This window comes from Bos mutus, chromosome 5, assembly GCF_027580195.1.
Source record: "Bos mutus isolate GX-2022 chromosome 5, NWIPB_WYAK_1.1, whole genome shotgun sequence".
NCBI lineage: Eukaryota > Metazoa > Chordata > Mammalia > Artiodactyla > Bovidae > Bos > Bos mutus.
Window position 1 is genome coordinate 99,223,546 of NC_091621.1, and position 70,092 is coordinate 99,293,637.

General features: G+C 52.3%; 2 protein-coding genes across 6 annotated transcripts; one reads left to right on the forward strand and one right to left on the reverse strand.

Moving 5' to 3' along the window:
- Nucleotides 1–2,263: 2,263 nt before the first annotated feature.
- On the forward strand, nucleotides 2,264–35,525 carry TMPRSS6 (transmembrane serine protease 6). The gene is given in 18 exon segments (XM_005887451.3): nucleotides 2,264–2,459; nucleotides 7,292–7,425; nucleotides 8,836–8,858; nucleotides 8,860–8,901; nucleotides 9,457–9,641; nucleotides 9,883–9,924; nucleotides 13,969–14,173; nucleotides 16,894–17,030; nucleotides 18,387–18,499; nucleotides 18,795–18,904; nucleotides 27,331–27,476; nucleotides 27,854–27,952; nucleotides 28,881–28,994; nucleotides 30,356–30,472; nucleotides 30,800–30,968; nucleotides 32,304–32,575; nucleotides 34,580–34,716; nucleotides 35,226–35,525. Coding segments are annotated over 18 exon segments (2,400 nt in total). The 3' UTR covers nucleotides 35,385–35,525.
- A 3,507-nt stretch (nucleotides 35,526–39,032) lies between these two features.
- Nucleotides 39,033–49,753, reverse strand: KCTD17 (potassium channel tetramerization domain containing 17). 5 transcript variants are annotated; one of them, XM_014478097.2, is made up of 9 exons: nucleotides 49,552–49,753; nucleotides 48,272–48,380; nucleotides 45,837–45,928; nucleotides 44,806–44,901; nucleotides 42,919–43,044; nucleotides 41,510–41,579; nucleotides 41,243–41,317; nucleotides 40,824–40,914; nucleotides 39,673–39,894 (listed from the first exon to the last, which is right to left on the reverse strand). In XM_014478097.2, exons 1-9 carry the CDS (start codon nucleotides 49,744–49,746, stop codon nucleotides 39,825–39,827), a joined length of 924 nt encoding a protein of 307 aa, XP_014333583.1. In that variant the 5' UTR covers nucleotides 49,747–49,753; the 3' UTR covers nucleotides 39,673–39,824. The 5 variants fall into 5 exon arrangements, with proteins under 5 accessions (XP_014333582.2, XP_070227448.1, XP_014333583.1 ...); XM_014478096.2 differs by lacking the exons at nucleotides 40,824–40,914; nucleotides 41,243–41,317 and having other exon boundaries at nucleotides 39,033–39,894; XM_070371347.1 differs by lacking the exons at nucleotides 40,824–40,914; nucleotides 41,243–41,317 and having other exon boundaries at nucleotides 39,033–39,894; nucleotides 49,710–49,745.
- Nucleotides 49,754–70,092: the final 20,339 nt, after the last annotated feature.

A 70,092-nucleotide genomic window follows, 5' to 3' on the forward strand; every position in this document is an offset into this window, starting at 1 on the left:
TGTGAGGCAGTAAAGCATGGTGGTGAGGGCATTATCCTGGAGACAAATAGCATCGGTTTGCAGCCTGACTCTGCCGATAACCAACTGTAGGATCTCAGTCAAGTTCTTCAATCTCTCTGTGCCTCAACTTTCTCATCTGTAAAACGGGGATGGATAATAACAGACCCTGTCCCCCAAGAGTCCGCAGAAGGCTTACACGAGATAGTGCTTATAAAACACTGGAAAGTGAGTGTTAGTCACTCAGTCCTGTCTGACTCTTTGCAACCCCATGGACTGTAGCCCACCAGGCTCTTCTATCCATGGAATTTTCCAGGCAAGAAGTGGGTTGCCATTTTCTTCTCCAGGGCATCTTCCCAATCCAGGGATTGAACCTGCCTCTTCTGCATGGGCAGATGGATTCTTTATTGTCTGAGCCACCAGGGAAATCACTAAAACACCGGAAAAAACAATTCAAATAAATGTCAGTCATGGTCATCTCTGTGCTTTCCGAGTCCCTAGTAGGTCCTTGGTGATCCAGACTCAGTAAAATAGGGATGTGGCTCTCTGGCACAGAGAGTGGACTTGGGGCCGAGAGAGGGAAGGAACTGGCCCATCACAGGGCTCTCCTGGCTGTAGCCACCCCACTCAGCTCGTGGGGGCAGCCACTTTCACCTGGGGGGCCTCGGACACTCTGAGCAGTGGGCAAGGCTGTCCACTCATTTCAGGATCTTTATCATCCATGGTCCTGGCCCATGAAAGCCAGCAGGGTCCCATGTGTAAGAAGTCCTCTGGTGGAGGGGAGTCCTATACCCAGTTGAGAATGACCAACAGTCGCCTCCTTTCCTTGCATTCATGGAGGCCAGTTAAGAGATCCATGTGCCTGGAGCCAGACATCCTTGGCTGAGAAACTTCAAGCATCACAAATGAGCCCTATTTTCAGAAACCCTTTGTGTGAAAACCCAAGACTCAGCCCAAAGGACCCCTCTACCACACACACACACCCCTGGGGATGTATTTTAAAGGTACAATGGCATTTGGGTTATGGGAAGAAGAGGCTAATTTCTCAGAGGTGTGGAATCCTTGCTCTGCTGGTGGGTGGGCAAGTCAAGGGCCCTCTCTGGACTGTGGAAAACCTGCCCAAGAAGCCAAATAGCTCTCAGCACTTTCCTGGAGGGTCTAGAAGGGGAGACAGCTGCAGGCCTGGGGCGCAGAGGGGTGACATTCAGGTATTATTTCATCATGATTTGTTATTTAACACCTCATTTCCAGGAAGTGGCCCAGAGTAGGGGAAAGATCAGGGAGTCAGACACCAGGGCTTGGAGTCAGACACCCCACTTATCTGCTACGTAACCTTTTGTGACTGGCTTAGCCACTCTGGGCTTCAGTTTTTCCATCTGCAAAATGGGGCTGGTTGCCAGCACCAGACATTCATATTGCATTGATAAAAAGGAGGCTAGGAAATCCCTGGACTGAGTTGTTGCTAAAACATTCTAGCTCTCAGTCTCCTCCTCTGTTCAATGGGTGCAGAACCTTGAAAGGCATTTGGAAGTTAAGCAAGAAAATACAAGTAGAGTGTCTACACAGAGAGGACCTGAGGAAGAGGAATGCATGGGGACAATGTTCCTCACATCCCAGAGACCAGAGGATTAAAGGGAGTGATATCTATGAACTGTCTTGTGCAGACACTACATGAATACTAGTTTTTATCTCCTTCCTCTGCCCCTAAGATACTTTGAACAGTAGGGACACAAGAAGGCTGGTGCTCCTTGGAGGGCAGTCCCTGGCTCAACACAGAGCTGACTCAGGGCTTCTAGGCAGGGAGGGCCAAGTAAATGAATTGCATTAATGTTGTGGAAAGCTTTGCTGTTGAGAACGAGGAGCAAGGAAAAAGCATCCCCTGAATGGAAGAGAAGCCAAGGCTAGGAAATCCTGACGGCAGGAGGAATTGTTTTATAGAAACATTTATGCCATGTACGCACCCCAGTTCCATCTGAGGGTACAGCCTTGGGGTGGGGTTTAGGTAGTGAAACGTCCTTCTCTCCTCTGACACCAGATGCAAAGGTAGGGGTTCCAGCTGGCCACCCGGGGTGAGCCATCCTGAAGCATGCTTCCCGCCTTTGGGAGCTGGCTCAGGGCCCACTTTGAATTACTGGTACCTGGCATTATGATCCTGCTCCTCCAAAAGGCAGAGGTGCTGTCTTACTTCTCTGCAAGGCCAACATTCAGCAAAGGCTCCCTTGCAAATGCCAGGCTGTGTCCAACCCTGGTCTGTTTCCTTGCCAGGATGCCCATGGCCAAGGCCCCCCAAGCGGCTGGCGGGCAGGGTGATGGAGGTGATGGCGAAGAGGCAGAGCCGGAAGGGATGTTCAAGGCCCCCAAGGATGCGAAGAGAAAAGTCCGAGACTACCTCCGCCTGGCTCCCCTGTGGCTGGCTCTGGTCATGTTGGCTTCAGTGGGGGTCCTGCTCTGGTATTTCCTAGGTAACTGCATGGGCCCCTGGGAGAGGCACATGGGGAGGACTTAGGGTGGTCGAAAGGGCACAGCAGGACAGACCAGGATTCCAGGCTCAGCGACACCTTGAAACTCACTGTGTGACTTGGACATGCACTTCTCTTGGAGTCTCCCTTCCTGTCTTGTTAGATGGTAGTGCAAGATCCTTTCTGGAGCCAAGTGCCCCTAACTCCCAGCAGCTGAGGAAGAAGTGCTCTTCCAGTTCTTGTAAACTGACAAGCTGGAGTATAAGCATTGCCTCCCTTGCCCACAGCCCTCCTGGGTTGCCCTGGGCTTGGAGCCAGCTGGTTCAGTTGGAGGAGGCCCAGTGGTGCTGGTGGTGCCTGACACCAATTAGTGTTTCTGCTCACTTGAGTCCAACCTGGGAGCTCTTCTGGGCGGGGGGACCTTGGCTCTATCATCTCTGAGTCTCCAGGACCCAGCATGAGTTGGGATGAAGGGGAGGGGCACCCAGGACTCAGGTGTCCAGGGCGGTGTCCATGTATGCCGATGGCTTTATACCCCAGCCTGAGCACACCTGGAATTCAACCCAGAGGGAAATGGGGGCAAGAATGTCTGGAGCAGCTGTGTCTCCCCATGTCCTGAATTTAGGCCTTCCGTTTCTGGTATCACAGCTCTCAATCAGTCTGTTGGGGCCCCACGAGCAACTAGCCTATATTCTGGGTCCATTCGTCCATCCTTCTTTCATTCATTCATTCAGTACTGACCACCTCCTATACACCAGCCTTGTGCAGGTTCTGGAGACAGTCCCTGCCCTCAGCATAAAGTCTGCCAAGTGTTAGGACAGAGCAAGCTGAGGGGACCCAACAGAACCCTAGCAGGGACAGTCCACTTTACCCAAGAGATCAGAGATCTCCCATTATGCACTCTGCAAAAGTTAGACCATTTTCTTACTGATTGCATCTCCTGGTGGAATTTCAGGTCCATTGAAAGGAATGGGGACCCACTTTGGAGCAGCCACTGGGGAGAGCAGCCTACGCCCGACTCCAAAGGGAGTTGAGGTAGGGGGTGTTCTAGAACCAGCCCCTGGGTCAAAGCTGTTAGGAAGCCTGGGTCTGAAGCTCACCCACTTGCCATGATGTTAGGTGGATTGTGATTCTGCTCAAAACCGAGCAACGCAGGCTAAGAGTAGAAGCTGTGTGCATTTCACCACCGGCAGGAAGCCAGCTTCCCAAATAGCACAGGGCTGCCGAGGCCTCCTTAGGCTGCAGGATAATTAGTCTTCAGGGAAAACTGCAGAGCACCAAGCTGCGGCAGTGGGGCTGGTGGGGGGCGTGGGGGTGGGGCAGGAACTCACCTGCCGATTGTCTTCACAGCGTCTGATTTCTCCTGGTTAGACTTCTGGAGTGAATCACTCCACTGGGGGCACAGGATGCTCCATGGGGCTGAGGACCCAGAGGGTGAGAGCTCCTTCCAGCTGGGGGAAGGCAACCCTCTCCCCAGAGGGACGCAGGTAGAAGAGCACTTTAGGAGATGTTTGAATAGTTTCTCCCATCCTGGGCCAGGCAGTGCTCTGGATATTGGGCACTGGGGAGGGGATGGACTACAGACATGCCCTGTCTGGTCTGGAAGGGGAGATGGACAAGAGGCCTATTACACTGGAGCAGGATAAGCCTGAAGTGAGGAGCAAACGTCTGGCTAAGTGGCAGCCTGACCCAGTGGCCCAGAAGAGGATGCGGTGAGGGCCGGCTTCCCAAGCCCAGTGGGCCCTGGGCTGGTCCACTCAGATCCGGGTAGCAGGGCCTTTCATGCTGCCCAGCTGTATTGCCCTGGTCCTTTCCCTCTCCTGCTGTCTTCTCAAACTCTCCCATATCCCCCACCCACTCTGCCTCCTGCTTCAACAAGAAAATGGAACCACTCAGAAGAGAAGCCCCATAGATGCCCTCCCAGCTGTACCCATGTGCTCTGCCCTCCACCATCCGCATGGGTGAACCAGCCCTGCCTTATCTAAAGCCAGTTGTGGGACGTCCCTGATAGTTCTGTGGTTAAACTCTGGGCTCCCAGTGCAGAGGGCGCAGGTTCGATTCCTGGTCGGAGAACCAGATCCCACATGCTGTGTGGTGCGTCAGGAAGTGGGGAGCAAACCAACCAAACAAAAAGCCTTGTAAAGCCTGCTGTCCTCCCAGCCTGGATCCCAGCCCCTCTGCCCATGCGGTGGCCCGGCTCCAGCCACGTCCCCCTCTCTCCTCTGGGGGCACCATCCATCAGTGTACAGTGCTTCTCTTTGCTCTGGTACTCAGTCCCTCTGGTCTCCCCACCCCCTGCCAGCCATTACTCAGATTCCTTTTGTAGCAAACTCCTAGTGTTTCAAAATGCTGTGCCCTCCAGTTCCATACCTCTGTCTGGTACCCTTTCCAATCTGACTCCCTGTCCCCCACCCGCCCATAACCCCAAGAGTACTTGTCACGGTCACTGCTGAATCCAGTGGCCAGTCCTCATGGCATTTGACCTGCAGGCAGCACTTGACTGGGTACCTCATCCCCTCCTCCTCGAAACACTTTCCTCGCTTGGCTTCCGGGGCACCCACACTTTCTTTGTCCTCAGCTTATGATGGCTTCTCCTCTGTGTCTTTGCTGTTGGAGGGACTCTCCTCCTCTCTGCCTCCATTTATGCCCATATCCTCTGATGATTCCCAAATTTGCATTTCCAGCCCTTGAGCTCCACTGTGCACCAGGAAGGTGGGCTGGGGGTGGGAGGGGGACAGGGGCAGGCGCTGCTCCTCCTGCAGGATGTCTAAGGGTATTTCAGACCTTACTGAGAGTTAACTCTTTTATAAATTGTCATTCTACCTTTGGAGTATATTTTGAAGGGGGCTTTAACTTCTTAATTGATTTGTACCAGTTGTTAACATAAAATGATATTGAACTATTGATTTTCCATGTCTCTGAGGCAATGTATCTTTATAGACAAGTGTTTCAGAAGTTTGAGATTTTGAGAAATGATTGTAACTTTATCGTATCATCATTAGTGACCTGGACTTCGCTGGCGGTCCTGTGGTTAAGACTATTTCCACTGCAGGAGGTTTTGGTTCAATCCCTGGTCAGGGAAGTTCTGCATACCTAGCAGTGTGCCAAAAAATAAAATAAAATAGAAAATCATGACCTAAGAAAATCCTTTAAAATTGAAAAAAAATGGAGAGAACATCCCAGGAGGTGGTCATTTTATCCTTCCTATGTTCCCTCCTCTTTCTTTTACTGCCCAACCTCAATTTGCCAGCCAGCAAGCCCAAAATATACCCTGACACCAATCACTTCTCTCTTCCCTGCACAGCCTGGTCAGGCTCCCTTGGACCACTCACACTGGCACGGCTGCAGGAGCCTCCTGTAGGTCCGCGTGCTTTTGCCCTGGCCTTCTTACAGCCTGTTCTCAACACAAAGGCAGAGGGATTGTTTTATAAAGTAAATCAAATCATCAGACTTCTTTGCTTAAAGCCTGCCATGGCTCGCATCTCACTCAGAGCAAAAATCAAAGTCCTTCCTGGGTTGCCCTGTGTGACCCTTCCTCCACCATCTTATCTCCTCCTGCTTTCCCCTCGTTCAAACCTTTGCTGTTCCTCAAACACAGCAGACAAGCTCCTGCCTCAGGGCCTTTGCACTTGCCAGTCTGCTGCCTGGAATGCTCTTTCCGTAGGTTAACATCCACTTGACCAACACCACTTCCCTCCTCTCTGGCCTGCATGTTGCAGCCCACAGCAACGCTTGATTTCTATACCACTTAACACCTCTAATATGTTATGTCCTGTGTTCGCTATCTATTGTCTGCCTTTCTTGTTAGACTACAAGCTGTTAAGGACAGGTTTGGCTTTTGTGTTGTTGTTATCTGTTCACTGTCCTACTGGTATATTCCCATGTACTCTAGGCCAGTCCCTAAACATAGCAGGTTCTCAATAAATATGCATTGAATGAATGAATAAATGACTGAATAAGGCTAGAAAGTCCAGGCTATGAATCTGTTGTCTTCACATCAGTCAAAATGATCTTTGCAAAACGGAAATCTGATGACATCATCCCTGATTTTAAACCTTTCATGGTTTCCCTTGTTCATCAGGGAAAGACCAAAATCCCGCCCTGTTGATGTCTCAGCCTCTTATTACCCCTGTCTGATTGCTCCACCAAACAGGCTCTTGGCCCTGGTCCTTAACATGACCCCCATTGTGGAGATTTTGCATATGCTATTCCTTCTGCCCTGACGATACTCTGCTGCTTCCCCTCTTCTTAATTTATTCTCCATCCCTCCTGTCTCAGATGGAGCGTCACCCTGGCCTAGGGTTTGCCATGAACCCTTAAGAGCACCTCGTGCTTCTCCTTTAAGACATCCTGGCAGATGAACCCACAGGCTGTACGGCTACTGGGGGAAAGTCTATCTTACCCATCTCTGTCAGGTCCATGTGGGGAGACCTGTCTGTCTTGGTTTACTAGTGTACCCCTCATAGTAGGTGCAGCTTGGACCACTCAGTGGACAACACAGAGGTGCTAAATCAAGAACTTGACCTTCTGGGCCCAAGATGGGTTTCTTGGTATCCATGTCCTGGACTAATCACTGGGTCAACTTCTGCCTGGGAGCCCCTGGGACACCACCCACCTGTGGGCCTCTGTCCTCCCTGGCTCTGTGCGGCCAATTTGTCACTACACAAACTCTGAATGACAACGACAAAGACAATGGCAGTGATGATGGTGCCTTGGAGGCCCAAGGTGCTGGAGGCTGTGCTGAGGGTTCGGGGTGGCAGGAGAAGGAGTAGGGGATTCAGGAACCATCCCCATCTACTCCATTGGTTAACCTTTGCTGGTTTCTTCCTGGGCAGGGTACAAGGCAGAGGTGACAGTCAGCCAGGTGTACTCAGGCAGCCTCCGCGTGCTCAATCGCCACTTCTCCCAGGACCTTGCCCGCCGGGAGTCCAGTGCCTTCCGCAGTGAAACTGCCAAAGCTCAGAAGATGGTAGGAAGGATGGCAGGGATGAGAAGGGAGAGGGGAGGGGCCTGATCATGTCCAGGCAGTGGGTGAATCCATCCAGAACACTCATTAGGATCAGAGTCCTGCTCTAGGCATCATGGAAGGGAGACGGTGCAGACTGGTGGGAAAGCAAGTGGACTCTAGGGTCAAACTGCACTTGGATTAAATCCTGATTTTGCCACTTAGTAGAAGCATGACCTTTGAAAATTAGGGCAGCGTAAGGATGCTGCCAGGACCTTCCCACACCCCTTTTCCTCCTAACAATGGCTTACTGCACTGGGGATGGTCTCCCTCACAGCCAGCACCCTGTCCAGCAGGGCGGGCTGGAAGTGCTGAGGAGTAATTCCCAGCAGCAACCCTCAGGCACAAGAGACAGAGAAGGTGGATCCCTCAGCTCTTGGTGAGAGCAGTTCTGAAGATGCTCCCACAGTCTCTCAGGCTTCTTTCATAGCTCAGTTGGTAAAGAATCTGCCTGCAATGTAGGAGACCCGGGTTCAATCCCTGGGTCGCAAAGACCCCCTGAAGAAGGGAATGGCAACCCACTCCGGTATTCTTGCCTGGAGAATCCCATGGACAGAGGAGCCTGGTAGGTTCCTAGTCCATGGGGTCGTAAGAGTCAGCCATGACTTAATGATCAAACCACCACCTCCATCACAGTCTCTCAGAGATCCCTGCTGGATCTGCTCCTCAGCCACCCATAGCTCTGCCCAGAACCTTCGCAGCCATGTTGGCTGCCTTCCTGCCTATCTCCTTCCCCACTGATGTGCCTTGGAATCACCTGGAAATAAACCACTTGCCTCAGGACCTGCTTCGGGGAGACCCACCCAAGACTCTCTTTCCTTTTCTGCAGAGTGGAGTAATAACTACAGTGCCTGTCTGCAGGGTTGTCGTGGGGTTAAAATGAGAGCATGTGGATGTTAGCTCTGTGCTATTCAGAGCTCTTTAAGAACCCACGATCCTGCATTCCACCCCACAGCAGCACTGCCATTGAACATGTGCGAAGACCAACTGTCTGAGCCCCAGTGGCTGTGGTTGGGCCTAAGGAGGGGACTCAGAAGCCCAGGGGGAGCTTCTCAGAGTCAAGGAGTGATTTGATGGAGGGGGAGAAGCCACTGGTAATCTAGTCAAGTTCAGAGCTAGTGGAAGGGGCAGGCAGATTCTTTACCACTGAGCCACCAGGGAAGCCCGGCTATGTGCAGGGGGAGGGAAATAAAAACTGAATGAGGTTTGTTCCCTGTCATGGTCATTACTCACCATGTGACCATGGGCAAGCCTCTCTATCCTATAGATTCCTCAGTCAAGGAGGGCTGTGGGAGGGTCAAACGGTATCCCAGGGTAGGAGAGGGTTTCTGCAGAGAGTCATGAGGGGACTCTGATTGTTTTCCCTCTTTTTAGCTCAAGGAGCTCATTGCCAGCACCCCTAGGTACTTACTACAACTCCAGTGCCGTCTACTCCTTTGGGTGAGTCTTCTTGAGCACCCCCCACCCTCATCAGCCTTTGCTAGAGCCTTTGACTCGGAGAATGGGAGGGGATGCTGTAGGCTTCTGATGCAACGCCTTCATGTTTTAAAATGGGGAAACTGAGACACAGAGAGGAAATTTGGATTCCTGCATGTGACCTCCCTTCAATGAACTTGGTTTTCTCATCTGTAGAATGAAAACAATGGTGTGGCAGGGATTATACTAGACAGTGACTGTGGTGTCTTTATCAAGGGCCTGACAGGTATCAGAAGAGACCATGGAGCAGTAGTAGGGGTGGGGAGTGCAGTGGTCCCATTGACTTATAACAGAGTCTGTGGTATATTACCTAACCTCTCACGCCTCAATTTCCTCATCTGTGAAATGGGTGCGGGTCTCCAGAGCTCCTCCCTCAGAGGGTGTTAGGGATGTCTGGCTCAATGCCCATCACATGAGCCATAGTTGCCGCCCCCTCTAACTCTCACCAGGAGCAGGGGGCTGGGTGGGGCCCACACTCCAGGCTCCTCCCCCAGCCCTTCTCACTTCCACCTGCCCCAGGGAGGGACCATTCACGTGCTTCTTCTGGTTCATCCTCCAAATCCCGGAGCACCGCCGGCCAATGCTGAGCCCCGACGTGGTGCGGGCCCTGCTGGCGGAGGAGCTGCTGTCTGCGGTCAACAGCTCGGCCCCCGCTCCCTATCGGACCGAGTATGAGGTGGACCCCGAGGGCCTGGTGATCCTGGGTCAGTACTGGAGACGAGGAACATGGGACAGTCTGGCGAGGCCCGGCAAGCCTGCCTCCAGGGATGGCTCCTCCCACCCCCCAACCCCAGTGGCCAGGAGCCAGGACTGAGGGGTGGGTCATGGGGGACGGTGGGCAGTCAGGGTCAATCTCAGACAGGCTCTGATAGTCTCTTCTATTTTTATTTTCATTTCATTTATTTATTCTCTCTGCTCATTTGTTTGTTCGTTTCCTTTTAACAGAAGCCAGCGTGAAAGACATAGTTGCACTGAATTCCACGCTGGGTACGCCACTTTGGTTTTTCCTCCCCACTTTCCTCAAAAGTTGGTATTTTTCTCGTTTGGCTGAGTGTCAGGGGTCCACACGGCTTCTCTGGGTGCAAGGGGCACTGGTCTGGGATCACCCAAGGGGCATGATAATATAGACTCAGTGACAGGTCCTGAGCAGGGCTGGGGGCCTCTGGGAGGAGGAAGTGTTGTGCACATGTGAACAAAGTGTGTATTTGCACAAAAGTGTGTGTGTTTCATGTGTGGGGTGTGAGTGAGTAGCAGATTTAGTTGCACATCAATGTGACTCTGCTTTTCTCTCATGGAATTCCATTTCTTCTGTTTTGAAATCTTATGTTTCCACTGATGGTAGAAAATAATCTTGTCGATTTGAGGTATATCAGTCACTTTGGCTTTGAAACTTGGTCTTGGGAGCTATTTCTGTCACAGGTAAGGATACTCCCTCCATCTTTTCCTTCCCTTTCTCCGCCAGTCGGGCTAATCTGTCCTCTCCTCCCACCCCATCCCCATGCCCTATTGCTAGAGTCATCTTGTGCTTCTCCAAGAGGCTCCAGTCTTCCTGAGCCCTGGGAAGCAAAGCACCAGCAGGGCCACCAAGGAGTGCTGTCCACATCGTAGGCTGTTGTGACTACTGACTTCTGGAATTAGGCAGTGCACCGCCTGGGCTACTACCGTACCCTGTGGCTCTGAGCAAGATCTCTTAAATTCCCAGATTCTTCCTCTTCTACCTAGGGAGGCAGAGTTGAAATCCTGGTTGTACCTTCTCTGACCTTCCTGTCCCTCCATGTGGCTGGTCAAAGGCTTATTTCCTTGGTGGATGGAGGTGATGGGGTCAAAGGACAGTTTTCAAATACTTAAAATCATGATTCTCATACAAAGATATGAGCACATGTCAAAGATTTGTTTAACTCACCGATGAGGGAAGCAGTAGGATTTTCCCTCATGACTAAAGGAGAGCACAATAAATTAATCTGTCTATATTTATTGATATGCATCATCTAACACTGCATTGGTGCACACATTGCCCTTATCCTTGGTCTCAAACAGGCCTTTCCATTGCACTTGCCTGTGCTGAGTGTTCACATGTCCCCAGCTTTCTGGCAGTTGCTTTATAATCGTCCCTATTTGGTTCAGTACATGCCTAGAGCCCCTGCCCTCCCAGAGCACAGTGTCTCATGGGGCAAGGATGACAATTCATGTCCTCTAAGTAGGCTTTGGGGGCACTTTCTCCCTGCCAGGCCCCACACTGGCTCTGGAGACACCAGCTGACCGTGTCTTCACCCTGCCCTCAGAGGAGCTCTGAGCCCCATGAGGGAGACAACCACATACACAGAATCTCACAGCACCAAGTGCCAGGGCAAGAATAGAGGTCCCGGGGGCAGTGCAGAAAGGGAACCATTCTGCCCTGGGACAGAGGTGGACCCCCGGGGCTGTGATCCAAAGCAGAGGAAGGGATGTGTCTCTAGAGGGAGGAAGGGGTGCTTCTGACTAGAGAGGTCCTAGAAGGCTTCCTGGAGGAGGGAGGCTCAGAATTGGGGGATAGGGAGGAATCTGTCAGATCCAGCGGGGAAAGGACACTCTGGGTATAGGGAGGAGCATGAGCAAAGGGCAGCGAGAATACACAGGAGCTTCATTTACTTTCTCCCAGGCTCCCTAAAGGTGTTTCTGATGATCAACAGAGACCAGCACTCCCCTAATCAGCTTCATACAAAAAAGTAATTATTAAAGCGGCAAAAGCAAGCATCAGCTTGGAGCAAGATTCAAAGAATACAAGTACCTGGGAACAGCCAGACACCTTTCCCCAGGTTCCCTCTCCCTTCCCCTTGGCAATGTCAGAGGTTTCTCCCTGGAGAGATCAGCTCCACAGCTGGGGTCAGGATGGCCGGGGGTCATCAGGAGGAGGGAGCTGAGCAAGTGGTAGCAGTCAGAGCAAAGCCTGTTCCTTCACCTCCATGCCCTTCCTGGTTCTCAGAACCACGCAGAGAAGGAGGTGGGACAGGGATTAGCATTATGTCCATTTGACAGAACTCAGAGTGACTGAACAACTGATAGGAAGTCACACAGCAGTGAGAGGTGGTGCCAGGACAATCGTACAGAGTGTGAACTCCCTGCACACCAGGCTGCCTCTCACATCCGGGGCTCGTTCCCACATCCCTTCTGCTTAGCTCAAGGTGAGGTTTAAATGACATACTTACGGCCCAGGTTCACTGCTGGTCCTTGGAGCCTAAGTCAAGCACACTGTAGGTGCCCATCAACTATGATGAATGAGTGAATGGTATAGGTGATACTGCTGTGCAAGGTCTAGCACTGCAGTCAAAGCTCATGGAGAACCGCAAGAGAGGAAGCACAGTGGGGGTGTGATGGAGAAGGAGGTGTGGACGAGGGCAGCCAGCGGGACAGGTTACATCTGAGCCTCAAGTGTGACCAACTGAAGGGTGAGAAGTCAAAGAGTTTCTTCCCAGCTCCACCTTCTCCCTTTCCCCAACACCTACCTAAAGAAGAATGGTCACTACCTGTATTGAGCACCTGCTATGTGCAAGGCTTCCCAGGTGGCTCAGTGGTAGAGAATCTGCCTGCAATGCAGAAGACCTGGGTTCGATCCCTGGGCCAGGAAGATTCTCTGGAGAAGGAAATGGTAACCTACTCTAGTATTTTTGCCTAGAGAATTCCTTGGACAGAGGAGCCTTGTGGGCCACAGTCCATGGGATCGCAAAGAGTTGGACACGACTGAAGCGACTGAGCATGCATGCATGTGCAAGGCACTATGCTGAGTGTTCAAACATGCACCCTCCTTAAGCTTTGTGACAACCTAGCAAGGATCACTACTGCCTCCATTCTATAGAGGAAAAAACTGAGGCCCAAGAAAGATCAGGTGAACCTAGATTTGCCTGGCCCAGGTCTGTAAAATGGGGACAATAATAGAAACTATTTCATGGAACCATTTAATGAAATGGTGAGTGTACGACACTTGGTTCACTTCTGGGCATGTATCAAAATGCCTGCTAAGTGCAATCTGTTTCATTCGTGCTGTTTGATGATCACTAGCTTGAGCTGGCAGTGGCACCCCACTCCAGTACTCTTGCCTGGAAAATCCCATGGACAGAGGAGCCTGGTAGGCTACAGTCCATGGGGTCGCTAAGAATCGGACACGACTGAGCGACTTCACTTTCACTTTTCACTTTCATGCATTGCAGAAGGAAATGGCAACCAACTCCAGTGTTCTTGCCTGGAGAATCCCAGGGACGGGGGAGCCTGGTGGGCTGCTGTCTATGGGGTCGCACAGGGTCGGACACAACTGAAGCGACTTAGCAGCAGCAGCAGCAGCAGCAGCTTGAGCTGACTTCCTCTACTTGGCTGCCTCCCAGCCCCACTGGAACACATTCCCTTCTCTCCATCCAAAATGCAGCCTTGAGCCCGCTCCCCTTATTGCTTCCCCTTATTGCTGGTCTCCTGGTTTCCTTGGCATTGCTCTCAGTAGCCAGAGGAATCTGTGACCCAAGCCCAATCGTGTCCCGTCCTTACCTAACCTTCCATGGCTCTCATGGCTGCAGGACCAAAAGGCTTCTCTCTTGGGCATGAGGGGGACCCTGCCTCCCTCCTCCAGCTTGCCCTCCTGCCTCCAAGTCCTCTGCCCACCCTAGCCTGCAGCCCTTTGCTCACTCTGTGACGCACCTCCCACTCTCCACTGGACTTCCCTGAGATCCCTCACTTCCGAGATATCCCCCCACCCCCCGTAGTGTCTATATATTTCCCTGCTGTTCTCGTTACGCTCGGGCAGCTGACCAAATCTTTCTCTAGCATTTACCTGGTCTGGTGAGCTCAGTGAGCGTGAAGGGAATGAATGAATGAACAAATGAATGTATGTGTGGATGAGGAGGCTGGGGATGGAAGCAGTGGGGAAACAGGAAGCTGGGACAGAGGGCCTCTGGGCTCTCCCCACCCCACCCCTGCCTGGGTGAGGACCTGATGGGGCTGCCCCCCAACCGGGTCCCTCCTCCCAGCTAACAGGGGTCAGGGGGCCTGTCCCTCTCCCTACTCCAGGCTGCTACCGCTACAGCTACGTGGGCCAGGGCCAGGCCCTCCGGCTGAAGGGGCCCGACACCCTGGCCTCCAGCTGCCTGTGGCACCTTCAGGGCCCCCAGGATCTCATGCTCAAACTCCGGCTCGAGTGGAAGCTGGCTGACTGCCGGGACCGGCTGGCCATGTATGACGTGGCGGGGCCTCTCGAGAGGAGGCTCATCACCTCGTGAGTCCCTGGGAAGGTGGTGGGGGGAAGGTTGGGAAGGGGGTGATGGTGTGCGGTCAAAGCCACACCCAGTGTTCTGAGACAAGGGGCTGGGTGCCCCTGGGCCCTATATTTGGCATCTGGGAGACAGGCCAGAGGGAGATAGCGAGAGAAGAGTGGAAGTGCCTGTGTACTTTGGGCAACCCCCTTCCCCTCCCCCAGCCTGTTTTCCCATCTGTAACAAAGCAGTTGTACTAGGCGATCTCTAAGCTCAGCTCTGGGAGGTGACATGATCTTGTAAGAATGCTCTGAAGGCTGGCAGTCCCTGACTTCCAACCCTACGCTACTGCTTCCTAGCTGTGTGCCCTAAGGCAAGTTACTTTGCCTTTCTGAACCTCAGTTTGCTCACCTGTAAAATGGGTGCACAGCCATTCCTACCTTGCAGGGTTATTGAGAGGATTTCAATCAGATCTGGGTCAAGATCTTTACACACAGTAATGCTGTCCACTATTACCATACATTTGATGTATCCATTAAAGCTCCAGCAGCTGCTGGCCATTATTACTTATTATTATGTACAGTCTAGCTGGGGCTAGGCCACAAAGGGCATGGAATGCAAGGGATAATCTGATCTTTAATACTTGGTAAGTGGGGAACTAATGGAAAGTTCTTGAGCAGAAGAGAAGAACTTTAGGATAAGATGTGGAATGCAGAAGACAGGCAAGTAGTGGGCCATGGGGAGACCACGAAGGGGCTGGAAATGGCATTGGCCTCCAGGAGCCTGATCACCTTCCCACAGGGTGAGGGTGGGGCAGGGGACTACAGGAGGTTGGGGGAGACCCTGGGGCACCGGGCTGCTGCCTCTCTGTCCTGCGTGGGCACCAGCTTCCAAGCCCAGTGAGGGTGCAACCTGCATGTTTAGGTCCAGAGCAGTCCTGCAGGGTGAGCTGAGTGAGGTTCTCCCTGGCCCCCTCCCGCAGGGCCTCTCTGATTCTCCAGGCTCTGAGGCTGCCTTCTCATCTGCGGCCCCAACTCACTGCCATGTGCTGACCGCAGTCTGGGGTGTGTGTAGGCTGGGTTCCTGGAGGGCTCTGGGAAGCAGAGAAGCCAGACACCAGCTGATTTCCAGGCCTGATGAGGGTGGGGACACTTCAGGGCTTTCCCTGGGGCTTCTCCAATTGTGCCCTTCAGCCTGCTACTGGAGAGGGGATCTGACTGCGGTCTCAGGCCCTCAGAGAAGGTGTAAAACGGTGGATCAGACAGGACCAGGGGACCCTCAGACTTGCCCCCCATACCAGGAGAGGTGTACTTTAGTGGCGGTGGGAACACGGAGCGAGGGGCGTAGGGTGGTAGGGGGAACTGGTGGGGTCTCCAGCAACCTTCACCTCGTTTTAGTTGCAACAAGGGCTCAGCTGCTTAAGTAAATAAAAAAGAAGAAATCCCCAATATTACAAGTGAGGATTAAAGGCAACCTCTTATATCTTATCTCCCACCTCCTGAAGGAGACGAGTAGTGGAGGCGGGGAGTAGTGTAGGAGGGTGGGGGGGCCCCCCAGCAGTGAGAACAAGCAAGAGGACCAGGCAGATGTGAGCACCTCCTGGGCAAGCTGAGGCCAGGGGAAAGGACCCTTCCAGGACCCTGGGGAACCAAGACTCTTCTGGGGAAATTTCTGGGATTGCTCACTCTTCCCTCGCCAGCTGCAGGGTTCCCAGGGCTGGTGTGGATGGTGCTTCTGAGGCTGTGCTTGAGGTTTCTCGCATTTGCCTGGGTGCCTGCAGTCCCCCCATTGCCGTCCATTCACACTGGTCAAGTTCAAAGCTGGCACAGGGAAGGAAGGCAGTACCTCCCTGCTGGATGCTGGCGCACCCCATCCAGGGGAGGCAGGGTTACTAGCTTCCTAGGAATTGGTCTCCTGATGAGCACGGCTCCAGAGAATTCTGAGTCAAGAGGAAGTTTGGCAGAGGTTGGCCAAGAGTGAGGGACGGGGAAGCCTGGAGCATCCTGCCCTGAAATGGGTTGAACGGGGGCACAGACATTGCGGGACTGCCAGCCGCTATCACAGGCAGTGCCCAGCATGGGTCTGTCTGTGCTGTGGACCCAGAGAGGGGCCTTGGCAGCTTCATGAGCCTCAGTTTCCCCACCTGGTAACCAAGCAGTTAACCTTGACAATCCCTGAAGAACTTTATCATGGTTGACATTCCTCTGAGTCTAGAATTCTAAGATATGGTTATTTCTCCTGTGCTTCCCCCAAGCCAAGCTCTGGGTAGAGTTCTGGGGTACCCAGGGGATCATCAGGCTGTACACCTGTCTTCTCTCTGTTCCAGCCAGGAGAGCCAGGAGTTAGGTATGGTCAGCCAGAGGGTATGGCCCCCATAGGTGCCAGTCTGGTCTCCTTACAGGGCATAGGATGGGCACTCAGGGGTCACAGGGATTCTGAGGGGGCTGCAGGGGTGCTGTGGGACAGGAGTCAGCAGTCACAGTGGAATTGTAAGCTCCAGAAGTCTGGGAAACCCCTTGTCTTCTCTCCTCTGAGGAGCTGGACTGACCCTTATAGGGCCTCTGGTCAGCCCCCTGGCCAGAGAGGGTTAGACACCTGCCTAAGGACACACAGCAGCCTGGCCATAGACTCAGATGTACAGGCTCCCAGTCCCTCCTCATCTGTTCCTCTGGGCAGCCCACAGCCCTCCCGGATGTCCTTCCCAGGCCCCGCCCCTCCTCGTCACCCTTCTCTGTCCCACCAGGGTCTATGGCTGCAGTCGCCAGGAGCCCGTGGTGGAGGTCCTAGCCTCAGGTGCCATCATGGCGGTGGTCTGGAAGAAGGGCCTTCACAGCTACTACGACCCCTTTGTGCTCTCCGTGCAGCCTGTGACCATCCAGGGTGAGGGGTCAGGAGTCCTTCGGGGAGGAGAGGGGCTCAGCGGCAGAAGCCACGGGTGCTCCTTGGGCTTGCCTTCCCCTTCTCTGGTTGGAGATGGGATGGAGGAGGGAAAGTTCTGGAAGCATCTCTGGTCTCCAAACTCACACCCACGCCTCTGAGCTCCTTTATCTCTCTCTGTTCTGGCTCCATCACCCCCTCCCCTGCCCCCTGTGCTACCTCCCTCCTCCTCACCTCATCCTCTCTCCTGCCCTCTTGCAGAAAACTTGTGTCTGTCCTGCCTCCTCTCTTTTCTCTTCCTCCTTGGCTGTCTCCTCTCCCGGTTACCTCCCCTGCCCGTCCTTCCTCTGTGCGCACCCTGGCAGAGTGTGGACAGTGGGGTCCCCCAGACAACCCTCTCACACTAAAGGTCAGCGCATTTGTCCCCAGAGACGGCAGGGAAGGGGTGTTCAGAGGCGGGCAATTCATGGGAAAGGGTGCCTGGGCTGCCCCTCTGAGCCTTCCCTACTCTCTCCTGCTTCTGAAACCCCCTCCACCACCTGCTTTCTCAGGAAGAGCGGGCCCCACCCTTTATCACCATCAATTATCATCCATCAGCTGCCTCTGGGCAGACAAAGCAAAACCTGAAGTTTCCTGGGCTCCGTGGAGGGACGGTTAAACGCCAAGGACATACAACCTGCCCCCTTTCCCTTCCTCTGCTGTCAGTCTCAATCTCCTCACCCACTTCCCCCTCCCTCCCCTGGTTCCACCTGTTTGCTCTCCTGTTGGTCACCCAGATCCACAGATGACCCTCTGGGAGTCTCTGGGGTTGAAGAAGTGCCAGAGTTGGCCCGTTCTCATGGGCGTCTCTGATATAGCTCTATGGGGAGGGGAAGGAGGGCTTTCCCTGGCTGCATGGGAGGTGTCGGGGCAGCTGGGGACACAGCTGCTCCCCATCCCTCACCCTCTCACTGTGTGACCTCATCCAAGTTGCTGCTCTTGTCTGAACCTCATCATCTTTGAAAACGAGAATGGTTCTTTCTCCCCAGTCCCTGTAACCGTGAGGCTGGCACAGCAGTGAACACGTCCAGTAAACGGTCAAGGGCTACACAGCTGATGTCAGTAGCGAACATTTACTGAGCATTTAATACATGCCATGTCTGTGTAATCTGCTCAACTACCCTATGCAGTATGTACTTTTATTGTCCCCATTTCACAGAGGGGGAAACTGAGGCCCAAGTTCATGCGTTCACACTCAGTCTTCAGGTTGTACTGTTTAGTGGCAGTCAGGATGGTGGGTTTCAGCTGCCCCCCACCTGCTGGCAGGTGCAGTTGGACGGGGCTGAGGAACCCTCTGTAACTTCTGTTCTCTGGGCCCAGCCTGTGAGGTGAACCTGACCCTGGAGGGCCGGCTGGAGCCACAGGGCGTCCTCAGCACACCGTACTTCCCCAGCTACTACTCACCCAGCACCCACTGCTCCTGGCACTTGACGGTGAGCCCACCTACCCTCTGCCCACGGCACCCTATAGACCTCCAGGGACCCCAGCTGGGAGGGAAGCACTGTTCTGCCTCTGACCCAGGCTGCCCCCTGGCTACTAGTCCTCTGGGGTGGGTGGGATGGGTCCCTTGGCCATGGCGACACGTGATGGTTGAGTGACTGACAGACCTCAGCCCCAGCCAGCACTCTATGTTGGCAGGCCCCCTTCCTGCTTTGTGATCCTGGGAGATGGGGCCATCAGCCCGGCCACAGCCCACAGGCCCCCTGGTGACCAGCTCCTCTGTCCTAGGTGCCCTCTCTGGACTACGGCTTGGCCCTCTGGTTTGACGCCTATGCACTGCGGAGGCAGAAATACGACATGCCATGCACCCAGGGCCAGTGGACCATCCAAAACAGAAGGTACCCACCCCCTGGACCCCCTCCCTTTCTCTGCAGGTAACCTCCCTTGGGAGCTCAAGTGTGCAATCTCAGAGGGGCATCACGGGAAGAGAGCAGCGGTGGGGTTGGTCAGGCCTGTTGCCTTACCCTTGACCCCTGTCCACCTCCAGCCCCAGCCTCGCCTCCTGCCACTCAGAGGTCCCAGACACACATTCGTCATCAGTCACCTTGGATGCTGATCCTAGTTAGAGTGAAATGGTTTCATTGCTGTAGGTACTGTCACCCCATTGCCTGGCACCCCGAATCCTTAAATGAGATGATGCAGAGTCATAGGACTCAGCGGTGCTGGGACACCTTTCCTAAACCCACCCCAGTGCCATCCCTTATCCTGCTCCCCATTGTTGGTCAAAATAAAGCAGCTTCTGGGCCTCAACACTGCTTAGCCTGAGTCCACGCGACTTCTGCTAACCTGACCACTCTCCGAAGCCACCTGAGTCACCCGCATCCCCTGTGGGATGCCGGTCCTGCTCTCTGTCCTACCCTTGGCCCCCTGGTGACAGAGTTCCTGAGGAAGAATTGAGTCCTTTGGAGAGGTGGGCAGGACGCAGCAGAGCCAGGCCATCCTCTGGTCAGCGTGAATACAGTTTGATCAGTAGGATGAGGGGGGCTGGCCCCCTGAGGGCCACAGGTGGTCCTGGCAGTCGCAAAAGAGTGGGGTGGGTGGGAAGGTGGGAAATGGAGACATTGCAGATGAGTTTCCCCTGGTCTGGAGAGAGACAGAGAACTCGGCATTCAGGGAGGGGATGTGTACAATGGGAGGGGCTCTGTGCGGGAGCGTCCCATAGTGGGAGAGGATGGCTCAGGCACAGGTCGTAACCGGGAGGGAGGTAAGGCGGGAGGGGAGTAGGAGGCACGAAGGGCAGCAGAATAACATCCTGCCATGGCACCGTTGTTGCGGGGGTGGGGCAGAGGCTTGGGGAGAGAGAAGGGATCTCAAAGTAGCGTCGCAGAACTCGGGAACCCCCTCCCCACCTGGGGTCCAAGAATGCCCAAGAGAAGATTCTGCATCTCATCTCAGCTTGGCCTTCTGCTCTTCCTTCCAACCCTGAGATCCTAGGGGTCTATGAGAGGCTGGGATTCTAATGTGCAAGGTTCCTGATTTCTTGGTTTCATGGATTTTCAGTATCAAAGATTCCAATAGATTAAAATTGGAAAGTTCTGGGACTCTGGAATTCTTGGATTCTGGGGTTAGTGATCATGTTCACCCACGCTTGGGTTTTGCTTATTGGTTGATCCTATTGAAAAACATCAGCCAGACAAAGGGGGACAGGGATTTGACTACGCTCGTTGACTCGTCACCATCCTTTCCAGGGATTTGGGAAGCTATCAGGGACTGTGATTAAAAGGGAAAAGAAGACATGCCAAGGATGTGAGTTTGGGCCTGTGCTATTTGGGGGTGATGTCAAGTGGTGTGACTCTGGCCCTGTGCTTTTTGGAGAGCAGAAGGCATCTTGTCCCACAGGTCCCAGCATGTGGGTGGCCTTTCTGGGCATGACTGCCTTGATCTTTCATGGAGCTCCCTCAGGGCCCCTCCCCATCGGCTTGGGGCCACACAGATTGAGGATGACTGGGCTGACCCCCCACTCAGCATCAGGAGCCCACAGAGTGACCTTGAGAGTGGTCCTTGATTCATGGTTCTCTGAATGAGATTAATATCTTTTCCTGTTGCCTTCTTAACCCTAGAGGTGAATCTGATATCTCGAAGAGGAGCTAGGAAGACAGAAGGGCCCTGGGTCTGATGCTCCTTCACGTACCTCCCACCCCCAAGGCTATTCCATGGACTGGGAGGTGGTCCCTGGCATCAGGTGCCCCATCCCACCTGCTTGGTGTTCAGCACAGGGCATCAGTTCACTGGCCTGACAGCCTGTGATGTCAGCAGTATCATCATTCCATTTCCCTGAGAAGGAAATCAAGGCTCAGTGGGATTAAGTGGTACCCAAATGGGTCCAGAGTCGGGGCCCCTCTCCCAGGCACACCATGGGAACAGCGGGACACACGGTGGTCCACACCATGCTCCCCCGGAGGGCCTCCTTCCTGCCTCCCTGACGCAGCCAGGAAGGTTGGGCAGAGGTGGGGGCCCCAGGTGGTAGGACTTCATGAGTTGCCCTTGGGTTTCAAGGGTGGATCACAGATGGGGAGAGTTTTCATCAAAAGGAATGATGTTGCAATGGTGAAATTTCAGGCACTGTGACAGAATCTACCAAAATTGGAGGAGTCTGAGAAGGAAATGGCAATCCACTCCAGTACTATTGCCTGGAAAATCCCATGAACAGAGGAGCCTGGTAGGCTACAGTCCATGGGGTCGCAAAGAGTCGGACAAGACTGAGCGACTTCACTTTCACCCTCCCTAGTGTCTCAAAGCACCGTTGAGCTACAGAAAAGTGGGCTGGGCTGGCCGTTGAACCCTATCTTTACCCATTGTACAGGTAGAAAACTGAGGCCAAGGGAGGACTAAGGACTTGTCCTTTTATTATTATATTTATTGATTTATTATTTTTTGGCTGTGCTGGGTCTTCCTTGTGACGGCACACTGACTTCTCTTATTGTGGCACGTGGGATCTTAGTTCCTTGATCAGGGATCAAACCCACATCCCCTCCATTAGAAGGTAGGTTCTTAACCACTGGACCACCAGGGAAGTCCCTGGCCTCTTGTCCTTGTCTCTTTGTCTTGAAGTGGTGGCAAGGGACCCGGATGTAGCTGGGTGGCGGGTGGGGTGGGGAGGTGAAGCCCCACAGGGCCTGGCACTCCCACCCCGCTCTCTCTTCTGAAGCCTCTTCCACCTTGGCCATTGACAAGGAATGACAGAGGGGAGGCTGGGGTGATAAAGATGTGCTCGGGAAGCCTGTCCACCTGGTTTTGCATGTAACTCTGGGTACATCCCATTCTTATCTATAAAAAAAGGGGGTTAGGCCAGCCCAAGGCCCTAACTTTTTATTATTTACCTATCAGAAAGATGTCTCCCAATAAGTTGTGTTTATTAGTTCCTAATGAAATGTCATTCCAAGTTGGGCTGGAGAGGTAGAAAGAGTGTAGCTGTTGAAACAAGAAAGTAGGGTTCAAGTCCTGGCTCCTCTCCTTCTATTTGGCAAGGACTCACCTTTCTCAGCCTCAAGTAGCCCATCTAAAAAATGGGCATGAAGCAGACCTCCCATCCAGGGAAGAGTAACTGAAATGATGGGTAGAGGATGCTGGCTCCTGCAGGCTGGGATAAAGCCCAGTTCAAGAAGGCACCAACCATGCATTCAGAACTGGCTCCTGACTCTGCACCAGGCAGGCCCTGAGCTCGGGTGCCGTTTCCTTCATCCTCAGCAACCTGGCGAGGGAGCTGGCCCCACGCTGCCTTTATAGACCTATGAGGGGCTGAGACACAGAGAGGCAAAGGCGTTCCCACAAAATCACCCAGCTCATAACTAGAGAAAACAGAGTCGAGCGGGAAGATCCAGAGCATGCATGAGGGCGTGTGGGCCTGTGAGCATGTGTCTGTGAGAGTATGTGCGCTCACACTTGTGCAGTCTTTCCTCAGAGCCTTGGGGCAGCTGTGTCAGCTGTTCCCTCCCATGGCCACGGCGCCCTGCTAAGGGGACTGACCACTGCTGTGCCTCTCACCACATCTGAGAGCCACCCGGGAAGTCCCATCTGTCTTTGCAGACCTTTGTTAGGGTCAGGGTCCCTAGGAGAGACTCGTGGCCCCCTGCCCCGAGGCTCCTGCCCGCGTCTGAGTGCAAAAGGGGAGGCAGAAGTGTACCTCCAGATTACAAGCACTGGGCAAACCGTTTCCTCTAGTTCTGATCTTTTTTGATAACCATCAGCCCATGTAGTTGCTGGGAAATTCTTTGAATAAGCATTTGTTGGAAAATCTGCTTGTGTGGGTGGCAGACATGAGAGGTCTGGGGAAGGGTGTAGATTTCCAGGCACAGGATTTGTAGGGAGGGGGATGCACAGAATGGCCATTGATGAAGAGCGACAGAGGGTAGGTTGGGGGAGAGGGGGTCTCACCCCTCAGTGCCAGCATGGTGATGAGGAGAGGCTGGCTGGGCTCCCTCCACTGGCGAGGCATCCTTGGGCAAGTCACCTTCCTCCTCTGAGCCCTTTCTGCCTTCCCCCGCCCCACCCTGTTTCCTCCCCAGTTTCTCCCTGGCCTAGGCCTCTTGCCCTTTGAGTGGCCTGGACGTGGGGGAGGGAGCTGACCTCGTGAGATCCGGCCAGCAGCGGCTGGGTTTCACAGAACCCACTCTGACGGGGCGTCAATACAGCACAGGCTTCCCCCTTTCTGGGAACCTGCCTCCTGCCAGCTTCCTCCCCTGTGATGTCACTTTTCTTGTGATCTGCCCAACCATTTCCACTTCGCTGATGGCGACAGGCAGAGTCACTGGCTCCTTAAGCCTGCTGGAGCCCCTCAGGCTGGGCCTAGCTATAGGGTAGCCCTTCTGGTCTCCAGAGCCCCTGGGTGGCCACAGAGGCTCCCCAGGCACTGCTGGGGGCTGGCAGTGTGGAAGGAGGAGCTACTGTCCTCAGTGAGCTCACAGCCCGACGACGTCAGCAACTATTTTTCAAAGAAATCCCTTCTCATTCACTCCATAAAACATCCGACGGGGAGCTACCACCCCGTCTTACTACAGACATAAAAACAGAAGCTTGCTGAGGCTGAGTGAGATGCCCAAGGTCACACAGCTGGTTCACGTGGCAAAGCCCAGCCTCAGCCTCAGCTCTGCAGCTTCAGGTCCAGCGCTCTGGCCACGTGAGACACGGCTGACCTTCCTTTTTCAGTGCTCACCTTCTCTGACTCTCTTTCCCATTTAGCCTGTCTTGAGGGAAGGGAATATCTGTGTGTATATATTCATCTATCCATAGATGTATATATTCTCTATCCATTCATCCACCTTCAATCCTTCATCTATCCATCAGTCCTTCCTTCCTTCCATCCATCCATCCATCCATCAGTACGCCAACCCACCCTTCCTTCTTTCTATCTACCCACCCTTCTATCCATCCACCTTTCTTGAACTCCCTGAGTTCAGTTAGAGATGCTGATATGCAAGGTTGACCGGATCCCTGTTTACTGTCTATGTGAGGCAAGAAGCAAAATTCCTCACATTCAGAGAAGGGAGAAACCAAGGCAGGCATGAGTGCAAAAAATGGTGCCTTCAGACCGCGAGTACTTTGTAGCTGAGATGGGAGGTGGGCTCCACAGTCTTCAGACTTTTGGCGTGCCTTGGAGAGGGTATATGGGGGTGGGGGCAGCATTTGATAGATGAAGAGGGATTGGAGAGTCAGGGGATTTAAACCCTCTCCCAGAAGGCACTGCAGTAAGAACCAGAAACGAAAATGTGCAAAGAGGCCAAGCCAGTGTGTAGTTCCATAAGCTGGGGTGCCGTGGGGCAGAGGGAGCAAGGGAAGGAGGAGCCTCTTAGCTGGACTATACATGCCCTGGCTAATTCGAGCAGCCTCTGATTACTTCCAGCCAATGTTTCTGGGGTGTGTTTTTCAGAAGCAAGAATCTAGGCAGTTATGTGAAATTAGCTGGCACATGCATTTTTAAAAAGGTTTTTAACACTGCATAGGCTAAATAGATCCTCTTTCGATTGAGTAATTTAGCCTGCGTCGCCAGATTTCAGCCTCTGCCGTGAATTCTTTTGTTCGTGTCTGCTAACGAAGAGCCTTGCCCCCAAAATGTCCTTAGAGCCTCTGGCCACGGCGACCACGCAGCCCTCAAATTCTTATAAACATAACGTTTCCCTCCCCTCTAACCCAGCTCTGGTTCCATCCCTGTCCACGGTGAGCATGTGGGGACAATGCCCCAGGCCCCTGAACTTTAAGTATGTTCAGGATGCCCCTAATTTCTCATTTCCCCTTGCTCAGTATCTCTCAACCCCCAGATTCCCTATACAATCCCCAGGACAAGTCTCTGGGGATAGTAATCCTTGATAACTTTTACTAAAATACTTTTAAAACAGATAGACGATCGCCCGATCCCACCACCATCCCTGCCTTGTTTCCTTAGCTTTGAAAGGATAAGAACCAGGTTTGCTCGGGACGCCCCCTGGTGGCACCTCATCCCTTTCTGGTCCCCCTGGGCTGTACTGCCCTGGTTCTCAAAAATTTCCATTTCAGAATCCTGTACACTCTTTTAAAAATTATTGAGCAACCCAGAGAGTTATATGCCTCATATAAAAACTATATTTGTAAACTATATGTGCAGTAGTAGAAATGAAAACTTAAAACATTTAAACATATTTATCAATTCATTTAAAAGAAGAAACCCATTTCATTTTAACATAAAGAAAATGAATTATATTTTCCAAAACCAAAACCATTTGGTGAAGAAAAATATCCTCATTTTATGTTTTTGCAACTTTATTTAGTAATTGGATTAACAGACCAGGACTGAATCCGCACACCTGCTTCTTCGTTCAGTGGGTTACAGTATCACATATCCCGTAGTCTCTGGAAAATTTTACTGTATTCTTACATGGGGGCTTCCCTGGTGTCTCAGACAGTAAGGAATCTGCCTGCAATGCAGGAGACCCAGGTTTGATCTCTGGGTCAGGAAGAGCCCTTGGAGAAGGGAATGGCTACCCACTCCAGTATTCTTGCCTGGAGAATCCCATGAGTGTAGGAGCCTGGCAGGCTTCAGTCCATGGGGTTGCAGAGAGTCGGACACAACTGAGTGAGTGAACACACATGCACGTCCTTAAATAGTCTCTGGAAAATTCTACTTTATCCTTGTGGAGAATGAGAGTGAAAAAAGCAAATGATACCTGAGAATTATTATAAAAATAGTTTTCTCTTTGAACCTCCAAGGGTCCCCAGACCACATTTTGAGAACTGTTCATTGGCATAGGGGCAAGAATATGGTTCCCACAGCCAGACAGTATGGCCAGGTCTGAGGGGGGCCATAGGGGACATGAGGTCTCAGCCTCTGGAGCTCATGTGGCGTGAGGGTCAGGGTGCCCACCTCCCCATAGAGCAGGCCAGGTGGGGCCTTCTGGGTCCTGAGGAGGCTGGATTCTTGCCTACCTTCTCATTTCCCTTGCTGAGTCTCTTCTGGAAAACAGGATGAGAACAATTCCTGCTTATAGGGTGGAGCTGCTGTGACCTCAAAATCCCCATGCAATGAGGCCTCCAACTATTACTGAACCAGTAAGTGCTTGCCATGTTCTAGGAGTTATCAGGGAGCCTCTGACCCCTGGGAATTAGGGGACCTGCAATGTGGGCTGCTGCATCTGCTGTGAGATGTTCCCATCATGCTCTGGGGCACTCTCACTTGCTTTCCTGACTTCCTCCTACCTTCTCTGCTAGGGGCATTTTCACTTCTCCCCGTAGACTTTTCCACCTGTATTCTGGGTGTTTCTCTCATCTGTAAAGACATTCCCTATAGGGGCAGGCATTCCTAATATCTGATGGGGCTGACCCATCTGTTCCGTGAGGGTGTCCCGCCTGGGAAGGCAGGGTGCCCCGGGTAGCTCTCTGCGGCGGGTCCTGCCACTCTGGAGGTGTGGCTGCACCTTCCATGAAAGCATGTCCACTTGCTCTGTGAGGCGAGCTGGGACCAATGCTGTGTGGGAAAAGCCCCCTTTTCCCCCTGCCCTGGAGTTGGGAGGATTCCTACCTGCTCCCCAGGTCGTGGGATTCCACCTTTCCGTGGAGGTCTCCCACCTGCTCTGTGGGAACAAAATCATCATCCGTGGGGGTTGGAGGCGGCCAGCAGGGATATGAGTGTGCTTCCATGGTTGGGGGATGGTCCCACCTGGGTGTGGCCATGCTTGAGAAGGTGCTGCCCATCACCTGCTGGTCCTAGAGCTGCACTGGTGTCCCCTTGTGTCCAGAGAGCCACAGGGAAGCCCCCAGGGGTGTGGAGACTTCTCAGTGGGAGGCACAGGCTTGAACGGAGAGCATGGCTGCCTTCTTCCCCCACTGCATACATTAGGAACGTTCCTTCTCACCTATGGAGAGTAGACCAGTAAAGGAATTTTCCTTCCACTGACACATTGGAGCCCTTTATCAGGTCAACAGAGATGAGAATTTCCCTTGTTTTACAAGTGAGGAAAGTGAGATTCAGAGAAGGACTCTGACCTGCTAGAATCTCACAGCTCCTAGGTGACTGGGACTAGAATCCAGATGATAAATTTTATCCTGCCGGCAATGGGGAGGCATCGAAGGCTTCTGAGCAGGGCAGTGACACTGCCAGGCTGCTTTCTAGATGACTGTGGGAGTGAGCGGTCACCCAGGGGAGAAACCAAGACAGAAGAGGTGGGGGTGGGGTCGGGGTGCTCCCCTTTCTTCCCCAGCTGCCCTGTCCTTGGTCTGTCTGTGCACCGGGACCCAGGCTGTCCTGTGCCTTGGACCAGCCCGTGTAGCCCTCAGTCCATCTCTGGTCACCCCCTAGGCTATGTGGCCTGCGCACCCTGCAGCCCTATGCTGAGAGGATCCCTGTGGTTGCCAGCGCCGGCATCACCATCAACTTCACATCCCAGATCTCCCTCACCGGGCCCGGCGTGCAGGTGCACTACAGCTTGTACAACCAGTCAGATCGTGAGTGCGGGCAGGTCGGGGAGTGGGGGGACCCCAAAGCCCCTTCAGCTTCTCCCTGCTCCTTAGCCCTCCCTGGAAGCACCTAGAGGCTAGTTTAGACTAGGAGTGTTGTGTGTGTGTGTTCACTCATGTGCCCACATGTGTGCATGAACATAGGCAGCTTTGCGTGTGCCCACATGTGCAAGGCACTTACAGGTGTTTATGAGGTATATACACTCATACATACCCGAGTATGTGCTGTGTGCATGTCCCCAGACATGTATGTCCACATGGACCATGTACACAGGCACATGGGTACACATGTGAGCACACAGGTGTGGTGTGTCTGCACGTGTTTTCATAATGATGTGTGTCCTGATGGTGCCTTCCCCATCCAGCCTGTCCTGGAGAGTTCCTCTGCTCTGTGAATGGACTCTGTGTGCCCACCTGCGACGGGGTCAAGGATTGCCCCAATGGCCTGGATGAGAGAAACTGCGGTGAGCAGCCCACCCACTCCGTCCCTCCTCTCTCCCCACCTCTGTGCTGCTGGGCTGAGCCTATCATTTCGAGATCTCCCAATGGGCAGCTCCCGTTATCAGCATTCAGGAAACTCCCTCGCTGTGTTTGAGATGCAGGGTGGATGCACAGGATGGACAAGTGTCCTCTCCAGGGCTACCCCGTGGGGCAGTGGCAGAGACAAACGGGGACCCAGGTATGCTGCTTCCCAGCTCATGGCTTCTTGCCACCAGGCTATCACCCTCAGCCTTCTGCCCAGGCAGCCATCCAAGAAGGAACAGAGCAGACGAGGGAGGGCAGGGCCAGGAGGAAGGGGTCGGGCAGGCCCAGGGTGGCCAAAGAGAGGACGCTGTAGCTGCCTCTTTTGAGCAGGACCCTCCACTGCAGGGGTTCAGAGCTGCTGACTCTTCCTGGGGCTGTGCTCACCGCCACCCAACCCTGGCAGAAGGGGATCAGAAGGGGCTTCTGACGGTCCCCAAGCCAGGATTCTCTTGGAATAATAATTCTGCCTCTGAATCCTGGCTTCTGGGCCCTAGAGTCACCATCACAGCAGCCTGCATCCCATCAAAGTCTATACATGTGAGGAGGGAAGTGGGAGGGAAGAGGGATGTGCCTGCCTCTGCACTGATCCTGCCTTCGTGCTGGGGAAGACATCTCATATTTGGAACCAGAACATCTGGTTCAAGTTCTCGCTCAGCCAGGTGACCTCAGACAAGTCACTTTGTTTCCGTTTTTCCACCAGTGAAATGGAGTATCTCACCGGGTTGCTGTGAGACTCAAGTGTAAAGTAGCTGAGAAAGAGATTTGTGATCATAACTTGTGACACCATGCATGGTCTCCAGGAGACAAAAAGTCCCAGCCTGGTGCCTCTGGCTTCCTCCCACTTGTCCCCCTTCTGTGTCCTCACAGTCTGCAGAGCCACATTCCAGTGCCAAGAGGACAGCACGTGCATCCCCCTGTCCAGGGTCTGTGACCGGCAGCCCGACTGTCTCAATGGGAGTGACGAAGAGCAATGCCAGGAAGGTAGGGCAGGGTAGGACTAGGTATCTAGAGGGAAACCAAAGAATGGGCTCAGCCAGACAGCCTGGCCCTTCTCCATGCTTCTTCCACAAAGGTTTCTGCCCTCTTGTCCAAATACTTACCAGCCCATCTATAAGTGTGCCTATATGTCCATCTGTTTACCCATCCATCTGTCCATCCATCCATCTATCTATTTATCCATCCAAATACCCATCCACCCATTCTTCCATCCATCCATCCATCCATCTTCTGGTCTCTCCAACCATTTGTATGTTCGTTGATTCATACATCCACTCACTGATTCATCCATCAGCCTGTCCAACCACCTATCTCCCTGTCCACTAAGCCATCAATCTGCTCATTTGTTGGTTTTATTTGTTTACCAAATTACCTGTCTGTACATCCATTGTTCCATCCTCCATCCATGCATCCATGAATGCACTTGTTCGTGCCTCCGTCCAGGGATCTAACTACTTGTTTGTCCATTGGTACTTACATCCACTCATTTATCCATCTAAATAGCTGTGTGTCAGTCTTATCAGACCATCAAACCACACATTTATTGGTCTGCCCAATCTCTTGTCTGAGTCTCCATTGTTTTATCTATCCATCCACCCACCCACCCATCCATCCCTCAGACCATCCAACCTTCACTTGCAGACTACCCAGTGATATGCAAGGCAGAGTAAGGAAAATGAAATAAAAGGCACCAGAGAAGTGGTCCCCGTCCTCTCAGGGTTATCTGATTAAAAAAAAAAAAAAGATGGGTTACTCTCTCTGGGCCAAAGCCTCTGAACATCACGTCCAGTAGCATAGGAAGACCGGAGGGTGAGGAGGAGATGAGGCTGGGAAAGCTAGAGAAGGTGGGCTTTGAACTGGGCCTTGAAGAGAACTTAAATAGAGGAGGTAGCTGGTGGGGCAGAAAGCTCTTCACAGTGAAGGCAGTGAGGAGCAGGTGGGTGTCTAGATGGCTGGGGGCCTGGAGGGCTGCCAGGCCAAGGTAGTGTGATGGGAGGGACATAGCCTTGCTCTTGGGAGCCTTGCTCATCTCAAGGTGGAGGCACAGTTCTGGCTTCAGGTACCACACCTGGGGAAGGCACGACCCTACCATCAGGAGCCCAGGTCTGAGAGGGAGACGTCACCTTCTCTCAAAACACCAGTCTGAGGGAGCGAAGGGTCGGGAAGGGACATGGCCTGCCTCTAGGGATCCCTAAAGGAGCCTCAGGGGACCCTTTAGTGTGATCAAGGCACCCCTCTCCAGTCGTCTCCTGGCCTCTCTCAGGCTCCATCTTCCCTGGACTTTGTTTTGGAGGCTCCTTTGGGTTCAGGGACCCACCCTCTGCACCCTGCCCCCCCAATCATAGGGGTGCCTTGTGGGACCTTCACCTTTCGGTGTGAAGACCACAGCTGTGTGAAGAAGCCCAACCCACAGTGTGACGGGCACCCCGACTGCAGGGACGGCTCGGATGAGCAGCACTGCGGTGAGCCCTGGGCGTTCCGACAGGCTGGGGTGGGCAGGACACCCTCCACCTGCTGGGCCCCTGAGCATGGGGGGTAGGGAGGTGCCCACCCTGGGGGGCTGGAGGGAGAGCTCACCGTCTGTCCATCTGTCTCTCTTTACCCCACCTCTGCCCCCTCGTGGGGGTCCTGCCCACCTCTCTCTCTCTCTTGCCCCCTCATTCTCTTTCCCTGGCCCCCTCTGTGTCTTTCCTCTCTCCTCTTCCATGCCTCCCCTTCTGCTCTGTGTCTGTTTCTCACTGGTTCTCTCCTGCCCCTGCCCCTCCATCCACCCCTGCCCCTGCCCCCAGACTGTGGCCTTCAGGGCCCCTTGGGCCGCATCGTGGGCGGGGCCGTGTCCTCGGAGGGTGAGTGGCCGTGGCAGGCCAGCCTCCAGGTTCGTGGCCGACACATCTGTGGGGGGGCCCTCATCGCTGACCGCTGGGTGATCACTGCTGCCCACTGCTTCCAGGAGGAAAGGTGAGCCTGGGGACACAGGCCACAAGAGGTGGGTAGGGAAGGTGGTGGTGAGGGGGCAGGGGCAGCGTGTCTGAGATCTCAGCAGACAGAGGGGAGGGTTGTGGGAAGCCCCTCAGACTTGCTGTCCCGACACTTCAGCCCTGCCTCTACCTCGAACACACTCTGTGCCCTGGGAAAGGTTGCTCACCCCTGCTGTGCTGTGCTTCTGGTGTCTTGCTTTCAGCTGGGCCAGTGAGCCATTCATTTACTCACTCCTCCACTCAGCGATATGCGTTGTGCTTCTACTATGTGCCAGGGGCTGTGCTAGACACTGGGGTAGAGCTGAGAACAGAATTCCTGCCCTGGTTATAGGTCATGACACCCTTCTCCAGGTGTGCCTGTCCCCCACCCTGGGGAGGGAGAGAAGCAGAGAAGCCCACAAGAAGGGCCGTCTCACCCCACCCACAGACATGCCCCCATCTCCGTGGTGGGCTAACAGCTCCCCTCTCCACCTCCAGCCTGATGCCCTGTACTCCAGACCCAACCCCCAGCACAGCAGCCCTGGACTCTCTCCCCACACCTCCTCCTCTTTCCTAGGTCTGCACAGTCCAAGCCAAAGGCCTGGAGCCACCCAGGCACCCTTCCTTCTCCCCCACACTCAGCCAGGCAGCAAGCCCTCTCAGTGGTCCGAACGCGTCTTCAGCCACTGCCCGTCCATGCTGCCACCATCACCCCGGTCACTGCAGCAGCCCAGAGTCCAGCTCCCTTCTGCATCCTATGCCTGGGTGCCCAGGTGCCCTCCTGGGTGTGGTCTGACTACCCAGGTTCTTTCACTCCATCTCTGGTTCCCCACTGTCCACAAAGTAGAGAAAACCTGGATGCTGACCTGGCCTCCAGGGGTCTGCACAGCCAAGTCTCTGCAAATTCTTTCACACTCAACTCCCACCCGCTCCTCCTGAGGACCCGCAAATTCCAGGAGTTTCCCAGTTTCTCCATCTATAAAGTGTGCAGAAAACATCTGCCGGTGCCTGGCACTGTGCTGATTTTTTTTTACATCCACAGTCTGATTGAATTCCCCAACATATGAGCAGATGATGCTATTCCCACTTCACAGATGGGGTGACTGAGGCCTAGAGAGGTACACTCACCTCTAGGAAGGGATGAAGCTGGGGCTGAAATCCAGGCAGTCAGACTCCAGGGCTAGCACTGAGCACCACACTGCCAGCTACATGGCCTGCCAGAGCAGGGTGGGGATGGGTGTGAGGGACCGGGCCCCAGGTGGGAATGCTGTCTATCACAGGGATTCGAGATGGGATGGGGGAGGCGGCTGCTGAGCAAGTCCCCCTCCCGCCCCAGCATGGCATCCCCGGCGCTGTGGACCGTGTTCCTGGGCAAAGTGTGGCAGAGCTCACGCTGGCCGGGAGAGGTGTCCTTCAAAGTGAGCCGCCTGCTCCTGCACCCGTACCACGAGGAGGACAGCCACGACTACGACGTGGCCCTGCTGCAGCTCGACCACCCCGTGGTGCGCTCGGCTACTGTGCAGCCCATCTGCCTGCCTGCCCGCTCCCACTTTTTCGAGGCGGGCCTGCACTGCTGGATCACAGGCTGGGGTGCCCTGCGAGAAGGCGGTGAGCTGGACTGTGGGCAGGGGAGGTGGGGTGGGTCTGGCTCGCCTAATTTCGGGGCCTGGAAGGGAGTTGGCAAGGGACCCTGGGGCTCCACTCTTGCTAGTCCTGGATTAAATGGGGTAGTATTTCATAGAAAAAAAAAAAGCTTTTACTACGGCCATGGGTTGTCTCCCTGGCCCTTCCCTTCCTTCCAGAAGGGCAGTTCAGTTCAGTTCAGTTCAGTCGCTCAGTCACGTCCGACTCCTTTCGACCCCATGAATTGCAGCACGCCAGGCCTCCCTGTCCATCACCAACTCCCAGAGTTCACTCAGACTCATGTCCATTGAGTCGGTGATGCCATCCAGCCATCTCCTCTGTCGTCCCCTTCTCCTCCTGCCCCCATTCCCTCCCAGCATCAGAGTCTTTTCCAATGAGTCAACTCTTCGCATCAGGTGGCCAAAGTATTGGAGTTTCAATACCTTTCAAGTGAAGGGCACTTAAGGAGAACCAAAGTCATGGGAGGCGATCCTGGGGGATATGTGTGGGGTGACAGGGCAGGCCAGGGACCCCATGGCCCTTGGGCAAGCTCCAACCCTGTGCTTCTTGGACAATGGAGGGTATATGTCTGTGTTGGGGGGAGACTTTTAATTATTAACACTTATCACATGGATGTTAGATTTTAGGGCAACATGATTTCATTTAATCCATCCAACAACTCTAGTTATTGGTTATCATGGACCCCATCTTAAGGGTGGGAAAACAGAGACATTTAGTGTTGACTCAAAGTCACACAGCCAGGGAGAGTTAGAATAGAGACTAGAACCCAGGACTGTCTGACCCCAGAGACTCTGCTGTTCCTGCTACTGCCTCTCAGAAACATGAGTTTCTGTCCTTCCCTCCTGCGCTGACCAGAGGCTGCTGTCCATAGAGGCCAGCTCTCGGTTCTGTACACGACTACAGAGGGTACAGCCATGCCCTGCACCCTCCGTGGTGGTGGCTTTCAGGAGTGTATACTGTGCTTTACAATCTGGAGGTGGGTGAGGTTGAGGGATAATGTAAAGATGGAGAAGCTGAGGCTCACGTGTAAAGTGACTTGTCCAAGAGGATGATAGAGAACATGGTCAAGGATCAGTCCACTTGCTCATTCATTCATTCAGTGACACATTTGTGAGCATCTACTATATGGCGGGCATTGAGTTGGAAAAAGCGGTATAAAAATGAATGGGAGACAGTGCTAAGAGCTGACACGGATGGGGGTGTGGGGGCAACGGCAGCCCAGAGGAGGGGTGGGCTGAGCTGAGGCTTACAGGGTGGGTCAGCAGTGTCCCAGCAAAGCAGAAAGGCGTTTCTGGTAAGAGCATAGGTGGCAACCCACCTGAGAACACCCAGCACCAGAGGGGAGCCGGGAGCTGGTGGATCTGGGTGAGGACAGGCAGGAAGGACAGGCAGGGGATCTCAGTCAGGGTCTTGAGCCAGAATTCCTACTCCTGACCTGAATGAAGGTCTCAGGACTTCAGAAAAGAAAACCAGCGTCTGGGTCCCACCCCACCTGAACAGACCAGATCTTCCAGTGGAGCTAGGCACAGGGTGTATAGTGAAATTCCATGGTGGGGTGGCGGGGTCCAAACACGCATTCTCGTGGAGAAGCACTGGCTGGACAGTGAGCAGAGGCTGACTGAGTTTTAGGTGGGAGCAAAGGCGTGAGGTGTGTGCTCTGGAAAAATTCCCCAGGGCTGTCACAGAGAAGAGGGGAGGTGGCCAAGAGGCCTCAGGCCTCAGGCCACCAGGGGTGGAGGAGAACCTGAGGACACTGGCCCTGGTGGGTGGGTGGGGGGCTCTGTCCCCAAGAGCCACTTGGAGAAGGAGCCAGAACAGAGCGTCAGTGAGGGGGAGGGCGGAGATGGGAGGGAGGGCAGAGCAGGACGAGGAAGGAGCTCTTGAGATACAAAAGGAAAAGCCAAGAGAAGAGACGGAGCCCCGGGCACCTCAGACCCTCTTACCTTTGCCCTCAATCCTGCCGGGCAGGCCCCACCAGCAACGGCCTGCAGAAGGTGGACGTGCAGCTGATCCCGCAGGACCTGTGCAGCGAGGCCTACCGCTACCAGGTGACACCCCGCATGCTGTGCGCCGGCTACCGCAACGGCAAGAAGGATGCCTGCCAGGTGACTCCCACGGAGTGTGCCGGGGGCGGGGAGAGGGCATGGCCCTCAGCTCACAGCAGCCTGCAGCAGCCTCACGGCAAGGTGGGCTTGGCTGTCCCCACTTTGTGGGTGAGGAAACTGAAGGTTGGGAGGTTGAGAGACTGCCTCCAGGTTGCAGACCCCAGATCAGAAAAGACCCCAGGTGCCAGGTCTGAGACCCAGCCCCAGCTCTGCTTCTTATCCTCTGAGAGGCACTTTGCCCAAGTGACCCAGCAGAGAGGACTAGATGGAGCCCACAGAAGGGAGGCAGAGCTGGGCAGGGCACTGGGATGCACATTCAAGCTTCCATGACAGCCAGACCCCGCTGGAGGCCAGGCTGGGTTGGTTCGGGCTCCCTCCATGTATCGGAGGCTTCCAAAGGGGATGTGATTTTCCTGCTGTCACTCTCAGACTATCCCCAGTAGTCCAGCCCTTTACCTGGAAGTGGATTGCTTTACCCTGACGTAGTCCTGTCTCTCCCTGCCTTACAGGGTGACTCAGGTGGCCCGCTGGTGTGCAAGGAGCCCAGTGGCCGTTGGTTCCTGGCAGGGCTGGTCAGCTGGGGTCTGGGCTGCGGCCGGCCCAACTATTTTGGCGTCTACACCCGCATCACTGGTGTGATAGGCTGGATCCAGCAGGTGCTGACTTGAGGAGCTGCCCCCTGCAGAGCAGGGGCCTACTTCTTGGACTCAGAGAGCCCAGGGCACCCACCGGGGGGTTGGGAGCAAGTATTCTTCAGGCAGCAGGGCCTGGAGGGGACAGGGGGTGGTATTTCCTGTCCCCCAACCTGATGCCTGATATCAGCCTCAGTGAGGGTACGAGGGAGGTGGGCCATCCGCTGGTGGTCCAGACCACCCCTGAGGGCCTGGGATGGTCACCAGTCCTGGATGAGGGGTTCTCATCCAGGCTGTCGCCTCCTGATTCTCTCTTCTCCTCCCCGCTCCTCCACTGCTGACTTTGGGGGGAAGAGTTGAGCAGTGATCCTGTGGCTGCCAGGTCCTCCCACCACCACCCCTGCCCCAGTGCAAAGGCTGTTGGGATGGCATCTTCTCCAGACAGCAGATTCCAGCCTTTGAAGCCCTCGGCCTAACTTGAGTGGTGGAGGAGGAAGGTGCTCCCACAGGAAGGGACCTCAGAGTCCTGGAGACAGCCAAGTGGGCCAGCCGCCACTGCAAGCCAAAGGGTGGGGAGCCCTGGGTCCAGGGTCCTCCCAACCCCACCTGCCCCTTGGGACTTCACTGCCCATTCTCACCAAGAGGTGAGCTCAGCTGCCCTGTGGAATAAAGCCGTCTGACCCAAGGTCCTGCTCTGGGGGTTGAATGGGGCCCCAGCACCAATCTCATGCCCTTGACTGAAGAGACCCTTGCTATCTGCTCAGCCTGTTGGCTAAGTGTCCAGAAGGCCACGGCAGGGTCAGTGGGGGCAGGGCTGGCCTCCAGGGCAGCTGCCTAAATCCCAGGAGCCACTCTGAGAAGGCAGTGGTTGGGTGCCCTCAGGTCAGAGTTGGTGGTGCTAGTGGTAAAGAATCCACCTGCCAAGCAGGAGATGCAAGAGACACAGGTTCAACCTCTGGATTGGGAAGATCCCCTGGAGTAGGAAATGGCACCCACTTCAGTATTCTTGCCTGGAAATTCCCTTGGACAGAGGAACATGGCGGGCTACAGTCCTCTGGGCCACAAAGAGTCAGACACACACAGGTCAGAGTCAGGGCTGGGACAAGTGCTGGGCTTCCTCTGGAAGCCTAGGAGGAAACTGAGGGGCAGAGAGCCTCCTGATCACACCAGGGAGGGGTCAGGAGTGGAGCCTGGGGCAAAAGTCCTGTCTCCTGATTCCCAGGCGACCACTTCTCTGTCTCAGCACTGCCTCTGCATTCTGCGTCCCTTATTCAGCACCTCACAGGCTCTGACCATGTGCCAAGTGCTGTAGTGGGGTCATGGAGCTCACAGAACTCGGCTCCTTATCTCGGGAGGGGTGGGATGGTGACCGAGTGTGAAGGGTTCTGGGGGAGGCAGCCAGTAACTCAGAAAGTCAGGGAGAGCTGCCTGGAGGAAACTTGAGTTGGGATTCAAAGGCAGCCAAGGTAGGGAAGAGCATTCCAGGCAGGGGAAGAGGATGTGCAAAGGCACAAAGTCCTCAAAGTCAGTGGGCTCTTAGGGAAAGTCAGTTGTTTTTAGTTTGGACAGAGGTTGGGGTTAGGGGCAAAGCAAAGGAATTCTTTGCAGAATTCCTTTGGGGAGGGGCAAACTGAGATGAGATGGCAAAGAACTTGGAGTGGAGCTAAAGATCTGATGCTGGGCACTCTGGGGAGCCACGAAAGGTTCTAGAGCAGGAAGGTGACACACAAGTGGCTTCATATTTAGAAGCAACACTGACATCAGCGTGGAGAAAATGGGAGGCAGGGAAGCTGGTGAGGAGGCTGCTGTAGAACTCAAGAAGGAGGAGGCCTGGACCGAGCAGGGCAGTAGGGATGGACACAGCATTAAAGGGCCTTCATTATCCTCCAGGTGCGTTGGTGGTGGGGGTAATCTGAGGACCTCTTCCGGCTGGCCTGGTGGAGGACCCATTGCCTGACCTGGGCACCTGGGGAAGGAAAGGCTCTGGGAAGGTATCATGAACTTAGGTACCCCTAGGAAGGAGATGTCCAGGAGATAGGCAGAGCTTGAGAAAGGTTTGGAGGGGGGGTTTTCCAACCACCCTGCATGGAAGGTGGTCCAGGGAAGACCAAAAACGTAGGGGAGACACAAGCACTGCAGAAGTGGGGGCCCAGAGTAGGAGGCTGAGGGGTGTGTCCAGTGGCTGGAGGGGAGCTGAGGGGGTGGAGTCTTAACAGCCAAGGCTATGGCCTGATTGGGAGTGATCAGGGAGGGCCGTGGGGTGGGCCCTCGTGGAGGTGAGGAAGGGGGGTGTCAAGCACAGAGTGGGAGGAAGAAGAAGCGGGGAGCCTCAGCAGGGACCTAGTCTCCAGAGGGTTTTCAAAGGGAGACAAGGAGTGGCCACCAGAACCACATGTGGGGAAGCCTTTCACCTGCTGGGTCCCCACTGTGGAGACGGAGCAGATGGAGCAGCTGCTATGGGGGGTCACCTTTGGGGAGGGGACAGGACTACCCCGGGGGGCCTCTCAGAGGGGGAGCAGAAGACTGCCAGAGGGTACTCTGCTAAAATGCAAATTCCTGGCCTATCCTAGTCTTAGTGGAAATTGTGTGGGGGGGTGCAATCTGTTCTTTTAACAAGCCCCCTGGTGACCCTTTTGCGATACAGAAAGTGAAGTCAACCCAGAGAGCCAGGTGGACTCAAGGGAAGAAGTGAGGACCCCCAGGGCATCGAGTGGGCTTGGGAGGGCCTCTGCTTAGGGGATCATGGCTTTGCAGAGATGTCCCCCCCCAAATCTGCAAGATAAACTGCTGGGGGGAGGGGAGGAGGGAGGTAAGGTAGACACTCAGTAGGACCAGCACATGGTTAAGGAATTGGCCAGGTGGGGTGGGGGTGGGCAGGGCTTTGTTGGACTCTGAGAAGATGGAGGGGAGCCTGCGGGTTGTATTTCTTAGGACTTGGGGCAGAGGGTGGAGGTGGCCAGAAGGTATCACAGCAGGAAGCAGAGGGGACGTCCTGGGAAGTTAGGATGGAGCGGAGGTGGCAGGGCAAAGCTGGGGAGCAGAGGGCCAGCTGAATGGGGAGGTGAGGAAGGGAAACTCCAGATGCCCAGAAACCTAGCTCCCCATCCCTCAGCATCCCAGCTAATCCACTTCTGCCTCAAGGCCGTGAGAGACTGAGTAATCCCGGGGGCAGGGCCTTAGAAGTCATCTCGTCCAACCCCTTGCTTTACCCATGAAGAAACAGACCCAGAGAGGGGCAGATACTTTCCAAAGTTCACCCAGCAAGGCAGCGTTGGTCCCCTGGACGCCCACCCACGGGACAGAGGATCCAGCCATGATACTTCCCCTTAACACACACGGGAGAGTGACAACAGGCAGACCCCAGGACTTTAGGGAAAAGCCCCATTACCTTTGGGCTGTCTATCCCACCTTAAGTTTAGCCCCTGATCCAAGGGACTTCCCTGATGACTCAGCAGGTAAAGAATCCACCTGCAATGCAGGAGACTTGGGTTCAATCCCTGGGTCAGGAAGATCCCCTGGAGGAAGAAAGGGCAACCCACTCCAGTATTCTTACCTGGAAAGTCCCATGGACAGAGGCGCCTGGTGGACTCATCCACAGGGTCACAAGAATCGGACACAACTAAATGCACAGAGCACTGTCCCCAAATGTGGCCCAGAGAAAGGGAGGCAGCCAGGCCGGCTGTTTCTTCAGGTTTTATTACGATGGGGTTGGACACAGCTGAGAAGCAAGAACCTGGCCCAGGAGCCCATAAACGCGAGAGGCCCCTCACTCAGCCCCTGCCAGCCCTAGACTCTCCCCTGGGTGGAGGGAGGACGGTCCCTTTCCCTTGTCATCAGTTCCTGAGGGGCCCCGCTGCCCCTGCTGAATCAGTGTCTGCCTCCCTCCTGGCCAGGCCACTCTGCGCCCAGCAGTACAGATGAAGGGGATGGGGTGGGCGTGGGGAGCAGCCAAGCTGAAGGCCAAGTCACCCACCCCCTCCTTCAAATATGGCCAACCCCCAGACCTTTCGCCCCCACCAATCCCTGCATCTCTGTGCTGGGCCAGCCTGCGTTTTACACCCTCCCTGAGGGCCTTCAGGGCCCTCGCCCGTCTCGGTAACCTCACAACACCTTGTGAGGTAGGTAGGGCAGGACGTGACCCGGGTGACACACAGAGAGACTCAGGCTCAAGGAGGTGACGTGACTGGGCTGCGGGGGAGCGTAGTATTTGCCATGCAGCTGGGGGCCCTGGGGGCGGGAACGTGGGTGCCTGGGAGACACAGCTGGACAACACCACACTTCGACCACAGGCAGACAGCTCTGCCCAGGGGTCCCAGGGCCCACCTCAGGACTTGAGAGGTCCCCGCGGGCCCCCTCCCGGACCCCGGAGGCAGGGGTGAATGACATCCCCTGGGGTGTAGACAGAGGTGACAGCGGGGAGAGCTCTTCCTCTGCCTCGGGCCGGGGGCCCACCCCGTGGTACAAAAATAAAGCATTTCAGAACGGAACCCCAAGTCCCTGGAGGCGATCTGGGGCCTTACATCCGGGTGCCTCTGGCTTGTAACAGCTAGAAAATAAGAGGGGCAGGGGGATGGGGTGGGGGTGGTCAGAACACCGGGAGGGGGAGGAGGGGGTGGGGCCAGTGAGGAGAGGGGAGTGCAGGGCCAGGAGAAGGGCAGAGGGGAGATCGAAATGGAGGGGGGGGGGTTGGGTGGGGGAGACAGGGAGAGAGAGAGTTAGGTGAGTCACGAGGTCCTTTCTGCGAGGAAGAAGGAGGGCTGAGGCCCAGAAAAAGTGGATTCAGAGCTGAGAAGGAGGCGATACAGGAAGGGGACCTGGCTTGCCGGTCTGCTGGGAACCCCACACCCCATCTTGGGCTGGGTGGTGGCCTCTTAGGAGTCCATATTCTGCCAAGACTCTGGCCGGGGGAGTGAAGGCCAAGAGAGGCTAGTCACCAGTGTCTCAGACAAAAGGTCACGGAGAACAGCTGTCTGTCCCCATTTTAGAGGCAACTGCGGCCCAGAGAGGGACAGTGACTTGCCCAAGGTCACAGCAGGTAGATAAGATGGAGTGGGGGCTTGTGGGCTCCTGGCCAGGGCTTCTTCTGCCACAGCCCAATCCTTAGCCAGCTCCTGCTGACTGCTCCTAGGCCACGGGCATCCAAGTGTGGCCTGTCCTTCCCAGCCCCGCAGAAACTGGGGACCCAGTACCCCGAGGCTGTGATTAGGAGTCCTGGGCGTCAGGGATGAGGTCTGGGCACCTGGCTTCCGTCTCCCTTCCCTCCTTCCCAGTGTGGCTCTGGTGCTGATGGGCAGGTGGGAGAGAATTTCCTCCCCCTCTTGTCTGCTCTCAGAGCCTCATAACCAAGGCCAAGATAGGCTGAGAAACTTGGGTGAGGGGAGAAAATCAGCCGGAAGTTCGGCCCAAGTTCAAGAAATAAGAGATGAGCACCCTTCTGGCTTCTGCCCCTCCCTCCAGCTCCGCCAGGCTATGAACCAGGCATGGCAGCTCTGGGGGCAGGCGAGGGGCCCAGGAGAGGCCCTCCCTGCAAGCACCACCTCAGGTCTGAGGGGGTGCAGCCAGAAACCTGCAAGGAGGAAAAGTGAGGAGGTGAAGCGCTGGAGCAGTGCCTCAGACGTGGCCGGCAGGGGGCGCTGAGGAGGTGCAGCTGCTCCCCTCCCCCCCGGCCCGGGAGGCAGGAGGTGCCAGAAGGGGTGCAGGAGGCGGCAGGCAGGGTGCTCTGGGATGCGGGGCCGGGGCGCCTGGGTGCAGGGCGCAGGAGACTGGGACCAGGGCAGCCCCGGGATGGAGGTGTGAGCAGGCAGAGAGAAAACCCGGACAGGGGCAGAGAGGGAAGAGGCAGGGTGTAGGTGAGATCCAGGAGGAAGAAGAGGTGGATGAAGATGAGGCAGGACCTCCGGCGAGGAGCGGAGGAGGAGGAGGCGGTGGTGGGAGGGAGAAAAGGTTAGCGGGATCCTGAGATGACTGGGCTGCAAAGAGAAAGTGAGAGAAGGGATGGTTATGCAGGTGAGGCGCCAGGCATGCAGCTGAGCTAACCCTGGTGGGCCCGCCCGACCCCCGGCCGCCCCCAGGACCCCAGGTTCTGCAGCTGGCTCCAGCAGGGAGCGGGCGGGAGGCGCCGGCTTCTACTAGCAATCATTTTCCTCGGGGGTTGGCTGCACCTTTCTCCTGCGTATCTGCCTCCACCTGCACCTCCTGCTCCTGCTGCTGCTCCAGCTGCTCCTCCGCGCTCTGTGAACCAGCCGGCGGACCCAGGGAAGAAAGAGCGCAGAACTGACCGGGGGACCGGGGCCTGCTGGCGGCTGGCCCCGAGGGCCCCCGTCTCAGGGTAAAGGGGAGGGGCAAGAGAAGGAGGACCTTTGGGGAGGGGAGCGCTACAGCCACAGAAGCCGGTGCATCGTGTCCGGTCCCGGGAAGCCTGGGGAGGGGCCTGGGGGAACCAGCGGGAGGGTGGGGACCTGCTGAGGATGCTGGCGGCTGGGCCCAGCCGCTGTGACAGCGGTGGAAGACGAAGAGGGTGGGTGTGTGGCTGGGGTATCCTTGAGGGGCGCCCGGGAAGGCCTCATTTTAGAAGGACCAACCCAGAGTACATATGAGGCCAGGGAAGGCCCAGGGCAGACACCAGCCAGATCTGAGATGCCAGCACCAGCTCTGACATCCCAGATCCTGAGGTCTCTCCTAGAGAGGCAGGAGCAGCCGGCTCACCCTGCACCCCTGCAAGGCCACGTCAGCCACTGGCCCCGCTGGTGGTGGGGTGGGTACGGGAAGTCACAGCACAGGAAGGCAGACAAACAGACGGGAAGCAGAGTTCCTAAGTCTTCACCACACAGGGACAGGCTTCTAGAAGGAATGCTCTCCTTTCTTCCCAGCCTGGCTGCTGCCTGCCCCGCCGGTTGCACCCCAGGCTCCTGAGGCTTCTGACCAACGCAGGGTCCAGGGTGATAGGACCATTGATCAACCCCCTCCCTGCAGCCAGCTGAGGCTGCCTCACAGGCCAGGATGGAAACACAGGGTTGGACCCTGAGGGCTCCAGACCCCTCTGCTGCTGAGTCCTATGTGGGGAGCCTGCAGGATGGGCAGAATGAACAGATTCGGCTTCCCTGCCCCAGCCCTGGTCCCCAGGAACTAAACTGGCCCCTTGGATCCCAGAAGTTCCAAGCTGGTGGTCCACCCCCTCACTTCTCTGAGAATACAACCAAGGTGCACAGAGAGGATGCGACCTGTCCAAAGTCACACAGAGCACTCACACCATGCCCAGACCCCTAGTCCAGTGCATTCCCCCGGTGCCATGCTGCCCCATGGCCGCCATGTGACCACCATCCAAGTAATATCTAAGTCCACTCTGGTCACACCCTGGGGCTAATCTCCTCTCACTGTCCCTGGAGCCTGGGCCTGGGTAACTGGCGTGGGCAGACAGGACCATGGGTGGCATGGGATGGATGGCATCAGCTGTGATCAGGCGTCAGGCGTGTGCAGCAGGAGGGAGAAAGAAGAAGCACAGATGGCCAGGCGGAGGGCAGCAAGGGGAGGGAGGGACGGCAGGGAGGCTGAGGTTGGGCTGAGGGCTCACCTTGGTTTTGCGGCTGGACTCGGAGCTCAGCCCATGTGGGGAGCTGTAGAGCTCCTTGGACACCACACACAGGAACTCTGCCTGGTCCTCACTGCCATAGTTGTAGGAGGAGCCGATGTTCACCAGCTGGAGGGATGGGGCGTGGGGAGAAAATGATTGGTCAGGTGGGGTGGGGGGCAGGGGTGGGCAAACATTGGCACTGTCAAGATACTGACTGTGCCCTGATCTTGCTGCTCCATTCAGGCCCATCCCCCTGGCTTTCCAGAAGACACCTCTGGCCCAAAGTCAGAGTCCTCTCCACCTCCCCAACCTATGCCTCTGGTCAATTTCCAGGGCCAGCCTCCCCACATGGCTTGGCCGGGCCTGATCCTTAGAGGAAGGCAGTTATCATTGCTGTTTCTCCCCCACTCAGCCTAGTCCCAGATCTAGCAGGCTACTTCCAGAAGCAGGCAGAGATCTTTAACAGGCAGACTGTGCTCCTGTGTCCCGGGTGTGGCTGAAGCAGCCCCAGAACCAAGTCACAGGATGGGGTCCACATGACCTGGTGGAGCACCATAGAATATTCTAGGCTCTCAGAAGCAGAGGTAGACTAGATCACCCGTTCCTTAGGCCAGTGGTGCCTGGCATGTTTGCTTGGCTTCTGGGAGCCCATGCAATTGCCAAAGACTCTCACCTAGAGAGAAGAGGAAAGCAGCCCCACTTTTGATCTGGGATCCCTAAAATAACTACATCTGCAGGCCCCTCCTGGCTGATAAAAGCTCTGCACATGGTGGGTCTCATTCAGCCCCCAGGGACCCTCATCCTGCAGACAGAGGGAAGACCAGCCCCTTTGGCAGATGAGGTCTTGAGGGGTGGTCACTTCCCACGGCCAGAATGAGTGGAACAGGATTTGAATCCAGGACCCTGAGTCCTCTCTGGAATCCTACAGAGTCAAATGCTTCTAATAATTCATAGGATGCTAGCTAGCTTCAATGTTTCGAGGCCTACCCTGGGCTAGAGACTTGATCCATGGTCTTTCTAATCTACACAATGTTCTGGCAAAAGAAGCACTACTGACCCATGTCACAGATTGGGAAACTGAGGCCAAGAGAAAGATGACCTGCTCAAGGTCGCAGAGCACGTCAGTGGTGAAGCCTAGATGTGAATCCAGGCTTCCAGTTCCTGGACTGAGCTTGTTCCTCCCCCCAGGCCTGGCCAAGCTGGGGAGCCTGGCCTTCCTCTCCGTTCTTCAACCTCCAGGTGTGAGGGAGCTTGTATGGATAAAAGGCAGCCCAACCCTTCTCCTCTCTAAGGGCCAATCTGACCTTGGGTTGGCTGCTGGCTCTGATCCTCTGGAAACCTGAGAAAGGTGTGACGTCAACTGGATTATTAGGGCAACCTGTTTATGATAAAAATCTCTCCTGGCTGGTAAATTGCATCAGGACTGGGAGGAAATGCAGGTCATCGTGAATACCTCAGGGGAGGCTGCTGCTCTGTGCTTCTGAAGGTGGCCATGCTTGGAACTGGGCATGTCCCTTGTGGGAACCTGGAATCTATGCCTGTGGAATTGCTACAAGAGGTGTGGCCCCCAGGGGACCTCCGCTCTCCTCTACGGATCTTGTCTCCTCTCATCAGAACCGTCGCTTGAGGGGCAGAGACTCACACACTTCGGTGTAAACGCTACCCAGCTCCTGGGAGGCTTTGCCAGAGCCGCCTTGAGGCCTGTGGGGCTTCCTTTGTCTCTCCTTCCCAATCAATCTGCTACCAAGTGTGGCCTTTCTTAATCTTGTTTGTTTGCCTTAAGAAGACTCCTGGGTAGGGGCTGCAGTGGGGAACCCCAAGGCTGGGGCTTTGGGAAGAGAGGAGCTTGCTTTGCCTGGAGGTGTGGCTCCTGTGCACTCCACCCACCTGCTCAAAGCGCCAGCCATCAGACATGGTGGAGACCATCTGCGTCAGCTCCTCCTCCTGACATTGCAGCACGCGGTATACGTGCTTGGGTGGGACCTGCGGGCAGAGGGCTACGTGGAGGGCACTTTGTGGGAGTGCCCAGCATCCCGGGATAGGAGAGCACCTGCTCTTCACCTACCCTCTACCCCTAAGAAGGACAGAAGGAGGGGATGGGGTTGGGGTGGTAAGCCAGAAGTCACGTTCTGAGTAACTGTGATGTGCCAGGCACTCAACATGCATAATTTCACTTAGTCCCTCCCAAAACCCTAGGAAGGTTCATGGAAGCTCTGAGAGGGTTGGTTACTGGCCCAGGTCACCCAGCTAAAGAGTTGCAGAACCAGAATTGGGACACAGGTGATACAAGGGGTAAGGAAAAAGGGCTTAGGAGGCATCCTGGGTCACTAACTGAGGCAGGTCCTCCAGGAGACAGAGCACTCCCTCTTCAAGCTCCTGGGGAGAGAAGGACAGTGGAAGACAGTGCCTCCCTACCCATCTCTCATCTTCTACCTCTCCCCCAGGGTGGGCAGAGAATCCCACCAGCTCCTCCTACAGACGGGCCACTTAGACCCAGGGTCCAAGCTCAGACATGCCAGCTCCAGGGGGCCACCTGAGCCCATGAAATGTATGGTGTTACTAATCCCCATTGCCCCTACAGGGCCCCCTGTACCCTCACACTGACTCCATATTGCCTGTAAGGAAGGGAAGGGTGGGTAGTTCTCAGCACCTCTATATGCCACAAAAGGAAATGAGGGTCCAGAGAGTGGCGTGACTGGCCCAAGATCACACAGCAAACAGAGCCAAGGCAAGGACAGAACCTGGTATATGTCTCCCAGTCTGGAGCTTTGCGGGGCGATCTGGGAGCTGGACAACCCCTTACAGGGCAGCTCGGCCTTCCCAAGAAAAGCTAGTTCTGCCTCTCCTGACCTCCCTTCTGTCCCCACTCCCCACCACCCCCTGCTCTGGCCACGGATGCTGCCCCGCTGCCCCCTGACCTGTGTGACGGTGTAATCCTTTTCCTCCATCCGGTCTTTGATGATGCGGATCAGCGGGCCAATGTTGTAGAATTCCGCTTCCTCCAGGACCCCTGACACAGAGCGGCACCCCCATCACTCCCACTGCCCCCATGCCCCATTCTCGCCTTGTCCCCTCCATCCCCACCCCCTGCTCCAGTCACACTAGGGTGATGAGCCTCTCTGAGTTCAGGGCTCAGGCAAGAGGAAACACTTCCTTCTTGGGGACCCACACTCTCTATAGCAGGGCTAAGAGGCTGCCGTTCAACCTCACCATCTCCCTGCTGTGCTGAGCACAGCGACCCGGGACACCTGCCAGTCCCCCAGTCTGGGGCTAACCAGAGGCAGCAGGCCTGTGGGACTGGACCCTAGAAGGCCACAGTGAGAGGGGCCTTGGCTGACCCCGATTACATGCTCCCACTGATGAAGCACATGCTAAGCGGCAGGCAGCACCATGCCAGGCACGTTGCACTCTTTACTGTAGTTCGTTCTCAGCACGAGAAGTAGGTACTTTTATCACCCCCACCGAGCAAACAGGGAAACCAAGGGCCAGGCAAGGCAGTAGCTATGCAACACCTCACACCCGGCACGGGGCAGGGCTGGGGTTCACACTCAAGTTCCTCTGCCCTCCAATCCCACTAAGTGCACAATCTTTGTGCACATGCATCTCCCTGACCAACAACACTTCACAGTCTGCAGAGCCTGTCCTGTGCTCATCACAAGCCCCAGGGTGTTCTTGTCCCCACGCAGTTAAGAGAACCATCTTAGAGACTGAGTGAGTCCCTCTCAAGTGAAGGGGACAGCCCTCAGCCTTTGGATTCCCCTCAGCTCCTCAGGGCAGGGACACTTCTGGTCCTTTGCACAATTGGCCTCTGGGCTCCTGGGGGACAGGACCCACATCTGATGTCCCTGGCTGTCCCCAGTGCTCACATCCACCTAACACAGAGGAGGCGGTCAGTGAGTGCTACTGCCAGGAATGCCCACCGTGGAGCCCTACAGATGACAGACAACAAACTCTGTATCACGGGTCCTTGGTGCCAGGCATGGCACTAAGTGACACACTTGTATCTGCTCCTTTTATCTTCACAGCAGCTCAGCAAGGTGGGTGCTATTGTTACCCCATTCCACAGATGCAGGCTTGGAGGCACAAGGGGATAAGTGACTTTCTACGGTTCACACACTAGTCGGTTTCCTGCCAAAGCCCCTGGCCCCTTGGAGCAGGGCCCTAGTCCTGTCTGAAGGTGCTGGGAATGCCAGGGCTTTGACAAACCCAGAACCTGTAAACAGGTGTTAGCTGTGACGCTGGAGTGTTTAGCTCCCTTCCCCGTGGGAGCAGCTTTTGGGCCCAGGCCACGCCCATGGTGTCTGCTCCCCCAGGGGCCATCAGGAAAGCTGTGGGGCTCCCAGAGCTGATGCCTAGAGTGGGCTCTGATTCTGAAGCCCTGGTCCTCTGGAGAGTCACCTGGCCTCTAGACCACTGTGTCCCACAGGGGTCAGGAGGGAAGACTGTGGCCCGAGTGAGGAGGGAGGGGCTGTGTTAGACCCCTTCAGGGTACAAGCCCCGGGACTTGCGATGCCTGTTTTCTCAGAACACATCCCTAATGGAGATCACCGCCCCACTTCATACACACAGTGGAGACTCAGAAAGGAAAAGTGACAAGTCCAAGCTGGCCTGGCTGGGTCAGCTGACCCAAAGCCACACCATGTGCTCTAAGGAAAAGTGGGCTTGGCACCCACCTATAGTCCCTGCTTCAGGCTGTGGTTCTGCCAAGAAGCCATTCTCCCAGGCACGGCTTCCCTGCCATCTGCTGGGCCAGGAAGTGGACATCTACAGGGCCTCAGCTATCCGGCCTGGGAGGGACCAAAACGCCCGCTGGGGAGCAGCCTCCCCGCTCCCCTTCCTCCACCCACAACCCGCACTGTGCAGCAGAGGCTGTCAGATCTCGGGAAGAGTCACCCGTTCCACCTCCCTGCTGACTGTGAGCCCTCACCAGGCATCTGAGATACCCGATCACTCAAAGAAAGAGGCATACCTCTTCCCATGGCCATTTCTACCCACACCCGGCTTACCACTGGCTTCCCAGGAAGCCAGGGGAAAGGACATCCCCGCCCCCGGCAGAGGCTGCCGGCCTCAGGGCTTCCTCTCTCTTCTGCCTGTGTTTCTGCCACTTCCCCAGAGCACCACCCGGTGGAAGCACCCAGTGGAAGCATGGGCCAGTCACCTTGGCCCTAGGCTCAGCCTGGGCAGAGGCTTTGGCATCCAGTCCTGTCTGAGATGAAGCAGCAGGAAACATGGAAGAAAACAGAGGTCTCCTCTGGATAGGAGAAATGCCTTTCGACCACCATGGAAGGCCCTGGCAGGCTAGAGAAGACAGGCTTAGGATGCAGGCCCTGGCCAGCCCCCTGGACCAACTTACCCTCCTCGGCCATGTCCTTGTCTAGCACCAGCTTGCCATGCCGGAGGAAGTTGAGGATGGGCCCAAAGTAGGTGGGGTCACGGTCGATGAGGTAGGCCCCCGTCTCATCCTACGAAGGCAAGGGGCACAGGCAGTGAGAAAAGAGTGAGCCCCCCTTTCCCGCTGACCCTGCACATACCCCCACCCTTCAGTCCCAGTAAAGGATAGAGGGAGGGTGGGCGGGGGCACAGTGTTTGCTCCAAAACGGAGTGGTATGATGGAGTAAAAGTGCCTTGGGGTCAGATACAGCTAGGTTCAGATCCTGCCTCTGCCTTTTCCTGACTCTGTGACCTCGGGTCAGTGACTTGACCTCTCTGAGCCTTGCTCCTCTCCCCCACAACCGGGGAGAATTGTGAGCAGCCAGTGAAGTTTCAGTGGCACCCAATCCAGTGTAGGGCTCAGGGATTGTCCCTCTTAGAGGTTGTTGCCTGAAGCCAGCCCTACACGGTCTCCACCAGACCCCAGTTATTCTGGGGATGTTTACAAGTTTCCAAAGGAGCTGCTACCTCATTGGATACCCTCCCCCTTGAGAGAGTTTCAGTGAAACTCTACAGAGAGAAGACAGAGACATCAGCAGGTAAAGAGACTCACCCAAGGTCACAGCATCAGAAGGTCAGGAAATGGGAGAGAAGGGGCCTTAGAGGTCATCACCAGGCTGGACCCCTGGGGCTACAGACAGGAGGCTGAGCTGGAGCAGGGAAGGATCTGACCCAAGGTCATGCAGGCAGTTTGCAGCAGAACCGAGATGGGAACCCAGAAATGGTGCCCCAGGCCAGCGTTCCTCCCCATGAAGCCCAGCTCAGAAGGAACTTGGGATTTCTTCACCCAGCTCCCTGTACCCCTAGGCCACCCACACCCCAAAGGGGAGGGAGAAGCAGACTCTAACTCCTGTGATGCAGGAGTCCAGTTTGGGGAGGAGAGAAGGCCCTTCGTGTCTGTCCTCCCCACAGAGCCAAAGAAATGGGAGAGACCTTATCCAATAGTCTCCTGGGTGGGGAGCCCAGGGTAGAGCTCAAAAGCTCCAAATAGCCCCAGCCTGGCGTTGTGCCGTTGCCAAGGCAATGGGCACATCGCTCACTCTCTGATCCACTTCCTTCTCCCCTCCTCCGACCAGTTCTTCTTGCCTCCAGCTCTTCGGAGCAACCCCGCGAGCAGGCCTGGCTGAATAGCCAGATTCCAGAGAGCGAGGGATTTCCAGAGAGCGAGGGATCCCCAGCGGCCGCCCACCCCGTGGGCCTCACCCGGTCGGACTGCAGCTCTTCCCCCTGGCATAGGCGGCTGAGGAAGGACTTCTGCTCGCGGCACAGTGTCTGCCTGGTGGTCAGGAACACCGTGCCCCCCACGTTGAGCCGCACCCACTTGCCCCAGCCGCCCGCCCCCGCCGGCGGCGCTGCCTCACCGGCCTCCATCCTCATCGCTCTTCCCAGCGTCTGCATCCTCCGGGCAAGGAGGCTGGAGGTGGGCAGGTACCGAGCGCCGGGCATGCTGGGAGCTGTAGTCCGAGCCGCCGCGGGCGGATGCGGCTGGAGCGAGGATCTTGCCTTTCCCTAGCCCCGCCCTACTTTGTCCTTTCTGGGAGGTCTCCAAACCAGGGTCTTTTAAAGATGCTCTTGGCCAAAGTGCTCTGTGTTTGGGGAAGGTCAAATTCGAGGTCACTGGGAAAATAATGAGTGATACCCCAAATCAGCAATCCTCCCATTCTGTCTCCACATTGCTTTCCCTTTGTCCAGTCTGGGTTATCAAACAACCGACAAGAGAAGAAACTTTCCCCTCCCCCAATTTTATAGCAGCATTTACCTGTATCTGTTTTCTAATTCTTTCATTCTGCTTTTGGCTGGCGGGGGTTGAGGTAGAAGGGAGCTGTGCTCTTTCCCCACGAAAACTCTCTTTGAGGACAACAGAGCTGGGCTTACAGTTGGCTCAGCACCTTCTATATTACAGATGCTTTATGCATCTGTATTATTCATTGATGCTCTCAGTAGCCCTGTGAAGTTGGCGTTACTGTACCCATTTTACAGATGAGGACACAGAAGCAAAGTGACTTTCTGCATTCACACAGCTAGTGAGGGTCAGGCTGGCAGGAACCCAGGTGGGTTTCAAGTGCATTTCCACCACCAAGGCCCCTTTCCTGCTGCGTGGGAAACATTTCTAGAGAGGAAGAGTGGAGAGGGTACTGGATGAATGTCTGGAGAGCTAGGTTTTCATTCTGGCTTTTGTAGGGTTAAGTGCTGGGAGACTCGCAGTTTACTCATCTGTAATTCGGGAAGGGGAGGAGGGATTGGTTCTGTGGATGTACTTCTGAGCCAGATACCTTGGCGGGGGATGGGGGTGGGGTGCTGCTATTGTGGGTTCTGCAGGGTGCGGGAAGGGGACAGCTCTTCATGTGGTTTGGGTCCTGGGAGAGAAAGGAGCAGAAGGGAAGTCGCCCTCCTTTATTTATTTCCATGTAGCTTGTGGGATCTTAGTTCCCTGACCAGGAATAGAATCCAAGCCCTTGGCAGTGAAAGCACCAAGTCCTAACCACTGGACCACCAGAGAATTCCTGAAAGCTGTCTTCTTTAACTTCCTTTCCATCTCACTATTTCAGTCAGTGATCTTTGTCACACACACAGGCCCCACCCACTGGGCAGCCTGGCCCTGTGGCGGGGTGGGGAGGGGAAGGTTCTGTTATCTCTCAGGTTCTGTCTCTGTAAACCTTTCCCCTTGGCAGGGAGTGGATCACAGCTGCTAGACTCCTGCTTCTGGGAACTTGTGTTCTCTTAAACACAAATTCGAGTGTGATCTTGAACCACCTCCTTTCTGAATCTCAATTTTCCCTTTTGCGAAGTGGGAAGTGTCACTGAAGAACACTGTCATGAAGATTCGATTATGTTGGTAAAACAGCTGGCATAATCCGTGGCTTGTAGTATACTGAATACATGAATGAATGAAATAGGATATAAGTTATGAACTGGCCTTGGAAGAGCAGCAGCACTCCAGGTGCTTGGTGAGTCCTCCACCATCGTCAGCTGAAACAAAACCATAGCAGGGAATATGTCTTCTTCCACTTAAGGGTCATAGGCAGGGAGTAACGTGGTCAGATATGTAACTTGGGCCACTCTGGAGACTGTAGGGGAGATGGCTCAAAGCCCTGAGAGACCAGCCAGGAGGGCTCCTAGATGAGGGGTAGGGAAGCCCCAACCAAGGCAACGTCAACCAGGAGTAGGCAGCTTCAGTGGATACTTGGGAAGCAGAAGTGAAGCTTAAAGGGGCTGTGGGAAGGAAGGAGAAGGAGGGAGAAAGAGGAAGGAGGAAGGGTCATGCTGACAACCCTGGCTTCTGGCTTGAACCAGCAGTGTTTCCCTGAAGCAGGAGAAGCTGGTCTAGGGAGGCATCAGGGGTAAAGAGGTCGGTTTGGAGCCTGTACCTGCAGTGCCTGTGGGGCAAGGGACCATTGTCCTGCAGGTGTGATACTCAGCAGAGCAGCTTAGGCTGGAGAGGACTGGTGGGCTGGCCTGAGCCTAGAGCAGGGAGGAGACCCCTTCAAAGAAGACCTGAAAAGTCCCAGAGCTAGAGACCCAGGAAGGCCCTCTCAGGTGGTGGCCCCAGTGAATGGAGAGGATGGGACAAAGTCTGGAGAGTGAGGAGCAAGAGCCATACTCCAGAGACCAAGAAGGGGCCAGTTTGCATGAACAAGTTCACAGGAGGAATGAAAGCTGAGAAAGTGGAGCTGTAGCATCCTGGAGCTGTGGCAACCCACGGCTTGCCTGAACCAACCTGCTCCTGCAGGTTTGACAGAGTCGAGGCCTGGAGGCAGAGAATAACTTGCACAGGGTCACTCAGCAAATATGGAGCAGACCCCAGATTTCTTGGGCCACCAGCCCTCACCCATCGGGGGTTGCCTCTCCCCGGCAAGGAGCACAGACCACGCAGCACACGTGGACAGTGTAGAGCTTTTAAACTAAGGCATGTCATGGGACAAAATTCAGATCTCTCTTTAGGTTAGGTGAAATTCCTTACTACATTGAATTATTTCACAATAAAAGTGATATTAAAAAGAAAGAAAGAAAGAAAGAAGGGCTTTCCTGGTGGCTCAGTGGTAAAGAATTCCCCTGCCAATGCAGGAGACGTGGGTTTGATCCCTGGTCTGGGGGGATCCCACGTGCCGCAGAGCAACTAAGCCTGTGCACTGCAACTATTGAGCTTGTGCTCTAGAGCCCCGGAACCTCAACTACTGAAGCCCATGCACCATAGAACCTGTGCTCCACAAGAGAAGCCGTCAGAATGAGAAGCCCATGCACTGCAACTCGCGAGAGAGTGGCCCCTGCTCACCACAACTAGAGAAAAGCCCTTGCAGCAACAAAGACCCAGCACTGGTCCTGGCCTAGAGGGGCAAATGGATCAACCCCTCCCCAATACTGGGAGTCTTTAGGACAGGGATCAGTCTTCTTCCTTTACACTGGCTTCTGATGTCTTTTATTTCACTGCTTCAGTGCTTCCTATGTGCCAGATGCTATTCTAAGCCCATCTCTCCCATGTAACAGGTGTGCTCAGGGAGCTGGGTGAGAGCAGGAGCTACCATTTATGCATCTAACACGCTGGAGACTGTGTCCCAGGCATTCTGTACTGGCAGCAGCTGCTGTCACTGATAAAGGGCTTATTCTGGACCAGGTCAAGTCTGTGCAGAATTCTTAAAACAGCCCCATGTGTTTGATCCTGTTCCCACCTCCATCTTATGGAAAATGAGATTGAGGCTCTGAGACCATGGGCCTTTCCAAGTGATGCTGGGAATGGCAACCAAGAGCAGATCTGGCCTTCAAGCTTGTCTCACTGACTCTGAAACTCAAGCTGACACAGAGTCCCAGTACACCCTTGCACAGGCCTTCTTAACTCTGAGAATGCTGGGAGGAAACTGTAGCCACCTAGGTGGTCCAGTGCAAATTTGCTTGGCTCATTGCCATTGTGGATCGTCATGGGGTCCTGAAGGTGTCACAGAGGCTCGGCCAGCATCTTTGGTCCCAGAGTGGTGGGGGAGGCTTACCCTCCTCCTTCCTCAGAAGCCCCCTAAACACCAGCATCCCCTCAGTAAGCACTTAAAATGTTCCCACCTGAAGCAATACCACCTCCCTCCCACCAAGCACCATTCAGTGACATTACTGCTTACTGAGCACCAACTGTGTGCCAGACATTGAAACACAGAGATGAAGGCACTAGGGCTGGTCCCTTCCCTAGAGGGGGCTTAGGATTAGAGGAGGTGGGCTTGAGAGTCTTTGAAAAAACATGGAATCCCAGACTATTCTGCTTGTAATCATGGACTGGTACTCTTCATAGTTTTATGCATGTCTTCTGAATTTAGAGGATAAAATTAAACATCCCTTAGACACTTTCTCAGAGAAGGAAATGGCAACCCACTCCAGTGTTCTTGCCTGGAGAATCCCAGGGACGGGAGAGCCTGGTGGGCTGCCGTCTATGGGGTCGCACAGAGTTGGACACGACTGAAGCGACTTAGCAGCAGCAGCAGCAGCAGCAGCAGTAGACAATTTGTGATGGTTACCCTGGAGAAGGGCCAGACTTCAAATGCCTGCTGGTTACACTGCCCCCTGCTGTCCGCTTCTGGGAAGAGCAGCTCTCAGGTGCTTTTTTAACATGGCTTAGAATAGGGCTTGGAGAGGGAAATGGCAACCCACTCTAGTGTTCTTGCCTGGAGAATCCCAGGGACGGAGGAGCCTGGTGGGCTGCCGTCTATGGGGTCGCACAGAGTCGGAAACGACTGAAGTGACTTAGTAGCAGCAGAATAGGGCTTGAAAGTGAGACAGGAGAGAGAGACGGATTAAGGGGCACAGAGCTCCCAGACAAGGATGCCAGCCCGGGCTTTATGGCTTGCTAGTTGGGTGATCTTGGCAAAATCACTTAACCTCTCTGAACCTTAGTTCCCCCATATCTAAATTGAGAATAATCGTGCCTAGCTCATGCTGTTATTGTGAGGATTCAATAAGCTAACAACACATGAAACCACATGAAGAGCACTCAGCATGCTGTCTGGACAAAGCCTCAGGTCCTGTGAATATTGGCTTTCATGAAACCAATCCCGCCACTCTGCCTATTGTCCTTTGGGTCCAAGATCAGGGGCTAAGCCAAAGACTGCCCCTTAGGATGCATTTCCCAGCAGCCTGGAATGAACCAGCCCAACAAACACTTCTCTGCTGGGGTCAGAGGGAGAGGCAGAGAGAAAAGCCACCCCAAATGATCCAGCCTCCAGAGCAGAGCGGCTGCCATAAAGGGGCCTGGGAAACTTTCTATTGCCAGACAGAGCCGAAGGAACAGAAAATACATCCTAAAGTTCTCACCTGAGCACATCACCATGTCCTATTTTGAATCTTCTCATTTTCTAAACAGCATCCTCTGCATCTGAGGGTTTTGTTCACATCTGCTGTCACTTCCATGACTAAGATGTCATTCATCTCTGCTGGGTTTTTTGGAGTCAGTCCTCCCCTGCCCCACATTCAGAATGTCAGAACATTCTGATTCATCTCAACTCTTCTTTTTTGGTGTGTGTGTGTGTGTGTGTGTGTGTTTAACGTCAAATCCAATCCCATCCCTGCCTTGGCTGACAGATCTGCCTCTTTGGAATAGAGATTGTTGGTTCTGAGTTGGCACCTCTTCAGGTCACCTGAGAGAAGAACAAGCTTATGCAGTAAAAGAAAGCATGTCTTTACCAGCCAGAAATATTCAAACAGGCTTTCAGAGGCCTGTGGTACAGAGTTTGCATCTCTGCTCCATGGTTTCCTGTGAGACCTCACTAATTAGTTATGTAAAATTAGTTATGTAACCTCTTCAACTCTCACTTTACACCATTTGCAATATTTATATCATAATGTTATTCTTACTTCTTAGTGTTATTACATGCAGTGAATGTTAGTTATTATGACTGAGCACCTACTATGTGCCACACCTGGGCTAGAAGTATTATTATCCCATTTTACAGATGGGGCTCAGAGAGGCTAGATACCTGGTCCACAGACTTGGAATGTCTATAAGATAACAAGTTGGAGAAGATCATAGCAACCCACTCCAAAACTCTTGCCTGGAGATTCCCATGGACAGAAGAACCTGGTGGGCTACAGTTCATAGGGTCACAAAGAGTCAGAAATGGCTGAAGCAACTGAGCGTCCATGCATGCAAGATAACAAGTAAACCAGAATGCATTTACCTAGAACTTCCTCTAATTGTCAACAAATATTCACAGAGCCTGCCCCAAGTGCTGCATTTTAGAATTCTGAAGTGGAGGTGCAGACCCTACTATTCTTAAAGAGCTCACCTAGAGGGCTTGTTAATGTCTGCAGACTCCAGGGGTCGCCTTTCACATGGCAGAAGGGCAATCAAGGGTCTGGAGGAAAGGATGCCTGCCTTTCTCCAATTTGCACAGAAGTGTAGCTGAGTTTGACCCTGACACTTTCGCATTGCCAGGGCCCCTGCTGAATGCCCTCAGCCTGCACGCTGCTCTCTTCAACCAGCAGAGCCAGGTCGGGGGTGGGGAACAGGTGGTTAGCGGGGCTCTCGGCCTGTCTGGACTCTGTGGGAGTGTGGCCGGCAATTAGACTTCACCAGTGGGGAGTGCACCAGTCTGCCTGGGTCCTTGGTGGCCCTCACAACGCTTTCCTGCCCACCCTATCCACGCGGTTCATCTGCTCTTGTTGGTTCCCCTTTCCAAAATCTCTGCTCTGGAATACTGAGGTGATGACAGTCAACTAATTTACCAGCCTCCCTCAGAGATCCCACTCTTCCCCATAAAGGTCCTTCTGGTTCCTGGGAAGATCATCCCACAGATAGAATCAGGAACCACACTTGAATCAGAAATTGTACAGAATCAGGAGCTCCTGCCTGACCCCCTGGGCTTCGTGGACCACCCCCAGCCCCGGCCCCTGCTGCCAGAGAGATATTTATGAGCACATCAATGGGCCCTGCTCTGTGCCAAGCAGTCTCATGGATTAGCTCTTTTAATCCCACTCCAACAGGGAGATTTGACTATAATTGCCATCGTACAGAGGAGGAGCCCTCCGCATGTTCTGTGTGCTCTCCTGGGCCCCCAGGTCCTTCTGCACCTTCACTCCCCACCACCTCCTGCTCCTGCATGGCCTGGCAAGCAGAATAGGGGGTGGGAAAGGAAAGGACAGATTTTTCTTCCCTGGTGCCCACGTCCTCTACTGTGGCTTTGCTCTGGCCAGAGCAATGATTCATGCAGGCTCGTTTATCCTGGAGGATAGCTTTGAGGGTTCTTTGGAGCCCACATTGCTGGGAAGGGCTCACTCTGGGGTTTCCTACCCTGACAGAGACTCCTCTTGTTGGCTGTCTGGGGCACCCCACTGGTAGTGAGGACCACTTCACTGGGTCCTGCTCCCTCCTGCCCTACCCCACAGCCCTCTGGACAAAGTCCCTTCTGAGCAGCCCCTGGGCATCTTCTTCACCTGGGTCTTCTGTGGGTTCCCCAGAAGTCCTGGCCAGCTCATTGCTGACGTGATTCACCCTATGCAGCCGCATCCACTGACCCCATCACCCAGCAGCCAGCCAGGCCAGCATCTCACCTGAGGCTTTCCCAAGCAGAGGTCTCGCCCAGCCTTTGAGTTCCTTCCACCCCCAACCCCTGAATCCAGGAGACACAGCTCAAATTCTTCAAGTGGACTCCCTGAAACCCCCACTGACCCAGTCAACCTTTGGGGAGGGGAGGCACCCCAGGCAACTCCCATCATGGGGAGTGCCACAGCACCCCAACAACTGCCCCTAGAGAAAGCCTCCCTCTGCCTTCCAACGGCTCCTGTTGGCACGTCTCCTGTGTCTGCTGTGGGTGGGAGGTGAGGTCTCCTATGGTTTCTAAATTAGTTCTTAACCAAGGCGGCTGAAAGAACTGCTTTAGATGGTCTAGCACCTTGTTTTGGAATGTGGGTGCAGTTAGCAGCCCTGTGAAACTGAATCAGAAACCTGGTGTTTGAAAAATAACACATAGAGAACAAACTTGTGGTTACCCGTGTGTGTGTGTGGTGGGGGAGGGGCAATATAAGGGTAGGGGAGTGGGAGGTACAAACCGCTAGGTGTAAGATAGCCTCAAGGATGTGTTGTATAACACGAGGATTACAGCTAATATCTTGTAATAACTGTAAATGGAAAGTCACCTTTAAAATTGTATTACAATTTGTTTAAATAAAATTTTATTTTGAAGTAATTTCAGACTTGGAAAAAAGTTGCAAAAATAATACCAAGAATTCTGTTATCTAGTATGTTAACATTTTTTTACTTCATTTGCTTTTTCATTCTCTCTCCTTCTTTTCTTGTTCTCCTGAAGCATTTGGGAGTAAATTACAGAGTTCATGACCTTGCACTCACTCAAACTCTTCAGTGTGATCTGAAAATAAGGACATTCTTTTCTACAACCACAGTACAATGATCAAAGTCAGGAAATTAGCTTTGATACAATGCCATTAACTTATCTAAGGATTTCTTCAAATATTCATTTGTCTCACTAGTATCTTTTATAGAAAAAAAAAAAAAGATCCAATCCAAGACGTATTGTCTTCAACTGTCACGTCTTATTTAATCTCCTTTGATGTGAAACAGTCCCGCAGTCTTTCTTTGTCTCCCATTTTAAAAGAGGACAGGCTGCTTATTTTATAGAAGGGCCCTCAATCTGGGTTTATCAGATGTGTCCTCATGATATGATTCATCGGATACATCTTCAGCAGGGACACCACAGAGGTGACACTGTGTTCTCAGCGAATCATCTCAGGAGGTACACATGTCAATTTACCCCATTACTGGAGATTTGTTGTTTGTTCAGTCACTCAGTTGTGTCCAACTGTTTGTGACCCCATAGACTATAGCACGCCAGGTTTCCCTGTCCTTCACTATCTCCTAGAGCTTGCTCAAACTCATGTCCATTAAGTCGGTGATGCCATCCAACCATCTCATCCTCTATCGTCCCCTTCTCCTCCTGCCCTCAATCTTTGCCAGCATCAGGGTCTTTTCTAATGAGTCAGCTCATCACATCAGGTGGCCAAAGTATTGGAGCTTCAGCTTCAGCATCAGTCCTTCCAATGAATATTCAGGACTGATTTCCTTTAGGATTGATTGGTTTGACCTCCTTGCAGTCCAAGGGACTCTCAGGAGTCTTCTCCAACACCACAGTTTAAAAGTATCAGTTCTTTGGCGCTCAGCTTTATGGTCCAACTCTCATATCCATACATGGCTACTGGAAAATGACAAACACTGTTATAACAAGCAACCCAATTATGCATAAGTGTTTTCCTATTGTTGGAGGTGTATCTTCAGGGGAGATTCCCAGAGGTGGAATGGCTGCTTCCAAGGTAAGGGCATACGCAGTTTCATTTAATAGCTGTGTGATTTTTCAAGCTTTTCATGATTCAGAAATAGAGAAAAGCCACCAGAGACAGGAGTGAGAGGGAACAGAGAAGAGGGCAGAAGACAGAATGGACAGGAACCAGCCTCCCTGGGGACTGCACCACTGCACTGGATCCCAGAAGCCTCTCTGGTACCTAGCTTACCTGGGAACTTTCAGAAGCCCCTCTTACCTCATTCTGGACTGTCAGGAAGCATTTAACAAGAGGCTTCCTGTGTGCTGTTTTGGATCTGTCATGAATCTTCTGTTCCTTATTAATTCCTGAATATTCAGGAATTAAGAGAAGTGGCAAATCTCTCCCAGGGCTGAGAAATGCATGCATTTCCTTCGTTAGTTTTTCCATACGGTGATAAGTAGCTATTTACGACTCTCTTCCTTTTTATGAGCCATATGGTAAAAGTGATTATTTACAAGCCTCTCTCTTTGATATGGATTGCCTTATGTTTCCTTGATAATTTGTAAGTCTGGACTTTTGATCTTTATCTTTGCTGAACAAAGCTACCTTGTAAGACAGTATATATACCCACACTATTTTGAATAAAACACCCTTGTTCCATCAGAGCTTGGGTCCCCGTGTCTGTCTTTCTTTCTCTCTCTCTTTCTTTCTCTCTCTCTCAGGCTAATTCTTTGGAGTGCAGAAGCCCGTTGAGCTCACTTTCGTGCCTGGGTTTGCAAGACCCTCGCAAGAGGGGGGCCCTGTGCCTATGTGAATCAGTGCAAGCCCCGTGTCAAGGGCTTTATTGGTTTTCTGTGTAAACCAAGGAATATCAGCTTCTTTCTCTCTCTCTTTTACTTTCTTATCATTGACTCCAATCACCAGGTTCTGGTCCATTAAAGGACTTCAACAAGTGGCACCCAGAACAGGGGCCGGGTACACGTGGCAGATTTGGACAGAGTGACTCAAGGACCTATTGAGGTTGGTAAGTACTAAGACATGGGTCAGACAGCTGGAAAGCCCCATCACTTTTCTACTTTACTTCATCACTTATTTAAAGTTCAGGGACTTTCAGTTCCATGCCAGTGAATAGAGGCTTGCCTTCAGACAATGGTTGAATGTAACCCTTGGTTCCTTGAGGAAGGTAGTTTTGATTTAGAAATTTGGCACCGGATCAAAGAGAATGTTGAACAAGCCACCAGACAGGGAAAAAATATTCTGATAGATTTCTGTCCCCTGTGGGTTCTCATTAAAGCTGTGATTCTGCCATTTTAAGGTAATTCTAGCCCTCCTAACATTCAGCAACAGGCAGAACACTTATTACATGAATATGAATTAGATGATGAAAACTTACAAAAGGCCCAATTATAACAACATAAAATATTTCAGAATTTTCCTACAAGCCCTGCCCTGGTTGGTCCAAGCACTCCTCCCCTGCCAATAGGCACAAATCCCAAAGTCTCTCCCTTGCTAGAACCTAATGATTCTGGCAACGACTCCCCTAAGACACCTTTTGACATTAAAACCGACAACACCTCTCTGAATAACAATAATAAGTTTTTAACACATACTCTTAATTGTAAGAATTTGCTATCTACTCACTCTCCTTCAGGCTCTCTGAATTGCTGGCTTCGCAATCACAAGTCTCTGAAGCTGATGGTTTCTCCACCTTTCCAGTTTTTAGGAATCCTGATACTCAAGGGCACATAATACCTCAATATGAGGGTATTAACTTTTATCACATGCAACAAATTTAAAAAGCTATAACTATGTACAGCCCACATTCACCTTTTACTAAACTACTTCTAAATTCTATAACATCCTCTATTGGAAATTTTATTCCCCATGATTGGCGAGCTTTAATAAAAGCTCTCCTTAAACCAGGAGAATATCTTCAATGGATAATGTGGTTTCATGATATAGCCAGAGATCATGCTAACAGAAATGCTCAAACTGGCTATCCCCAAAATCAAATTACTTTTGAGATGCTAACTGGTACAGGACAATTTGTCACTATAGAAGCTCAAATACAGTGCCCTCCTTTGTTACATGAACAATTAAAAACAGTGGCCCTTGAAACTTGGTATCGAATTACTCCTCAAGGGGAGCCTACAGGTAGCTACACTAAATATTGCAAGGACCTAAATGAAACGTATGCTGATTTTTTAGCTAGATTAGAAACTGCTATTTCCCATATTGTAATTGGAGAAGAAGCCAAAAGGCAACTAGAGAAATTACTTGCTTATGAAAATGCAAATCAGGAATGTCAAAAGGCTATAGCTCCAATTCGTGAGACAGGGACTATTATTGATTATTTGAAGGCTTATCGCAATCCAGGATCAGAAACTCAAAAGATGCAAATGCTAGCTGAAACAATGGTTGCTGCCTTAAGAAAGGGAAATGAAGGATGCTTTACATGTGGAGATAAGAAACATTTAAAAAGGGACTGCCCTAAGAAAGCTAATAGATCAGATCAGATCAGTCGCTCTGTCGAGTCCAACTCTTTGCGACCCCATGAATCGCAGCACACCTCCAAAAATCTGCCCTCGCTGCCGTAGAGGAATGCACTGGGCCAAAGATTGTAAATCTAAATTTGACATTGAAGGGAAACCTATTCCGGGAAACTTCAAGCAGAGGACCCCCCAGGTCCCCTTCAACAAAAACCAGGGGTAAATTCCATCTTCTCCCTCAAACCCTCAACATCTGGCAGTGCTGCCATCCATATACCAGCCCTAAATGACTTTCCCCTTTACTGTCAAGCAGTTCCCTCTAGAATACCTACTGGACTTTTTGGACCCCTGCCCCCACAAACCTTTGGTCTTTTACTTAGCCGATCTAGTTTGACTTCTAAAGGAATTACTGTTCACCCTGGAGTAATTGATTCAGATTATAAAGGAGAAATTCAAATTATTATGTCATCTCAGATTTTATGGCAATTCAAAAAGGGAGATAAAATTGCTCAATTACTTCTTTTACCTTACATTTCTATTAACTCCTCTAATGATATAGGGATGGGCGGATTCGGCAGTACAGATCAAAAACAGTCTTTTTGGATATCAATGGGATCTGAATTTGCCCGACTGACTAGAAATATCAGAATTAATGATAAAAGATTTTCTGATCTCCTCGACACTGGATCTAATATTACTATTATTTCCAAACATTTATGGCCCAAATCCTGGCCTGTACAAAAAATTTCTTGCCAAATTGCAGGGATTTCTCAAACCAAAGTACAAGAGGTTTATCAGAGTATTCAAATTTATCCATGTGAGGGACCAGAAGGCCAACCTGCAACATTAAGACCTTATGTGATAGATGCACCCCTTAATCTAATAGGAAGGGACTTACTTATGCAATGGCAAACTCAGTTATACATTCCACATTTTCCCTAGGGGCCACTGCTCATTTAACAAACAACATAATTATTAAAATAACTTGGAAGAATGAACGAGCCTATTCGGACAGAGCAGTGGCCCCTCACGAAAGAGAAATTACAGGCAGCTAAGAGGGATTGGGGGCAGGAGGAAAAGGGGAAGACAGAGGATGAGATGGCTGGATGGCATCACCGACTCGATGGACATGAGTTTGAGTGAACTCCGGGAGTTGGTGATGGACAGGGAGGCCTGGCGTTCTGTGATTCATGGGATCACAAAGAGTCGGACACGACTGAGCGACTGAACTAACTAACTAAGGAACTTATAGATACACAACTAGAATTAAAGCATATTGAGGAATCTTGTTCTCCTTGTAACTCTCCTATTCTTGTTTTAAAAAAGAAATCTAACAAATGGCGTCTCCTAACAGACCTTAGAAAAGTTAATGCATCCATGAAACCTATGGGTGCATTACAACCAGGAATCCCATCACCTACCACTATTCCTCAAAACTGGCACATTATTATTATTGATTTATAAGATTGCTTTTTTAATATACCTTTACACCCTTTAGACTGAGAGAGATTCACTTTCTCTCTCCCTTATCCTAATCATATCGGACTTCAGAAACGGTACCAATGGACTGTACTGCCACAAGGGATGATGAATTCTCCCACCATGTGTCAGTACTATGTAGCTAAAACTCTTGAGCCTGTGAGAAAGCAATTTCCTAACTTTCTTGTTATTCATTACATGGATGATATATTGTTTTCAGCTCCATCTATCTTAGAAACTCAACACATGTTTGATATAGCTCAACTATGCTTAAGAAAAGCACAGGCAGCTGCGACCGGCGTACTAAGCATGGCCAAGAGGAGCTACCCCACGTCCGAGGTCAGGGGCAGAAGCCGGGAGGACCCCCATGCCTGAAGGGCGGCGGCCAAGAGGAGTTACCCCACGTCCGAGGTCAGGGGCAGTGGCCAAGAGTGCCAGGCTGCAACGGCACAGGAACGGCCAAGAAGAGCTACCCAAGTCCAAGGTCAGGGGTGGCGGCTGGGAGGAGCTACCCCGCGTCCAAGGTCAGGGGCGGCAGCCGAGAGGAGCAACCCCACGTCCAAGGAGCGGTGGCTATGAGGGCGCAGGAGGGCCTGGAGGAGCTATCCCACGATGAAGGTCAGGAAGGGCGGCGGTGAGGAGATACCCTTCATCCAAGGTAAGCAGCAGCAGCTGTGCTTTGCTAGAGCAGCCGTGAAGATACCCCATGCCCAAGGTAAGAGAAACCCAAGTAAGACGGTAGGTATTGCAAGAGGGCATCAGAGGGCAGACACACTGAAACCATACTCACAGAAAACTAGTCAATCTAATCACACTAGGACCACAGCCTTGTCTAACTTAATGAAACTAAGCCATGCCCATGGGGCAACCCAAGACGGGCGGGTCATGGTGGAGAGATCTGACAGAATGTGGTCCACTGGAGAAGGGAATGGCAAACCACTTCAGTATTCTTGCCTTGAGAACCCCATGAACAGTATGAAAAGGCAAAATGATAGGATACTGAAAGAGGAACTCCCCAGGTCAGTAGGTGCCCAATATGCTACTGGAGATCAGTGGAGAAATAACTCCAGAAAGAATGAAGGGATGGAGCCAAAGCAAAAACAATACCCAGGTGTGGATGTGACTGGTGATAGAAGCAAGGTCCGATGCTGTAAAGAGCAATATTGCAGAGGAACCTGGAATGTCAGGTCCATGAATCAAGGCAAATTGGAAGTGGTCAAACAAGAGATGGCAAGAGTGAACGTCGACATTCTAGGAATCAGCGAACTAAAATGGACTGGAATGGGTGAATATAACTCAGATGACCATTATATCTACTACTGTGGGCAGGAATCCCTCAGAAGAAATGGAGTGACCATCATGGTCAACAAAAGAGTTCAAAATGCAGTACTTGGATGCAATCTCAAAAATGAAAGAATGATCTCTGTTCATTTCCAAGGCAAACCATTCAATATCACAGTAATCCAAGTCTATGCCCCAACCAGTAACGCTGAAGAAGCTGAAGTTGAACAGTTCTTTGAAGACCTACAAGACCTTTTAGAACTAACACCCCCAAAAGATGTCCTTTTCATTATAGGGGACTGGAATGCAAAAGTAGGAAGTCAAGAAACACCTGGAGTAACAGGTAAATTTGGCCTTGGAATACAGAATGAAGCAGGGCAAAGACTAATAGAGTTTTGCAAAGAAAACGCACTGGTCATAGCAAACACCCTCTTCCAACAACACAAGAGAAGACTCTACACATGGACACCACCAGATGGTCAACACCGAAATCAGATTGATTATATTCTTTGCAGCCAAAAATGGAGAAGCTCTATACAGTTAACAAAAACAAGACCAGGAGCTGACTGTGGCTCAGATCATGAACTCCTTATTACTAAATTCAGACTTAAATTGAAGAAAGTAGGGAAAACCACTAGACCATTCAGGTATGACCTAAATCAAATCTCTTATGATTATACAGTGGAAGTGAGAAATAGATTTAAGGGCCTAGATCTGATAGATAGAGTGCCTGATGAACTATGGACGGAGGTTCGTGACACTGTACAGGAGACAGGGATCAAGACCATCCCCACGGAAAAGAAATGCAAAAAAGCAAAATGGCTGTCTGGAGAGGCCTTACAAATAGCTGTGACAAGAAGAGAAGTGAAAAGCAAAGGAGAAAAGGAAAGATATAAGCATCTGAAATGCAGAGTTCCAAAGAATAGCAAGAAGAGATAAGAAAGCCTTCCTCAGCGATCAATGCAAAGAAATAGAGGGAAACAACAGAATGGGAAAGACTAGAGATCTCTTCAAGAAAATTAGAGATACCAAGGGAACATTTCATGCAAAGATGGGCTCGATAAAGGACAGAAATGGTATGGACCTAACAGAAGCAGAAGATATTAAGAAGAGGTGGCAAGAATACACAGAAGAGCTGTACCAAGAAGATCTTCACGACCCAGATAATCACGATGGTGTGATCACTGACCTAGAGCCAGACATCCTGGAATGTGAAGTCGAGTGGGCCTTAGAAAGCATCACTACGAACAAAGCTAGTGGAGGTGACGGAATTTCAGTTGAGCTATTCCAAATCCTGAAAGATGATGCTGTGAAAGTGCTGCACTCAATATGCCAGCAAATTTGGAAAACTCAGCAGTGGCCACAAGACTGGAAAGGGTCAGTTTTCATTCCAATCCCAAAGAAAGGCAACGCCAAACAATGCTCAAACTACTGCACAATTGTACTCATCTCACACGCTAGTAAAGAAATGCTCAAAATTCTCCAAGCCAAGCTTCAGCAATACATGAACCATGAAATTCCTGATGTTCCAGCTGGTTTTAGAAAAGGCAGAGGAACCAGAGATCAAATTGCCAACATCCACTGGATCATGGAAAAAGCAAGAGAGTTCCAGAAAAGCATCTATTTCTGCTTTATTGACTATGCCAAAGCCTTTGACTGTGTGGATCACAATAAACTGTGGGAAATTCTGAAAGAGATGGGAATACCACACCACCTGACCTGCCTCTTGAGAAATCTGTATGCAGATCAGGAAGCAACAGTTAGAACTGGACATGGAACAACAGACTGGTTCAAAATAAGAAAAGGAGTACGTCAAGGCTGTATATCGTCACCCTGCTTATTTAACTTCTATGCAGAGTACATCATGAGAAACGCTGGGCTGGAAGAAACACAAGCTGGAATCAAGATTGCTGGGAGAAATATCAATAACCTCAGATATGCAGATGACACCACCCTTATGGCAGAAAGTGAAGAGGAACTAAAAAGCCTCTTGATGAAAGTGAAAGTGGAGAGTGAAAAAGTTGGCTTAAAGCTCAACATTCAGAAAACGAAGATCATGGCACCCGGTCCCATCACTTCATGGGAAATAGACGGGGAAACAGTGGAAACAGTTTCAGACTTTATTTTTCTGGGCTCCAAAATCATTATAGATGGTGACTGTAGCCATGAAATTAAAAGACGCTTACTCCTTGGAAGGAAAGTTATGACCAACCTAGATAGCATATTGAAAAGCAGAGACATTACTTTGCCAACAAAGGTCCGTCTAGTCAAGGCTTTTCCAGTAGTCATGTATGGATGTGAGAATTGGACTGTGAAGAAGGCTGAACACCGAGGAATTGATGCTTTTGAACTGTGGTGTTGGAAAAGACTCTTGAGAGTCCCTTGGACTGCAAGGAGATCCAACCAGTCCATACTGAAGGAGGTCAGCCCTGGGATTTCTGTGGAAGGAATGATGCTAAAGCTGAAACTCCAGTACTTTGGCCAAACATGTGAAGAGTTGACTCATTGGAAAAGACTCTGATGCTGGGAGGGATTGGGGGCAGGAGGAGAAGGGGATGACAGAGGATGAGATGGATGGATGGCATCACCGACTCGATGGACGTGAGTCTGAGTGAACTCCGGGAGTTGGTGATGGACAGGGAGGCCTGGCTGCTGCGATTCATGGGGTCGCAAAGAGTCGGACACGACTGAGCGACTGAACTGAACTGAACGAACTGAATGCTTAAGAAACTCTGGATTAATCATTGCCCCTGAAAAAAATCAAACCTCTACACTTTACCATTACTTGGGGTTTGTTGTTAATAGACAGCGTATTATTCCTCAACTAACTCAGATCCGTACTGATAAATTATCAACCTTAAATCATTTTCAAAAGCTCTTAGGTGATATAAATTGGATTAGACCTTCTTTATGCATTGCTAATTATCAAGTGAATAACCTATTTAATACTTTAAAAGGAGATACTGATTTAAATAGACCTCATTCACTTTCTCAAGAGGCACGAGAAGAACTCTATTTAGTGCAAAATAAATTACAAAAACAATTTCTTACTCACATCAAACTAGATTTACCTCTAGAATTATTTATACTCCCCTCTCTTCATTCTCTTACGGGACTTCTTGCCCAACATGAACACCCAATTGAATGGATCTATACCTGTTTTAGGGGAATAAAGTCACTTATACCCTACCTTGATTTAATTGCTCTAATCATTTTCAGTGGAAGAAATAGGACTAAAACTCTAATTGGCTCTGATCCTCATAAAATTTTAATACCTATCAATAAATCTCAATTTGAGAATGCATTACAAACTTCTACTGATTTCCAAATAGCTTTTCTGGAATATTTTGGAGAAATTTCATTTCATTATCCTTCTGGTAAGCTGTGGAATTTCTTCAAAAATACTGAATTTATTATTTCTCGCATTATCAGCTCACAGCCTATACCACAAGCTGAGGTTTTTTATATACATGGGACTAAAAACGCCAAAGCTTCATTCTGGTCTCTTAAGGAACATAAAGTCTTTTATACTGAATTTCATTCTGCTGGACAAAATGAATTATATGCTCTTGGCATGCTGCGATTCATGCGATCGCAAAGAGTCAGACACGACTGAGCAACTGAACTGAACTGAACTGATTCAAGATATTTGCCTACATCCTTACCCCATTAATATAGTCTCTGACTCTATGTATTCAGTTTTTGTATTAAAAAATATAGAAACCTCCACCATAAACTCTCATCCACCTATTAGTCAACAACTCTTTTTCGAACTACAATCTGTTGTTAGAAACCACAATTGTCCCATTTATATTACACATATTCAAGCACATTCTTGCCTTCCCGGCCCCATGACTCATGGTAACGAGCAGGCTGATAAACTGGTTTCCTTTGCCACTCCATAGGAACAGCATGTTCTGTTGCATAACAATACTGGTTCCCTACACTAGCTATGGAAAATCCCATATCGTCAGGCTAAAGAAATTATTAGTAATCGCTCTACTTGTAGACCCCTACATCTTTGACCCATTGCACAAGGTATTAATCCTCACGGTTTGCAACCTAATGAACTATGGCAAATGGGTGTAACTCATTGCCCTGAACTTTCTCCATTTTCTTTCTTGCATGTCTGTATCGACACTAATTCTTCTTTTATTTGGGCCACACCTCTTTGCAGTGAGGCTACACAACACGTTATAACTCACTTATTAGCTTGTTTTGCTGTAATGGGAACTCCTAGTTCTATAAAAACATACAATGGCCCTGCCTATATTTCTAGACACTTTAAACAATTTTTACAATCTTTTTCTATTAAACATATTACAGGTATTCCTTATAATCCATGGCACAAGGCATAGTCGAACAAGCATATCACACACTAAAGTTGCAAATAAAAAAATTTAAAAAGGGGAATACACCGGAACACTACTGTCTTCCTTATCTAAAGCAGACTTTACTAGATTCCAACATAAGATATTTTCTAAACCTATAACTATTATTAATACAGCTTAATTTGTTTTAAATTTTTTAAACTTACCACAGGAAGATATCTTAACAAGAGCAGAAAAGCATTTTGAGGAATTGAAGGACACTTCTCTTCCTCTGCCCATTTGGTACCAAGATAGTTTAACAAAACAATGGAAATCTGGGAAACTAATCTTACAGGGAAAGGGGTATGCTTGTATTTCCCCAGATAGATCCAACGAACTCACATGGCTTCCTCTTTGGAAGATTCGACCCAAGGGAGCCCCCAGCCTTCAAAATAGAGGCAAAACAACAAAAACCCCAGTAGGAAGAAATTCCAATATGGGTCATGGCGTCTCTAAAGATCTCCGGGAAGCCCCGCCCTCAGCAGCATCAACCTTATGATCTTATGATCTCCCCACTTGGGGACAAATAAAAACCCTTACTAATCGAGCTGAAAATTTGGTCTCTCAACAGAGAATGCCTCGGAATCCTGAATACATTCTCCTGGCAATGCTCAGTCTGCTTGCCTGTGCCTCCCCCGTTTGAGCTCTAACTAATCATACTTACTGGGCTTACATACCCCACCCCCTCTACTACAGGTGGTCAAATGGACGGAGAGAGGACCAATCGTTTCAACTAATGACTCTATATATATGCCTTCTCCCTGGAGCACTGAAGGGGCCTCACATCCTGAAGAAGAATGAAAACTAATTAATATTTCTCTAGGTTATGAAGTCCTTCCTTTGTGCATGGGCCCAGCAGAATTATGCATAAACGTTAGCCAACAAACTTGGGCTTTCACCCTGCCTCCCAAAAAGGATTTTCAGATATTGCTTGGATTATTTACTGCCCTTTCTTTGTCTGTGAACCATGTTTATACTACTGAGACTTTAGGGAAAGAGTTAGGGAAAAAACAAACACCATGCAAAGGATTTACTTATAAGAACTTTACATATGCTCCTGTTCGTTGGGACAAATGTCAAGCCAAATCAGGAAAATTAATGTTTGTGGCTAATCATACAATTGTTGATTGCAGACCCCATGGTATGTGGTTATCTAACTGCTCAGGTGATATTAACAGCACTGTGTGTGACTATGCTACTCAAGTGACATGGAAGGTCACTGACACTTCGATGGAGCATTACCATGACAAAGGACTTCTTTGGTGGATTAGCCCCACCTCGTCCTAGAATCGTCCTCGATAAACAGAGTGGGCCTGAACAATGGGACATCTGGAAACTTGCTGTGAGCACAGAAGAACTTGGTACTTGGACAGGACATTTCACAGGGACCAGTTGTGGTCATAGTAACTATTTCTTTCGCTATAATCAGTCATATTTTATACAGGCGTGTGTCCCACTTCCTTTTGTTATAGCCATAGGAAATTTACAATTTAATAAGACTTTACGTTCTGTTACTTGTATTAATTGCAAACTATATACTTGTCTTAACTCCTCTATTTCTTTAAGAAATGATTCCTTTTTGATTCTTCGATCTCAACGTAATTTGTGGTTACCAATAAATCTCCAGTGACCCTTGGAAGAAGGTCCTATGGCTGGACTTGCTTCCAGATTACTTACTAAACTGCTCCAATGATCTAAACAATTCATTGGATGGCTGATTCTTGGCATTTTGGGGTTAATAGCTATTTGCACCACTGCTGCTGTTGCAAGCGCTGCTTTACATACCTCAATTCAAACACATAATTTTATCCAAAATTGGACTGAAGATGCTCATAATATGTGGGCTACTCAGGCTCAGGTAGATGAGGATATTCAAGAGG

Bases quoted from the DNA above. Each gene is read 5' to 3' on its own strand.
- KCTD17 (XM_014478096.2), bottom strand. From the start codon at position 49,746: ATGCAGACGCTGGGAAGAGCGATGAGGATGGAGGCCGGTGAGGCAGCG. The intron at 48,381-49,551 runs GTGAGGCCCACG...TTGCCTTCGTAG, and splicing joins AAGAGCTGCAGTCCGACCGG to GATGAGACGGGGGCCTACCT. The intron at 39,895-41,509 runs GTGCAGCCAACC...CTTATTTTCTAG, and splicing joins GGCAGATACGCAGGAGAAAG to CTGTTACAAGCCAGAGGCAC.